Source organism: Protopterus annectens, chromosome 1.part1 (assembly GCF_019279795.1).
Source record: "Protopterus annectens isolate FY-2018-M chromosome 1.part1, PAN1.0, whole genome shotgun sequence".
Taxonomy (NCBI): domain Eukaryota; kingdom Metazoa; phylum Chordata; order Ceratodontiformes; family Protopteridae; genus Protopterus; species Protopterus annectens.
Genome location: NC_056726.1, coordinates 964,017,381 through 964,089,469, shown reverse-complemented (window position 1 = coordinate 964,089,469; position 72,089 = coordinate 964,017,381).

Sequence of the window (72,089 nt, the reverse complement as noted above, 5' to 3'; positions counted from 1 at the left end):
AGAGTACAAAGAGTTGTTGTGGCAATTGAGGGTCAATGCGGTGAACCCCCCCAGGTTTAAATGAAGTTATATCATTAGTTAGTTTTTTAAAACTCAAATCAGAGTTTTATTTTTAAATTTATGTTAGATATTTTAGGGTTACTATATCATAGTTTTATTATATATTTAGGATTTAGTGGATGTTTTTTACATATATGAATATGTGTGTTTCACAATAGAAGCATAGGAAGTTGTGTTACATGATATATTGTTTCACGTGTATATATTTTTATTATGAGTATTGGCACTTTAAAAACTAATGGCAACTCTTCTAATTAATTAATTAAGGTTAGGGTGGGGTTTTATATATATATATATATATATATATATATATATATATATATATGAGTCTTTTTTTACTGCATTTATTCTGAAGAAGTCATAGTTTACAACTGATGAAAGTGCTAAATAAATTGTTGATTCCAGCTCATGGTGGTCCTGTGCCTTTGTGTATTTCTGGTTCTTGGAGTTTGGTAGTTTTTAAATGCCATAAAGTGCATAGTCATCCCCTTTGGAAAAAACAAAGTACCCACAAACTACTACATAGGTGGTAGCCCCCTAAATACGGAAGACATAATAAGGGATCTGGGGACCCAAGTAGATAGTAACCTCTCCTTTGATAATCACATTGCCAAAGTGGTTAGAAAATCCTTCTACATGGCCCACCTAATCACAAAAGGGTTTGCATCCAGATCGAAAGAGGTCATTGGCCCCCTCTATGCATCACTCATCAGACCCATCATAGAGTACAGTGCCCCATTTGGGATGTACCTTACAAGACACCTGCAACAACTGGAAAGACCACAGAAGTACCTCACCAAGAGGATCACTGGCCTCAAGCAGATGCCCTATGCAGCTCGACTGAAGAAACTCCAGCTGTACTTGGTTGCATACTGCCTACTCAGAGGTGATCTCTACCTGACATACAAGGCCATGTCCAACACAGAATTGATGGACATGTTCCACCTAAAGAAAACTATATCCCTTCGAGCCACATGCTCCAGGGATCTAAACCTCATCACAACAATAAATAGGAGATGCTGGAGGGATAGATTCCTGTCCCAGAGACTTCCCATGCTCTGGAACAAGATTCCAATCTACATTAGGCAGAGCTCCTTGCTAACCCTCTTCAAGACAAACCTTGATGAGTGGATGGGAAACAGAAAGTTTACCCCAGGGATCACTTCAATGGCTCTGCTGGACAGAGGCACAGGGAACTAATCTAAGGGGGCGGCGAAAGGCAACACATTCCCGCTAGGCTTATAAATGCCTTTGGGCAGATAGCCTAGTACCTACCTATGAACCTATGAACAACAGCAGGAAGTTGTAAAAAGGATAGAAAGGAAAAAGGAAATAGTTTAAAACAGTATGAAGAGTTACAGTTACAAGGGGTACATTAAGAGCAAGTAAATGAGTTACAAGCATCAAATATACAAACCTACCTGAAGAAAGGGGGGCAGGGTACTACAGGTTTGTTTCCAACCCTATTCGGATAAGTTTATTTTCTGTCATGGCAAAATTATTCCCAGACTTTTTGAAGTCTAGGGAGTCCATACAGATACACAGAGGAATCCTGACCTAGCTGAAAAACTTGTGAACAGTGATATTATCCGATGTATCAGAGAAGGACAACTAGGTGAATACTCTAAAGACAATTTGTAAGTCTTCATTTTTAGTTAAATTTAAAGAACTGTTGCATTCTGATGACATAGAAGAACCTGTACAAAGAAGGGGACTCATGATATAAACTGAATGGACTAAAACTGTTAAAGATATTATAAGTCTCTATGGTTAGCTAAAGACTTTCCTCGTAATAGAGTATGGTTATAACTGTGGCAGAATCAATTCAAAATATGCTGCATATGCAAACAATTTATTTGATGTAATTAAGCCTCTGTAAGCCTCTGCATGATACTAAAGTATGCTCAATCCATGATATTCTAAACCTGCTCAACATACAATATAAGTAGGTCAACCCATGATATGCAACATCTGTACAGGTATTCCCCTCTATGTATGACACGTTTGTAGAGTTGACATGTGATGTTTCTAAGTGTTTAAATATACACAATGGAAATGTGTAGGAAAGGAAAAAAAATGTCAAAATCTATAATCACAGTTTGAATAATGTTGCTGTCAATAGGAATAAAGGTTATCACAGAACTGATTGGACAAGTACGAGATTTGGACATTTCCAAGGGTTTTTTTCTATGAAAGTCAAATTAAAATAAACTGACTGACTAAAGGAGTGGATGAGTGTACCCCCCAGATCAACCAACTGGGCTGATGCATTAGCTCAGGAGACAACGTGACAGTTCTTTAATCTCAGCTGTGGGATGAGCAATATAAAGGGGTGATTGAGTTTGGGTCTGGCTATAATGGGTTTAACTCTCTAACCCCTGCCTATAATGATAAGGTTAAAAATCAAGTGCAAAGAACTTTAACTACTTAAAAGAAAGACTTATTATTTTCCAGGTCACATCTTCATGCTTGTGATCGTCAATTTAGAATAAAAGCAAACTGTTTTACCAGTCTTCCATCTAAAATGTAACCCGTAAAAGTTCCATGAATACTGAAAACCGAAGAATCAGTACCTGACATTGCATTCTGTTAACAGGGGCAGACAAATGACTTTGGTGATATCTTTTGTTGGACACACAAAAAGTAGCTATGTTTTCTGTGAATAGTTGGAAGCCTCTCTGTGTGCTTTATTCCACTGTGAAACATATGAAAGGGCAGGGAACTATAATTTGTTAAACAATTGTAAAGCAGTTAGTTTTCTGCCAAACTGTTCATTTAATTAACAGCTTGGCAGAGAACTAATTTACTGCAATTCTTTACCAATTATTGAATTAAGCAATTAAAGCTCATTTCGCAAATGATGTCAGTACAGCCTAAGCAGTGCTAGGCATTCAGTTTTCATATTCTTATACTTTTGGGACTTTTAAAAGTTAAATTTTATCAACAGTAATAAGTATGCAACTCTAATATTTGGCACTACTGATTAATATAATCCTCAGAATTTATGAAAAAGTAAAATTTTGTGAGAGACATGGCAAAATATGAGGTAAAATCAGGAACAGCTGAGAGGCATACTCTGTGTTTATTATTTCTTCAGACATTTTGTGCTCATAGAGCTGGTCTGATCCAGTTGCATCAGTGATTATCCTGGAAATAAAATTTAAAAACCTACATACCTGGATACATATTTACATAAATAAACAAACAAACAAATAAATTAATAAATACATAAAAGCTGTGTGTGTGTGTGTGTTTTTTCTAAATCTTCGAATGTTTGAATGAACTGCATTTCCTGTCTTACCAAAAGTGCAAATATGAAATCAGTTTTCTTATCTTTGTATGGATTGTATTGTTTCTATGGTTATCGTGTGTTCAGCTGGATCAGTGTTCTTTCATAGGAAAGTAAACAAACAAAAGAGAAAAAACAAAGAAGTAGCTAAATAAATGTGTGTGTGTGTGTGGGTGTGTGTGGGGGTGGGTGTGACTGTCAAGGCACTGAGCTGCAATATGATTGTTGTCAACCAAACCAAAGTCATCCATCTTCAGATGTAGTAGAATCCTTATCTCTAAGGTAGTGGTGAATGACTGAACTATAGGAGCAGCAACACAGCAGCATTAAATAAAATAGTCACAGAGTGAGACAGAAACATGTGCAGGCATCCATCTCTGTGGTACAAGCACTATAATAATTAAACTGTCAAATGATGAAAGAAGGTAAAATCATTTGAAAGAGCAGAGGGCATCACAATACTGCAGGGGAGGGGGGTACTTGTTGTCATTTGTTGGTATTGGTTCTGTGGTTCTTAAAGAAAAGCAGGAGGTCCAACAACAAAAAAATAATCAGGCCCAGAAAGGGTTGTGGCATTAAGTCTGAAGAAAGGGAAGATTTGTCATATAGGGACAGAAAAGAGCCTCATATTAGTACCTGTATAACAAAAGAGGACCAGAAGACAGCACCAACCATCAATGATGCAAAATGGCAAGGTAATGATGCAAGGGTCTTCTACAGCTTCTTGAGTGGTAGTAGCTCATGACATACCTGTCCACTGCCACTTGCTTGTAAAAAGCAAGTGCTCAAATTTCCACTAGCCTAGTCACTGACTTGTATATAGCCCTCACAATCCCCAACTTTATAAAACTGTAAAGCCTTACCAGGACATAAACGCTAACCCTACAACTCCTGCTCAGTTCCTAACCCGAGTCCTCTATCCCTTATCCTAAACCTCCACTTAAAGTTCAAGATCACCCCTAAATCTAAAAATCCACCCCACTAAACCAAAACTACCCTTCTGCTTCTTAACACTAAAACTCCCTTTTCAATTCCTAACCATAAAATCCCCCTCCAATGCTCTAAGCCTAAAATCCCCTTTTGCTCCCCCCTCATGGCTACTTGCCCAAACTCATATTTGAGTTCAAGCATGAGCAGAAGACTACAGAAGCTATAAGGCAGTCAGGTACTCGGCTTCTAGATAGTGTTTTTCAAGATGATGTGACTCAAGTGCCTGCAGTGTTCCCAAAAAACAGTCTTATATCAAACACATCACAATATGGAGGCATGGTAGGATGCTGTGACTCCATTAAAAGATTATTATTGCCAAGCAATGCTCCTCTCTACCATTAAACATCACAACAAAGATGAGTCACCCGAAATCTACAGTGTGAGAATTTTTTGTACAGAATAATTAATTCAACTTTCATATTTCTGAAGGCTTTGTAAAACCAAATTAGGTATCAATAAAGAGGGCAAGAGGCTTTTTAACTTTTCCTATAAGGAAACACATGACTAAGTCTCATATTTGTCTGTGTGTTACACTCATTAATAATATGTTTCTAAAAGTTTGCTTATACTGTCTTTCTTACAGATGTCAAGCAATGTTACCACAGATATTGGGACCAGGTAAGGCAGGGGATGGCCCAGGATGTCACTGGTATAAACAACATTAATAGTTCTTTGCAAATATGATTTGAGCATAGCAGTCAGCATAGTGAAGAACCTATCCATCACAGGGGGTGGACCACAAACACTGAAATGGCTCATGGATGGCAGACTCCCCATTGTCCCTGTCTGGGAATGGGGAGCAGACCCTCAAAATCAGGGGTGGCCTGAATTTGGGAGCTGGGCTAGAAGTGACCACTTGAGTGTCAGTAGCAGAAGCACAAAGTTAGTACTACCCAGTAATTGCTTGTATGGTACAGTCCATAATATGTGTGAAGAGACTGATTCACTAAGAACCTTTTGAAAATCTGCCCTTTCAGGTACCCCAGGGCTGCAACTGCAACAACCTACACTTTGATGTATTGCTGTCTCTATATGCTATGCACATGTACTGTTGCCTTCTGCTATGGATATACACATATATCTGAGTACTTTCAAATGCATTTTGTGTTTATGCTTTCCCAGATTCTTTTGTTGAAAGGACCAGTGCAATGGGGCAACATATGCTTGATGTTAGTAGGTCTCCTGTGGCTGACAAATGATGGTAGCATGCATATGTCACAATCTGATGATAAAGTGGCACAATCTGCAATACTACCATGGGAGGACTCACTAACATCACAGGCCCATATGAAGTAACAGGCTGGCTCCACACAGTGGTTTGTGTCGGGCTGCCTTCTTGTAACTGTAATCTCTGTACAGGCTCCCCATGAGTCCTCAACTCAAATGGCCACTGTCACTCACACTGCTTCTGGCATGCACATATTTTCGACAGAAGAGTTGTGGGGTCAGAAGGCAGTTATGACTGGAGATCAAATCCCAATCTGGGCACAACACTCAGCAAACATCAATGGATGTGCAAGTCAGTGATTCAGGAACAAACAACTGCTACCAATAGTATTGCGGAAATTGTGACCATGTTCTGTGGTTTGTGTAATGACATTCAATATCTGCACAGTGGCAATAGAATATAGAAACAGAAAGCTGTTTTTGCTGCTCATATCACTTGTGGCAAATATGGCCATCAGAGGATTTCAGTGATATGCACAGCAACCAGCTTCCATCTTAGCTCTGCAGACCTTGCAGAACACTGTCAGGCAATCCAGATGTGAGGTGGTCAGGCACATTCCACCCCCCCCCCACACACACACACACACACTACACAGACCACTGATGAGATGGATTCACTGTTAGCTATAGCCACACATGCTGCAACACCTGTCTAACTTTACATGGTTATAGTACACATCATTCCACAGGGTCAACACTTAGGACACCATACTATGTTGTTTGCAAATTTTCCTATATTCTACACTATTATTATCACCTTTGGGCACATGAAGCACCAGTCCTGCTTGTGGCATCTGTTCAAGTCATGGGCAATGAAGCTCTGTCAGCTCTCAAAATGCAACACCCTACCAGGGGACCCTCACTCACTCAATACTGTAGTTCTATAACATCCCTACAACAGAATGTATCAAGCCCCATGACTACAGGCTACCACAGCCAATAATCATGAGAGAGCTGCTCAACCCAACACCATGTGATCCTTTATGCTGCGCAACTACTAATAGATCAAGTGGCCACTGATTTCACCTCTGATTATCCTATGCCATATTAAACTGCTGCTGCCAGCTGTTACTGTCTCACCCAACTCACCTCTGCAAGTAATGAAGACTGTGACCAGTTTACCCCCAAAGCTGCAAGGGTATGGTTATGTTTAATGCACACAGTGGTCAGTGCATGCACAGCATTGCATTGGCTGGGTTTGATAATGCATACTGACTGCTGTGTGTTGTCTTTATCATAGCTCATAGTTGTGGACCAGATGAACCCTTCTTTACCCATGCCACCATGTATTTCACTCACATCCACCTTGTATGTTGCACATCTGCTACCTCTTTTTCCCTTGCCTCTGCAGCCTGCTCTTCCACTGCTGGTCTTTCTTCTATGTTGGGCCCTCCTGGGATGTTTCCCTGCTGCTGTAGCTTTTTTTGCAGTGTCATATTACATAACATGGCACACAAAACAAAGACTTCGCTGCCATTGTCTGGTGCATTTTGCAGCACTCCATGTATTGTTTCAAGGCAAAGAAGTGTCCTTTCAGTTGTTCAAGCCGAGACACAGTGACATTATGTGTTTCCAATTAGGTGATGTTCTATAACATCTCATGGTCTGAGAGTTACAGATATAGATCATCCTCCACAGCTTTACAGCATATCTAGCATCACCTGTAACACACAACAATCAGACCATTAATTGTGATATTCTCCCTCTTTGCATCTTATGTGTTTGTATACTGCCCAGTGTTTCCACATGCATGTGCTCCTACTAACTAGATGATCCTTTGGTGCTATATATGTTAATCATGCAAACTGCCAGAGTGGTGCATGGACACATTATTTATAATATCATAGGCATTACACACCACATGGCATTTGAGAAAGTGGAAGCCCTTGCTATTGATGTATCTGAGTCCCTGTGGACCAGGGGAGGCCTTGATGGTAATTGTGTGTGCATTCCATGGATCTCAGGACCTCAGAGAAAAGAGCTATGCTTTTAAAAGCCTACATGATAGTGGTTCTCTCTTTTGCAGTCTTGTTTGTACCACCATATGGTGCACCAGTTTATTACATTTCTGAGTAATTCCACCATATTTGATCTGATAATTTGCATAACCTGTGTACCTTGTTTGCACCGGATTCTTCATTTCCATATTATTATATAATCATTTGCATACATTGCTTACAGGGCTATTTTTCACACTGCACTGCTGTGTTGTGTCTCTGAATCACTCACCTCTGCTTGCTACCCCTACCTGTGCTAAATTGGATGTACATTGCAATAAATGTCTATGAAGTTCAGATTTAGAGTTTTAGTCAGTGAATGCAAGTTTGAAGGGGCTATTTGCCTGAAGTAAATAGTGATGCACTTGCTAACAGAAAAAATGTTTATAGATAACTCTTCTCTGGTTCTCCATCTACCTTACTAACAGGTTACAATCCATCAGAAAGAATACTTCTTATTTCCCCTTCCTACCTGTCCTGACAGCAGTCCCCCAGGGCTCCATTCTTGGCCCCCTCCTATTCAACATTTTTACTAACAACCTCCACACTTCTTGTTCTCACTGCTCTCTCATACAATATGCTGACGACTCTACACTCATCACCCTCTCTGATAACCGCTCTAATCTTCAAACACTAACCCAAAACTCTTTCCTTTCTATTGAAAGATGGCTCACTGAAAACCAACTTATCTTAAATCCTATATAAATAAATTATAAAATATATTTTGCTGTAAAATAAGGTGATGTCAGACATATTTATTTGTAATGTCATTTTAAGAACAGTCTTAGCTGTTATCATGTGTATGTGTCATGCAAGGTTTCTCTCATCAGACAGTTGTTCTGTGGTGAACCTTGACTGCATATCTCTCAACTACCTTCTCTAGTGCACACTGCAGTGTGCATTTTTTTTCATCTTACTTTTAAGCATCCCTTTGACTAGCACTTTCTCTAATACCTGCTGGAAAGCACTAGGAAGCCTTAAACTGATACAAGCACTCAACTCTCCTTGTTAATAAGGAGAAATTAATAGTAGGCACTAAACAGCCTATAATTGCAAAGTACCTTGCTAAGGTAAGGGAAAACAGCTCCTGTACTTTACAAAAAAAGCATCAAACCAGGCATGTCCAAGGGTCAGCTTCCGGTGATTTCTCCTGTCCACCTGGTGAATCTGGGCATACTGGGGCAATGCAGCAATTGACTCATGTACACAGACAACCCTCTCCTCCTACCACCCAACACTACAACCTGTGAGAGATGCACTTACATAGCCAAAATGGAAGCAAAGCTCTCTCCACCCAAGATTGTGCTAGACAGTCAGGAGGAGAAGGTTAACACCCACACTGCACCTCAAGCAACACATAGCCCTTCTAAACCCACACCACCAACACCCACATATAGCAACACTAAATCCACATATGCAGAGGCCATTAACTGTAACCTGCCTAAGCAACAAGGACCTCTGAAGCTGAAACGCAAACAAACACCAATCACAACCAAAGTGTCACATAGTTCAAAACACCTGTGTGCCACCCAGCAACAGCCCCTAAGGCAAGACAATGTACCTAACACTTTAGTCATAGGTGACTCTATAGTCCGGCACGCTGATGTCCCTCTCTCCAGATTGAACAAGGAGAAAATTACAGTCAGCTGCCTGTCGGGTGCCAGGATCCGCCACATAATGCATGCACTCAAGTCACTCCACAACAAGTACAAATATGACTCTGTCATTGTCCATGTTGGAGTGAATGACTTGAGATGTACCTCCCTGGACTACATGAAAAGAGACATGGAAGAGCTCTCGGATCATGTGGCCCAGGCAGGTATGACCCTAGCCCTGAGTAGCATCCTGCCTTCGCCCAGAATGATACCACAATATAAGGACAAAATGATTGACTTCAACAATTGGCTAAGCTTCTGGTGTCATTCAAAGGGGATCCAGTATCTGTCTGCCTGGGACGACATGATTGATAGACCACGATGCTTTGCCAGAGATGGTCTGCACCTGTCGCCTCTGGGATTCAGGTTACTGGCTAAGGCTCTTGCCACCCCTATAGTGCCTTTTTTAGGCAAAGTTCAAAGAACAAAACCACCACCGTAACAGGTACAAGCATGCAAAATCTGAAGGTAATGCTACTCAATGCTAGAAGTTTAAACCTCAAAATGCACTCTCTCAAGGCATTCCTAATAATGGAGAACATCGATATCTGTGCAGTAACTGAGACCTGGTTCAAGGCTCCAGAGAGCACCCCTGCAATTCCAGGTTACAACTCTTACCACACTTTTCGGCCACCAAAGCAGGACCAAAACACTAAAGGTGGAGGAGTGTCAATATTCACCAAGGATATTCACACCACCAGGCTAGTTGCCCAACACAATGCGTCTGAAATTCTCCAGGTGCAACTAACACTAGGTAAGACTTCAATCCAAACTGTAGCTTGCTACAGATCCCCCACCATACCCCAAGATTCTCACTACACCTTTCTAAACATACTGGAAAATATTAAGATTGAACCGAACACCCTAATACTGTGTGATTTTAACTACCCTGCCATTAACTGGGAAAGCTACTCATGTACCAACACCTTTGCCCAACGGTTCTTGGAATTTATAAATTCCAACGCCCTGGATCAACTAATCCATAGTCCCACCAGGGGCTCCAATATCCTAGACCTAGTCATTACCAACATGGGAAATCAATGCTCCACACCTATGGTCACGCCCTCGTTAGTCACGTCTGACCATTAGCTAATCACCCTTAACATCCACATCCCACCCCCACCCCCCAGTAAGGAAACCTCCATAAAAAACTTCTCCAAAGCCAACTTCATGCTACTCAAGTCAGAAGTGACAAACTTCATGACACCCATGCAGACGGGAGCTGAAAGTTCAACTGCTGAATCCTACACTAAGGCACTGTATGAGCACATCCACTCATGCATAAATTGTGCCATCCCAAATAGAACCAAGATGCTCTCATCCAAAAAAAAGAAGCCAATCTGGTGGTCCCCTGCCATAAACAAACTTTACAACAAAAGGAAGAAACTGTTGCAGAAAAGAGGAAAATCCCAGGATGCAAAAAACTTCCTTACCAGCCTCAGTAAGAAACTGAGATCCCTCATAAAATCCTTCAAAGCTAGTTACGAAAATAAAATTGCCAAAGATTCAAAAGACAACAACAAGGCATTCTATAACTATGTCAAGAATCTAAATGGCAATGCTCAGATCTGCTCTGAGCTAAAACAGAATGGCATTAAATATATTGATCCCAAGGATATTGCCAATATCCTGGCAGATCGATTCAGTGCCAACTTCACCCCCCTCTCACCCCCTAAATGGCCCATCTCAATATCGGAAGATTGCCAAATTCTGGTAATAACAGCCACACAGGTAAAAAACGCACTCTCCAAAGCTAAGAATACAGCATCCATGGGACCAGATGACATCCCGGGCTGTGTACTACATGAACTACAATATGAACTGGCACCTCACCTAAGTGTCATGTTTAATCATAGCCTCACCTCAGGTTTCGTGCCCACTGAGTGGTGCACAGCTACAGTTATCCCACTCCACAAGGGGGGATCCACCTTGGATCCTGGAAACTACCGTCCCATCAGTCTGACAGGCCTTATCTGCAAGGCCATGGAGCATATTATCATGGAACTTATAAACAAAGACATTGGCAACCTTCAAACACTGGACCTCACCCAGTTTGGGTTCATGAAGGGCCAATCTTGTCTCCTGAACTTGATTGACTTCTTCAAATCAGTCTCCAGAGCCATGGACAAGGGTAAGGTGGTCCACACAGCCTATCTAGACCTTGCCAAGGCCTTTGACACCATCCCCCACTCTGGAATCATAGATAAACTTACTAAGCTGGGTATTAATCCCTACGTCACCCAATGGGTTGCTAACTGGCTTACTGATAGAACCCACACTGTAAAAGTAGCCGACTCCAAATCCAGCTCCAGACAAGTGACAAGTGGAGTACCTCAGGGTTCAGTCCTGGGACCGCTCTTGTTTGGCATCTACTTGTCTGAAGTACAGGCCAACACTAAGGGACTCTGGATAACAAAGTTTGCAGATGACTGCAAACTGGGAGCCATTATTGAATCCCCAAATGATGTGGATACTCTACAAAAAGGCCTTACAGAAACAGATTCTTGGTGCCAGAGCCATGGGCTCAAGCTCAATGCCAAGAAATGTATAGTTATCCCCTTTGGGAAAAAACATGTATCCGTGAATTACCATATAGGTGGCAGTGCACTAAACACCGAAAGTTTGATAAGAGACTTAGGGACACAGGTGGACAGTGATCTCACCTTCGATAACCACATCGCCACAACAGTCAGGAAATCCTTCTATGTGGCACACCTCATCACTAAGGGCTTTTCATCCAGAAAAAAGGAGGTCATTGTCCCACTGTAATCATCCCTCATTAGACCCATTATAGAATACAATGCCCCGTTTGGTATGTACCTCTCAAGACATCTGCAACAACTGTAAAGGCCACAGAAATACCTCACTAAAAGAATCACAGGCCTAAAGCAGATGCCCTACGCTGACCGCCTTAAAAAACTTCAGCTATACTCTGTCACATATCGTCTACTCAGAGGCGATCTTTGCTTAACATACAAGGCCATGTCAAACCCAGAGCTGTTGGACATGCTACACTTAAAGAAATCCCAATCCCTCAGAGCCACACGCTCCAGGGATCTAAACCTTGTCATCACAATAAACAAAACATGCTGGAGGGATAGGTTCCTGACCCAGAGACTCCCCAGACTCTGGAATAGATTGCCCATACATGTCAAGCAGAGTGCCTCTTTGGTCCTCTTCAAAAGGAACCTTGACGATTGGATGGGAGAAAGGAAATTCACCCCGGGGATCACATCAGTCGCCCTGCTAGACAGGGGTCCAGGGAAGTAAATAGTGTGGGAAGAAATAGCCAGGGAATTGTTATAGCTAGGCTTGTATAGGCCCTAGGATTGATAGCCTAGTACCAACCTAGAACCTATGAACCTATGAACCTATGAAGAATGTCCAGATTTTTGCCTTGTAGTTTTATTCTCTTCCTCATAACATTTGTTATTTTCAGACAAACCAAGGACTAAAGTCAAGAAATAATGACAAACATTTGACACTCTGACTTCATTTTCTTCAGAGAATACACGCTAACTCAGAACCCGTTATTCCAGTAGGTTTTTAAGTTTATAAGAGCGGTATTTAAAATCTGTCCCTATTTTTGGGCTTTTATTCCTCTATTATTTTTGGCTTTGCCCAGATTTCCTGAGCTAACAGGTTGAGAGGTATGCTTGACCATGACAGTAACAAGCTGTTTTTCTGCCCTATCGTTTGGGTTACCTTGGCAGCTCATCTTGTTTATATACAAGGCCATACAATAATTCAAATATATGTAAACCTCAGACTGTATCATCAGCTTCCTGAAGTGACACATTTCAAACTCTTACATGGAGAGCCCAAGACAGACTAACCTCTTAACTTCCCATAGTGATGAAATGGTTTGAGAGAATCATTATGAGTCATATTCAGTCAGTTATACCTGATACAATGGATCCCCTGCTGTTTGCATACAGACCGAATAGGTCAACAGAGGATGCAGTCAGTACAACATTGCATAAGTTCTTACTCATTTGGAGAATAAGGACTGTTATGCTCGATTGCTGTCTATTGATTATTGTTTGGCCTAAAATACAGTGATGCCAATGAAGCTTATTAATAAACTGTCCATACTGGGTGTGCCACTGACTCTTTGGAACTGGGTCTTGGATTTTTTAATAGGCAGGCCACAATCAGTCAGGCTGGGGAATCACATCTCTAAAACAATAATAATTAAGACAGGAACTCCACAATGCTGTGTGCTGAGTCCAATGCTGTACATCCTCTTCACTTATGATCATGTTGATTCTCAACATGACACCAGTATTGTCAGTTTTGTGGATGATACGACAGACACTGGCCTGATCTCCGGGAGTGATGAGTCAGTGTATAGGAGGGAAGTGGAGAACCTGGTAAAGTAGTATGAAGTTGTGTCAGAACCGGAATCACTGTGATCATTGATACATGGAGGAATAGAGGGCAGCACTTAGCATTATATATTGGTGAGTCTGAGGTGGAAAGAGTGGCTACATTCAAATTCCTCAGTGTTAACATCTCTGAGGACCTTACCTAGACTCATAACTTCACAGAACTGGTAGGGAAAAGCCAGCAGCGACTGTATTTTCTGAGAAGGCTGAGGACATTTGGCATGCCCAACACCATCCTCAGCAACTTCTACAGATGTAAAACTGAGAACATTCTCTCCCACACTATTACAGTATGGTTCTGGAATAGTACAATGTGGGATTGCAAGGATCTGCAGTGAGTAATAAAACTGCGCAAAACATCATTGGAGTAACAGTCTCTGCATTGGAGGACATCTACACCAAACACTACCCACCCACACCACAAACTGTTTATGCTGCTACTATCAGTGAGGAGTTATAAGAGCATGGAAACCAGAACAACCAGTCTAAAAAACAGTTTTATACCTCAAGTATTAGACTGTTAAATAAAACTCACACACTATGTCTTATTCCAGTATTGTAGGTTGGTTCACATTTGGGGGGAAACAAGCTTTTTTTTTTGCATAAATGCACTCTTTTGCACAGTTATATATATTTACTGATATTGATAATTATATTATTGTCTATTTGTTGTCTTAGATTACTTCTTCTTGTTAATTGTTGTCTTTATATGTTGCTGGAGGATTTGCAGAATAAGAATTTATTTGTACTTTGTGATGCTGTCTCTAGTACATATGACAATAAAGTTGAATTGTATTGAATGGAATTGATTCTGATCTCTTGAATCAAAAGAACAAGTGTGTTATTTCTTTGCATAAGCAATCTGTCACTCAGTTAGTTTAGCATGTGAAAAAGAAAAAAAGAAAACAAAACAATAGACTGAGACAGACAAAGTTAAAATCAAACTCCTTCCTGAAACAGGTTTTACATTTTCTCACCACTTCTCTCCCATTTTAAGTTGAGAGTTGTGCATGTAGAACACTCAAAACTGAAATGTAGCTAAGTTTTCGTTGTGGATCCTTTGCTACCATTAGGTGCAATGACAATGCTAACTATGCTATTACGACATTAGAAGCACATACACATAAATAGAACATTGCTAAATGTATCCAAGAGTCCTAATGACAAGTAACCAAGTCATATGTCTTGATAGGTCTCATGTAAAGTAACACTTAGCTGACAAATTCTGTGACAGCTAGACACAGAATTTTATCACATGTGATGAGATGTTGAATATCTTCCTTTATGAATTCTTTTATCTGTTTTGGTCTTTTCCTTGTATTACTTTTCCCAGTTCAATCATAACTTTATGAAAAATGTTATTATACATGGCATCATTATACCTCACTCTAATTGACCTCCTGCATATCCATTATACAAACAGCATCAGAATTACCCATTCTAAAGACTTAAGCCTTACCTGCTATATAAATAGGACCTGCTGGAGAAACAGGTATGTATCCCAGAAACTACCCCTACCCCTATCCATGTGAAGCAGAGTTCCTCTCTAACCCAATTCAAGTGCAACTTGGACAATTGGATGGGGAATAGGAAATTTATCCTTGGACTGGCACTATGTCTCTAATAGACAAAGGCAGCCTTTAAATAGTTCCTCTCCCAGGCCCCTGCTTGTAAATGTTTCACCTTCCAAATCCCTGTTTACACTTATCAAGGGTACCAAAACTTGTCAGAGATTTGGAATGCATAGCTAGGCTTAAAAAGGTCCCAGTGAACTTAAGAACCTATTAGTCTTTATTACAAAAAAGTAAATAAGAAAACATTAGTTGAGTTGACATCCATCCCACATACATTTTATTATATAACAAACTACAGATAAGTCAAATCAGTGAGCTCACTTACTTCATTAGGGTTCTTTCACAGTAGTATTTATTTTTCAGTTATTCAGAAGAAGGAAAAACAGGTATTATAATGTCTCCAGAGAGGCTATCTGTGCAAGCTTTCTATATCTACTGAATCACTGATGTGTCTCCACTACGTTACATATCAAGGACTGTATTTCCAAGTAATATTTTATTCAAATATGGGCAAGTATTTTTTGCTACCTAGCAATTCAGGATTGGGCTTTGCTTCCCATCATTATGCAGTAGACACTAGTATTAATAATATAAATGTTCAAGGAGCACATAGCCATAAAACAGACTGCAATGAACATGCAGACAGACATGCTGACATGGAATGTCAACAAACTGATGGCTGAGACTAGAGTAAACTCGTGATCACACATATATGTCAGCTAACATTTCAGATGTACATTCCTCAGAGATGGACGGTTACCCACGACAGCCTATTCATCACTTTCAATGATGAACAATCAATACAAGTAACAGAGAAGCCACTCATTGTAAGAAATCACCTTTACTTAAAAAAAGTGTCATGTGCCCACAGAGACCATAAAACAAGGTCTACCAGAATATGGCATATGTACATATGTATACAAGCCTATATATATATATATATATATATATATATATATATATATATATATATATATACATCGAGAGAGAGAGAGAGAGGACAGGGAAAACTGGTACTTGTAAGCAACAAAGTTGTAGGCTGAGAATTCTAAAAAATCAGGAAAAAATAACCATGCACTGAAAACAAGCTCAGTTGAGACTTCGCTGTAATCTAGCACTTATAATTTGCTTATTAATCAAAACTTCTTTATTTAAAATCAATAGATGAGCACATTTAACCTTAAAAGAGCTTTGTCAGATCTAACTGCAGTTTACATGACGTAGTAACTGAAATATGTACCACTTGGGCAAGAATGGCCCCCTACTCATTCAATGTGTTTCTCACTATTAGCTGATATAATTTATTTATTTTATGTCACATTTGTTTATTGGGAAATTCTGAATGGGACAGAGCCCATTTTCAGTGGATGCCTGGGGAGAAATGCATCAGAAGCATGTCTTTGGAATGTGGGCAGAAACCGGAGCACCAGCAGGAAACCACAAGAACATAGGGAGAACATGCAGACACCATACAGAAGGCACCTCAGTTGAGAATCATACTGAAGAACCTCTTGCTGTGAGGTGACTAATCTAACTGTTACACCACTGCACCGCCCAATACTATAACCAATAATATAACCATCTCTAGGTGTCTGTAGATACTGACAAATACTTTTGAGTCAGTACAGTTGCATGGTCAGTGCAACAGTTTCAGTTATCATCTTGCCTACTAGAGGGTTTAAGGCAGTTTATGTCACTTTTGTCATCTAATACAGGGGGTTAAATATTCTCAGCTCATTAACCAGGTAAAAAATGTCAGTTCAGTAGTTCCTGCTCTTCAGAAGCAAAGTCAGTCACATTTGTGAAATTAACTCCTTCCATAAATATAACAGTTAATTTCCTAGGTGACAGGCATACACGTAGTAGTCTGCAAAAGTAAGCTACCCAAAACTGGTGGAGAATCTACCAGTATCAATTCACTTATAGCATGAAAGTGGTTGCCAATCTTTTGTAATTCCCATGAGTACTGTAAGTAAATTTATTTTCTCTGAATGGCAGCCATTATGGTTATTAATAAAAAATGTTTTGTTACAAGCTTGCCCATCAAGATATATGCATACTCTTTTAGTATGGCATGGTGCTAGCCTCTGGCCAGGTTACTGTATCCTTCCTTTATCAATTTTGGAGGCTAAGGTAGACCTAAAGGTATAGAAACAGAAACAATTTCAATTTAAAACTAACTAGACCAGGGGAATGGCCAAGGGTCATATCCCTGGCTACTTGTATCATGTGTTTCTGCTGATATAAGAATATATGCTGAAAAGCCAAGAATGTCTGACTGAAAGGCACAAATGGAAAAGTTGTTTTATAAATATGAGATTATGGATTACAGCAGTATGTTTTGTTGGGAAACTTAAGCTGCTGAGAGCAATAACAAGCGTTCCTTACAGTGCATCTATCTAGGTACCCTCCATGCCAGGTTTGTATCACTGGTTGATGTAGTTTACACCTCGTTTATCTATAACACTATAGCAGAATATCTTCTCAACATCTTGTTTTTTTTTCAATTGTATAGTATTTATTATCTTCAGACATGAGCAATAATGGAATGAACCTGATTCTTGATTACAAGCACAAATTAAAAGAGCTTACTATCTGAGAAAGAAAGTCTGGAAGAAATTCAAAGAAGAAATAGTTAACTAGTTTGGTCTAATTATTGTGACGTGAAGGAAAACAACCAAAGCAAAACAAACTTCCTCAAAAACAGACAATCAATCTTATTATGAAACGTTAAGCAGATCTGGAAGGTAATAAATAACCTACATGGAAGAAGTGAAACTAGCACCATTATGTCTCTCAAACTGGACAAATCGAGTGTCTCTGCTCCAGGAAAAGTGGGAGAAACATTCACAGCTTACCCTCAGCAAGCTTCCCTACGGTCGATCAAGCATATTCTTCCTATTCAGCCACTGTAGCTAGATAGCACGTGCATATAAGTATTGAGCACGTGCAAGAACAGTGCCATTTTGTACAGTCAGCCAGACAGAATGCAGTCATGCACATGCAAGTGTGTTTGAAGTAATGAGCAAATCAGTTAACGTAACTCATACATGGGTCCCCTCAAAGTATCTATGATATGATCCCAGTTATACTTATTAGGGGGAATATATAATTTTCAACCGTGGGATGTCTAAGTCCAATCTATAACCAAACTGCATTGGTTACTTCAAACACAAAAAGGGAAACTGGCTAGGCTTAAAATGGCCCACAAGGGCAGCCAGCCTAGTACTTACCTAGGAACCTATAAAAACCTACAAAAAGCTAGCTGGCATTTACTTTCAGTCATATGGATGGATCTCCTAATCAGCACCCCCTAGATGTTTCAGAATAACCCACTTCTTAATTACAGTACTAACATTTTATACCATACCTACCTCCTTCTGTCACCTCCATGTCTTTGAATTTCTAAGCAGTAATCACATGATCTATTACTTATTTGATAAACCCACTAACACATTTCCTGAAATGCTCAATGTTCAATATCTACTAATGAATGAATTATCTTAGTTTATACTGTAATAGTTGCCTTTATTCCATATGACTATAATTAGCAAATTAATGTGCAATTAGTAATCTATATTACTTAATGTCTGTTTGTGTATATTACTGGATGTCTGTTTAAAAATATTTGTAATATGTTGAAGCTTTTCTATGTAGGACTCTGCTGAAAAGGTTTTTTTTGATTAAACCCAGTCAGACAAACCCAACAGAAAAAAAAAGCAAAATGAAATAAGTAAAAATGAATAGATAAATTGTTAGGCCTTTTGCTTGAACTAATGCCACATTTAATCTTTGAACTTTTTTTAAAATGATTTTAATGTAGTAGTTCTTCAAAGTCACATCTGTGTATATGCATGTTAATTAATTTATTATAGTTTGAGTTTGCATTTATTTTGTTCTGCTACCTATGATCAGGGTTCTACCCTGCTAAAAATAAATAAATAAACAAATAAATAAATAGAAAGATAAAATGAAACAGTGAACTTAAAATTAGTGATGTAAAACTAAGATATGCTGAATGGACTTCTCAGTCCTATGACATTTGTGACAATACACCATGAGTACTTTCCAGCCTCTCCCAGTACAGCTAAGAGGAACTGTGCAGCACTTATAGAAAATACCATGACCATATATTCTCTGGAAATTAATGACCTAATATCCTTTTATTTATTGCTATCTATTGAAACTCTTGCATCTCTAAATGATCAGTGGCATTAGTATGACAATGACACAGGGGTCGTCAGGTTCAGTCTGCCTGAAACTTACACCGATAGTGTCAAGAAGAGTACTATGTCCCTTTTCAGTAGAAAACTGCACTCTGTCACACCAAGAAGGCCACCTTCCTATGTGCAGACAGTAACACAAGAGACACTGAACACAGTTTATTGGTTAGAATAAATTATTGTGCCTCTGCAGGCAACAATGGGATAATTGTAAGGGTCGAGCACATTATCACTGTTTTCATAACGTATCCCTCTATTGTCTACCTTTGCCTTTCCCAATTCAGATGTTGTTTCTCTGGTTGTTTCTTACTCTGGAATTCATACCTCTCAACCTCTTAGCAAAAGAAGTTTGGACAAAGCCAAAATTAATGGGAGGGACAAAGGCCCAAGAGAAGGGACAGATTTTAAATATTACTCCTATAAACTTAGAAAGTTGCTAGGATAAAAGGTTTTGTGTTACTATGTATTTTCTGAAGGATATGCAGCCTTAAACTTAAATGTCAACCATTATTTAGTGACTTCACTTCTCACTGATTTGCTAGAAAACCACAAATTTTATGAGGAACAGATCAAAAATATGAGTCACAAATCTGGACACTGTAAAAATCTGGATAGTTGAGAGGTATGCTGGAGTTTGTTCATTCAGCTTCTTACATCCAAATTACATTGGTTTTGGACATCTGTAGAAGTCATCCACTGTGTCCCAAACTTGCTTCTGAGTATTTTCAGGTGTTGGTCACTCTTTCTAGTATCATAGGCTTCAGAGAAAGGAACTACTCAATTTTAGATGTACTAGAAGATGTTTTGAGCACTGCCCTGCTTATATGTTCCAAATGGTGAGCTTTTTATCCAACTCTTCTCCGCTAAAAGAAGCTGCACTTTCAACACACACATTAGTAGCATAAACTGAGCTTTTCCTGCACATGCACATAGCAATGGAGATGCTGTCTCACCAACAGTCTGTGGGTGTCCAACCCTGACCACAACAGACCAGTTGCATCACTTTCTGTACTATACACACTTCAGAATGCTGGACACACATTATGGTATGGAACCAAAATATAGATAGATAAATAGATAGACAGACAGAAAGACGGACAGACAGAGCTATAAATATACCACCCAGTGCATCAAACATCAGCCATGCTGTTAACTACACAAACAAGACTGATATCTCTCCCACATATTACTCTGCTACTGTTAACTTCACTCTGGGTAGCTTACATAATTGCTTTCTCTGTATGTTCTCAGTATATGCATATCACAGATGAAGGACGTTGTTTGCTTGTTTACACTGTCATATCTTTGTATATTCTTTTCTTCTCCATGCCTGCTGACCATCACACTTCCCCCTATCAGATTACCCCATTCATTCCTCCATCTTGGCAGCCAACTGGGCTGGGGGTCATCATTCAGACAGCCACAGAAGCGATCTGTGCCTCTCCAGGCATCCCAGCATTGGCAGTATTTTGTTATAATCTTAACCCCACCCCTACTGGCTGATGACATCACCTATATCACCATGGGGGTGTCTTAAGCCTTACTCTATGTAAGCATGCTCTCACTCATATGCTTGTGAGGGCTGCTCTCACTGGCTTGGAATTGCCAAAGAAAATGGAATTTCATAGCAGAATATTGAAATCAAAATAATTTGAGAAATGTCCAGGTATTGAAATATGTGTACACCCACGCCTTAGATAGATGAAAGCTGAGTACTGGGTAATTTCTAGCCTGAAAATATTGTTTGGAGAGACTTCCTATACTGGTAGCCAGTAAGGGGATTGTACAGAAATTTAGATGCTACTGCATTCTATTATATGTAGGAGCCCCCTGTATTGATGAAAGAAATGAGAAAATAATTACCTTATTGTTTATTTGTTTTTATTTATTTATTTGCTTACTTTCATTCATTTACTGGGTTAGTGTCATTGGGCATGTGACCTCTCTGTAGAGCATACCTGAGTTGGAATTTATGCTGACATGTGAAATCCTGCCATGACACTGAGAAATTTCTCCCTGTTGTTCTTCTGGATATCTTTAGCATCCAGCTAAGCAGCCTGCAGCTCAGGCAAGTGAGACTGGGAGCTTGATTTAACATCTCATCCAAAGCATAGCACCTTAGTAGAGCAGCACCCACCTGATGCTGTACTCCAGTATCAGTACTGGAATATTAATTCATGCACCCATTATGGGATTAGAACTCAAAACTTTCTATATTTTACTAATTCAAAACAAATGTGCAATTTGCTGAGCCCATGATACTGTCTTGTAAATCAGATAACCATCAACTCGAAGAAAAATAATATAATGTAAATTCTTGATGCCTATAGGAATAGTTCAGTTTTTTAATCCTATCAGTTCCTAATAAGGAATCACTATACCTGTTCTGGTTCTTTAATATAAAGGTTCAATAAAGCTCTGCTGAACTGAATAATGAATCAGATCAGTGATGTATAAGATGGTACAGTAATTTATTGGAGTGATTTGATGTGCCATTTAGAATTAGATGAGCTATAAAGTATGTTTATATGACATAGGTGGAAGCACACTGTTTAAAGTTTAAACTATAGTCTATTCTTAGTCTTAGCTCTTTAATGATGGAATTCATTTATTAGGAGTGGAAGATTTATTTTGTAATCATAATTCATGTCCTTTTTTCCACGTATCATGATGTTAAATTTAATGCCATAAAATATGAAGTCATTACTACTATACTAGGCACATATTCTTTGCCGAATATCTTAAAGAAGTTCAGTGTATTTTATTGAAATAATTATGTCAGCTAGTTTTCAGTCATCAGCATATTTCATTATCCACAGTGTATTTCCTACTTATCCAACAACAAACACCTCTACCTCCAATGGTGTGCTGCAAAGACTCAGTCCAGGAGTAAAATTTTAAATTAAAACTTTTATTAAAAACAAAACAAAATGCAAACAAATAGCAGTTGAACACTTTTGTCCTATCACAAGACTTTTTCAAAACTGCTTGAAAGAAATAGCATGCATAATTAAATCCCTTGTTCCACCCAATCATTTTCAAATATTACATAATTTAACCAATCATAGAACAGCAAGAAATGAAAAGTTAAGTAATCTGTTCCATCCAATCACTTTTGGATATTGCAAAAATAATCTAGTCATAAAACATCCCTGTTCTACCTAATCACATTTGGACTTTGCAAAAATCAATCAATCATAAAATGCTATTTTATTTTTGTTGGATTTGTCACATTGCTATACCTCTTTGCATTTTCTTGGTAGTTTTACTAGTCTGCATCTCCTACTTATATATTTGAGACAAGTAGTCCAAAATGAAGTGGCAACATTACAGAGTCCTATGACACACCAATGTTATCCATCATTAGGATAAACAGGTAACCCTTACTCCCTGCAAGTTAAACAGGTACCCCCCACACACACAACTTACATCCCAGTTTTATCCAGCAAATTACTTATAGATCAACATTTTGTAATTTTAATTTGCCACATCAAGTGCCACAGCAATGCAGCAGTTGATATTGTTGTCTCACAGGACCTTGTATTCTGTTTCACTGTTTGGCTGGGGTGTTTTCAGTGCAAAGTTTACATGTAGTTTACATGTCCTCCCTGTGTCCATGTAGGTTTTCCTCTAAGTGATTAGGATTTAAACCATATCCAAAAGACACACCATAGGTGAACTGGCAATCTTTCAAACTGACCATAGATGTGTATACTTGTTGCGAATAGTGAGTGCATGTGTCATCCTGCTCATGACTGGTGACCTATCAATAATCAATTTTTCTGTCTTAAGACTACAAATTACTGGAAAAGGTTCCAGCTCCCATGGTCCTTAAAAGAATAAAGCAAGCATGAGAGAGATTGAATGAATGAATCAATCAATGGATGAATTAATTAATGAATAAATTAATCAATTTGCCATTTATTCTCTTATGTGGAATAGTGTCAAATGTCACAGTAATAGCAAGATAATGAGTGTGCCTTGCAAGTCCTTCAACAAATGCTGCCATTGCAACTTCAAAGATTTTTTTCCTCTGTTCATTTCCCTCTATGCCTGCCAACCATCAGCCACACACAAATGAGTTATGAGCTCCCAGTCTCCCCAGTAGCTCATGCCTGCAGATTAGCCAGTGGAAGGAAAGGAGAGCACCAACTAGACTGAGCCTTCATCATCCAGCCATGGAGGAGTGTATGCACCTATCTGCAGTTAATTTGTATCTTCTTGGGGACATACTACACCCCCTCTTCACACGTGTGTTCCCAAATGCATACCCAACAAAGCTTATCATTTCTGGCTTGGTAGCACCAAGCTTATGTTAATCAGTCTATGCTGCATCACTGGTACCAGAAAACCTTTGCCTGCTGGCAGCTGCAAATGCAGCCAGTAACTAGAACCACTATTCTGTCTCCCTAGGATGGGCTAGCCAGCATTACCCACTCACCTCCACTCTTCCATGACCAACCCTTCCATCTCCTCAGCTGCTACTTGAACTTGGGTCACCTGAATTGTACTCAGAGGTTCATCTCTTCATGCTACAAAGTTGGGTTACCAGTTCAACAAATGCTACAAGATTTATAAGGTAAGCTCTGTCCTTAACCACACCATAAAGTTCTATATCCAACAGATATTGCTCATACAGATGGATCTGAAATTGTTTTGCTCTGATCTGAACCTTGAGAAATGGGCCCACATGCTAACATTTTGCTGAACACAATAAGTCCCAAGGTGCCTAAGTTTGATGAACTAAATGGGCAATAAATAGACTTCATCACAAATGCATGTATCATATTTTATTTTTTGTTTGCATTTATCATATTTTTGTGCATGTTCATATATAAAGTGGTTCCTGTCTGTGTATGCTAATAACAACAGCTTAAATCAGGGACAGCATTTGCTAAGAATGTTCACTGCCATCTGTCACAGATATTTACAGAAAATGTATTTTCTGTCTCCTTCATGTGTGTTTATGTAATATCTATTCCCTTTCAGCTCTCCCCAAAACCTTGTACATTATGACTTAAAGCATTATTTTAGTAATAGTAAAGGTTTGTGATAGCTGCTGTTACAAAGGACTGGTTTAGGCCAAGCTATCTGTTCCTTATCAGGCCAGAAGGTGAACCTGAGTTGTTGTTGTGTCTTTCGGCTTTTCCCGGTTAGGGGTCGCCACAGTGGAACTCCGGTCTGCTAATGATTGGTAGTGGATTTTTAAGTGCCGAGTTGCCGGCCCTGACGCACAACCTTCAACAAAGTTATGCCCATTCACGCATGTCTCCACACAGAAGATGCTCTAGTTGAAAATCGAACAGGACAACGTCTTACTGTGAGGCAACAACGCTACCGCAGCATCACCACCACAGTAGAGGGTGAACCTGAGTACTTCTTGAAATTCTTTATTTCAGGAAAGTATGTTTATCTTATCCTCTGAAGGTAAAAATCAAGGCGATGGCAATATTAACTTTACCCTGAATAGTCAGTTTGGTCAGCCTAAGTTGGTCCACAAAGTGAGTGAGTGGCTATTCAATTAAGAGGGCTTACAATTGATTTGGGCATAGGTGGCACACTGCCAAATCAGCCATCTAACTTTGGTATCTGTAAAGTCCAGACTCTCTGACTCAAGAGATTCAGAGTCATAGCAAAGTGTACTTCTTGTAGAGAATGTCACCCCTGTTAGGGGAAGCAGTGAGAATGTATGACTGTTTTTTCTATATCCAGTCCCTTTGTTCTGGCCAAAAGTGTGTTATATGTCCAATTTTGTAGCATACTGGTGGCAGTAGAATCGTGAATGACTGTGCTGATGCTAATTCCTGACCATACGCTCTCCCCATCAGCCCCTTTGTCTTATTGCTTTCACTCCTTCATCATTTAGACCACATGGCCGCACACTCCCTCAGTAGTGCAGTTCTTGATACTGTGCTGTTGTCATTTTATCCTACCGATGGTACACAGTCTTATAAATGATACATAGATTTTTTTTTTCAGATGATGGTTACCCTCCCTAACTTGCACTGCTTATTGGTCTTGCTCATGCTACTTGTTAGTACTAGTAGTTCTCTCTTCTTATTGTATTACATAATACATTCTCTGTTTGTGCATATTTCATCTGCTATATTTAAGCAATAAGGCATGTTACTGTGTAATATTATATAGGTCTATTATGCAATGTTGTTTTTCAAACACAATACTCTGTCTATTCTTGCCATTGGCTGGTTTAGTCACCCTGAAATCATTGCACAACAACATTATCTCAGCAGTTAATGAGGCAAGTCTGCTAAAGTGAATAATCAAATTCTGTTCTGCACCATGCCTTTCACTTGTTTACCTTTGTGCTTCCCCTGTAAAAGTAGCTTTATTGTTTTAGTATTTACCTACTCAGCAAATTATAATACAAAAAGGCAGTAAGACACATCTTGGAGGTCATGCGTCATACTGTATGTGGGCATGCACTTAACTGGTCCAAGCCATAACCTGCACTTTGTTAAATCTTACTGGTTTCACAACTGTGTATGAGTACAGAACCAGACCAGCAGGAGGCAAAACTAGAAATGGCTTAGATCAGCATGTCAGTTTGAAAATAGTGAGTGAAACTACAAAGGAATGACTTACTAATTTAAGCTTGTCCTGACATACAGATAAAAAATTATGAGGACAGCTGCCATCATTTATGATAGATTGATAACAATAGCACCATGAATCATGTTAACACAAAGAAAATTATAAACATTTTAAAATACTGTGACTGCCAGAAAATATATTGCATAGAGTGTTTAGATGTTTTGTCTGATTAGACTATCATTTTAGATACATAATAAACACAGATATGGCAAACAATCTTTTGGGGCTTTGGATTACTAACACACATTCTGTACTACACATTATAAATGATGGCAATTACTGGTAATTACTGACACTACCAAGACATGCTACTGTAGAACAAAACGTTAGCTTATATTAGGAGACATGCTATAGCACAAAAATGTATTTCTGAAATGTATTACATGCTTTCAAACTCCTAATTGCACCACTCCAGTGTTATACATTTTTAAACGCCATAATATTGGATTTTTTATCATATAATAAACAATAATGTCATTCTTTTTCATCTACAGTATAGAGCTGGATTCCTGTTTATTGCATTATGAAGCAACAGTGGTAACAACTAATTATATACAAAAGACTAAGCCATCCACATGATAATGTTCATAGATTATTACTATGCTTGCTGTCTAGAAGACCATTAAGGAACCTAGACCAAATTCCCAATTGCCCCAAAGCACTGCCCAGTCAAGTGACTTGCTCAAGGTCACACAGTAGACAAATCAAAGCTAAGGAAATCAAACTCGGTACAACAGGAAGTAGCTTATTAACAGCCCTATCCCTTTGTGGTAACTACAAGACTACTGTAATACTCATTCATTGCTTCCATGTGTACTCCAAGGCTGAGACCCCTGCCAACTGTGGCCTGGCAATGAAAAATAATAAATATTGCATAACAACGGAAAACATCCAGGACTGTCTCATTTACAATATAATAGGATTGTTTTTCATCTCACAGTTTAAGGAAAATAAACCACAGGACTACAGTGGCTACCTCACAATAAAATAATAAACAGCTTCTACTTTTTCTCAAATTAATGCAAGATGTACCTTGGCTGGAATTCGTGAACAATTTGCTTTGTATGCAGTGGCAGTTTGTGGAAGTAGCAGCTATGCATAGGTTGTTGGTGATTGAGAAACACAAGTTGTGCAGCCTGTAGTGACCTGCACTGCACTTTATGGAGCATAAGTAAATGCGTGACTAGAGATGTAAATAATTATTAAATAATGTATTTCAATATATAATATATTACAATGTAAATAATTACAATAGTTCCACTACATAGAGAAAGAAAGAAAAGTGTTTTAATTTATTGATTTGATTTTAAATTAATTTTTAACAGTCTGCATCTGCTTTAGCTAAGGTCTTTAGGCCTATATTAGTAATTCCAGTACATAGTTGCACTGCAGTTTTTTTGTTTAAGTGGTCTAACAGTTGGAATTAAACCCTAGTTTCATTTTATGAACTGAGTGTATGTCAGGCTAGTGCAGAACTAGTCTTTGCATTAAGGCAGTCCCAGTCTCCTTTATTCAACTCTCATTAGGCCAGTCAGTGAGTATAATGCTCCCTTTGGCATGTATCCGTCCAATCCAGACACATGCAAGAACTGGACCTCCCACAGAAATATCTTATTAAAAGGATACAAGGCCTAAACAACATGTTCTACATGGACCAAGTCAAAGCTCTGTCACTATACCAGGTATCCTACAGCCTGTTAAGCAGTAACCTTTGTCTGTCATACAAGGCATCCTCTGACCCAAAACTGATGGATTTACTGCACATCAGCAATTCAAATGGCATCAGAAATACTCAGTCTCGGAATCAAAATGTCTTCTGCAACATCGAAAGAATGGGTTAGAGGGACAGACATATCTGACAGAGGATACTGCTGCTCTGTAACGGACAGACAAAGGTCATCCCTGTCCATATTCAAGTGCAACTTGGATCTATGGATGGGAAAGAGAAAAGTTATCGCAGGACACCCCCCTTTACTATTAATAGACAGAGAGCACTCCTAAATGCTTTATCCTATGCATGGGGCCCCCACAAATTATCTGTGATATGATCTCAGTTATCTCATTAGAGATAATATATAATTGTCAGCCATAGGATGGATAAGGCCGATCTATAACCAAATGAGATAGACTAATTACAGCACAAAAAGGGAAATTGACTAGGCTTAAAATGGCCTGCAAGGGCAGTAAGCCTAGTACTTACCTATGAACCTATGAAATTTTGTAGTGCTATCAAATGAGGCAGTGATGGGATGAACATTAAGGGAGTCAAAAAATGCAGTGATTGCTTAAAATATGTTGAGTACATTTTGCACCTGCCTGAATAACTGTATAAAAATGAACAGCATACAGGAAATGTTAACATTGCTTGTTAGAATTATGATAGGACTGGCAGCAGTCTATGACCAACAGCACATTATTTTTCTGGTAAGAATGGAGATTAATGCAAAAGTGCATTGTGGCACACCACACTAGCAACATTGGCTTTACGGACCATCTTACAGAGGTCTAGTTTGGGTGAGGTGAAGCAGGCAGCCTCCCTGGGAGCAAGGTGTTAGGGGATACAGTTAGCAACTGCTGATTGGGTGGTTCCACAGTATTTGCATTCAAATGCCAATACTATATTTGAGTTTATGTGGTATTATAACTGTAGCAAGCTGATTGTTGCATTCATAGCAAGCTTTTTTTTTCCAGTTTCAAGTAGAAGACCTTTTTTTTTCTTTTGGGTCCTTATCTGAAGAACTTCTTTTTTTGCTTCTCAACTTAGAGTTGAGGGGGTTTACCAGAAAAAGGAACTGCACTGGGCACTAGATAAACAGCTAGTTATGGCTCTGACATTTTACATACCATGACATGATTGACTAACAAATAACTGACTGCTTCCATGGGGATTGTAACATAATAAGGAGTCTGATGAACACATATCACTCACATGCTGAGTATAATGGAATGTATAATGTGCTTATCTTTGTGGAGATAAAGGTATGTGTAATGCTTACAATCCTAGGTACTGGGACCTCTGTACTTACCAAATAGGGACATGCTAATTTACTGCTGGCTTCAGCCTCACAAATATTTAACACATTTCTTAATGTCATGTTTCTGTATGGGGAAGAGTATGTCTAGTTCCTTAGGACAACAGAGAAATCTGACTACCATTCTACATGATGTTTTTAACATTGCATGCCTCCTTGGGGTACTGGATATCACAGTGTGCACACACATTTAGCAGAAAAGACCCTACCTGGCCACAACTCACATATGTTTATGAACAGGAGGGGCTATCATTCTCCAAACTGCCAGGTCATTTGTAATACAGAGGTTAATATCTTCAGCATGTGTCCATGCACATGTGTGAGTGTGTGCATTTGTGTGTGTGTGTGTGTGTGTGTGTGTGTGTGTGTGTGTGTGTGTGTGTGTGTGTGTGTGTGTGTGTGTGTGTGTGTGTGTGTATATACTTCCCTTCCATATCTGGCACACATCTAACCTCTAGTGACTTATCCCAGGGCCATCTGTTTGGGAAGTGTTTGCTCATGTTGCAAAATAAATGTATACTAATATAATACACAGACTTTGTATGTAACTATTGACCTCACTAAAAATATTTTTTTCTGTGTTGTTGGTGATACTGGAAACACCATAGAGCCGTGGCTAATGACAGCTGTCTGCCATCCTAAAACTGTGCCTGAAAAGGCATACAACAGCACCCGTTCTGAGGCTCAGAATGTGATAATACATATTGTCTGTGTCTTCAAGGTATGCTTCCACCAACTTGAAATGTGATGGGGTACTGCAATACTCCCCAGGGATAACCAGTAAGTTGTTTGTGTTGTGCTGTCCTGTACAATATGATTGTGTGGAAACAAGCTAGCTACATTAGGTTCTGTCTCACATGTAATAATGTGAGGTAGTGCCAGCTATGCCAGAGAGAGCAGGGCAGTGGATGGGCAACATATGCCAGTATAGCTAGCTGGAGTTTTGCAAAGAATTATATGTCATTTCTTTATGAAACTGATTACGTTATGAAACTGACTTGTACAGGTACTTGTGTTGAAAATGTATTTGTAAAGTTGCTTGTGTTAAAATGTACCAACAGTGGGTCCTGCTGGACAGAAAAGAAATACACATGTATGTCAGATGGTATTGCAACTCTTGGAATGGATATGTTATAACAGGATACTGGAAGAGAAGAGGTTAATCTCAGTTCAGCTAACTTTGAAAAATAGTCATAATTAAATTACCTGGTTTTGGCAATAAAGATTATATCTTACAGTTCTGATTGCAGCCAGAGACAAAATGTCTCAGAAAACTAGGACTAGGTATCCTACTGTATTGTCCTTAGGGATGAACTAATTTCTAATGTGGAATGTCGGAAGCTTTTGAAATGGTTATAGCTTCCAGATGCTATAACACATCTTAGCAAAGATGTGTGTGTGTGTGTGTGTGTGTGTGTGTGTGTGTGTGTGTGTGTGCGTGTGTGCGTGTGTGCGTGTGTGTGTGTGTGTGTGTGTGTGTGTGTGTGTGTGTGTGTGTGTGTATCTGTGCATTATGACACACATGTGCTAGATTCTGGTTCAGTTTCGAGTAAAGAGGGTAGTGTGGGGACCAGAAATTAGATGACTAGATGCATGTGATGCCATTCTGTAATCCAGCACTGAAATGCTTTAATACAAGATGAGACAGAAGTCTCAGGGAAGTCTGTTTTTGAAACCTGACAAGAAGGACCACTCACCTTCATCTTGTCTTGCTTTAGTAAGTAACCAGAGAATAGTAATTCTTTAAATCAGTCAGGAAAATATAGTGAGATTAGTTAAGTATTGTTTTTCTGTGTCTGTATGAATCTTTTCATCTGTGTTATTTTTAATATTTCCTGTGAATGAAACTCCACTGTTTGTTGTAAATAGATATTTAGTATTTTCATATTCTTTATTATTTATTATTAAATATATTCAAACTTTTCATTGTGGATGATATTTTAAAGAATATTTTAACCTTTGAGAGTACTTATATTTATTTGGTGACACTGTGGTTGCTCCTGAATGCCTTTCTTTAATGATCAAACACTACCATTTGTATTAGTATTAATTTTACTTAGTATAATTGGATACACTTGTAAGAGCCTTAGAGTAGATGGGTTTGGAGTGTTCTGGTGGCAGGATCTACCTTATAGTCTGTGCAGAGAAGGCATAGCTGGTAAATCTGTGCCAGACTTTCCCAGGTGTGTGTGTGTGTGTGTGTGTGTGTGTGTGTGTGTGTGTGTGTGTGTGTGTGTGTGTGTGTGTGTGTGTGTGTGTGTGTGTGTGTGTGTGTGTGTGCGCGTGCATGTGTGTGTGTGTGTGTGTGTGTGTGTGTGTGTGTGTGAAAATCAAATCTCAAAGAATGTGTGTGTTAGCTACTTGGAGCAGGGACACAGAGTTCTGGTTTCGCAGAGAGGGTGGTGGAGGACTTGGTTTGGAACACTTGGCTGAGGACTCAACTTTAAAGCTGTGGTCAGTGTGAAGTCTTATTTCGGGCCTGGTGAGAGAGAGAGAAACCCTGCCCAAGGATGGGAGTGCATTCCCTGTGTGCTCTTAATGGAAATTGTGCTTCATACAGACAGCTGTGTCTGAAAGTACTATGTGTATCTATTTTTTCCAAGTGAATGTCCCTCACTGGTGTCCATGGTGAGGATTGATACTCCTTGATCACTGGTCCAGAGGAGGGACGTCACACCAAACATCACAGCAATAGCAGTAGCAAGAGAATACAGTTAGTTGTAACATGAGCACACATTTACAGGAAGAGACCACCCTCCGGCAGTAACATGGGACAATATATGGTGGAACAAGTGAAGTGCCAATGTCTTGTCAAAAGTTTTGAGTCACCACATTTGTGAAGTAACATTATCACACAGAATGAACATGATGCATGTTGTGTCAGTGTCAAGTTGCCATGACAGACATGAATCAAGCTATGCAGGTTAATAAATTATCTGGTTGCATTGTGCATTAGACATCACCTCTGTAGAATGCAGGCTAGATGGTGTTGTGAGTTACAACTGTCATCATTTGCCATGTGATGGGGGCACAGTACCTCAAGAACTGTCATCAAAAACTGGTTGGGATACAGAATGCAATCAGGGAAATGCAAGAAGCACATCACAGAGGGCAAGGGCTGCAGCCACAGTGGCCTTTGTATTTCAAGCCACCTTTGCTGACAGGCCTTGTGACTTCCATTGAAAAGATATAGCACCACTTTGTGACCTGGACCTAAATACAGACCTTATTGGATGGTAAGTGATGAGAGGGCTCCTAACTTCCTATGAAAGATATGCAGTGCACTGGATGACATGGATCTGATACAGATCTTCATAGTCCACCTTGTGACAATGATGTGTGTGCACCATGCAAAAACCACAGTGCAAGTGCACTATGGGCACATGCCCTACTCTGGCAACAATGAGTTCTGGCAGTGTTGCCAGCCATGATGGGAGTGATAATCCTATGCAGAAAATTGTAGTAACATTTTCCACTAAACTCCTTGATGCAGCTATCATCTCACAGCTGTTGCACTGCATGTCTACATGGAGATGATGGTGCTCAGCAGCATTCTCTTAAATGCCATGCGACATGCATACAAGCATGCTAGTTCCAGTGCAGAGTGTATGGCAGCACGTTGTGCCTGGATGATATTTTCTACAAATTTAGCAATTTATCCCCAGTTCTGCCAGCATCTCAAGCATCAAACAAAAGATGTGATGTCACTGTATATCTATATGTTGGTGAGCTATGGCATGTGTTTCCACATCAGAAGCAGTGCATGTACATGAACCTGCCTCTTCCAACACAGGGCAAACAGGAATGTGAATATTACCCACTGGAGACCTCTCACCCCTGGTTATACTGTAAGGTCAACATGTATAGGCAATGTTTTTTCAGTACTTCTGGCCATATTTGCACCTTCGTTGAAGGGTACCATAGTGGAATAGCAGGATATTGATCCAATGGGCCTTTTTAAGCCTAGCCATCCAATAAAATTTGATAGATATGTTCCAAAGGGTTTTGTGGTAGTATATACTTGGACAAGAGAGGCCAAACATTTACAAGCTTCCTCTCTCTGATAGAGGTATAGATGCCCGAGCAGCAGTATATTATAACAATAACCAATGACTGGGTGTGGTATATTGAAGATTTACCAATGGTTGGTGTGGTTTAATCAGGAGGGCAAAGTCCAAGTGATTAAACAAGGCAACCACGGGTAAATCTTCAATATATTACACCCAGGAGTTGGTTATTGTTATTTCACAATGACATTATATTTAAGAAAAACAATTACTTACTTTTCTTAAATAATGTCTTTGCATAATGGCTCCATGGTGCTCTTTTGCTTTCTTTAGATATCCTGCTCCTTTTATGATGTACTGCACATGCGCATGGGACTTACATTTCCACGCTTACACAGTACATCAGTGCTTTAAAAGGAAACAACAGAGAAAGGAAGATCTCTGTTGCTTCTTTATTTATTAAAAAAATTGAAATCTGGGCAGTTTGGAGGTATGAGAGAGATGGGTTCTTTTGGTATATGCTGGATTTTACAATGGGCATGCTGGTTGGGTTGACCAATCATCATACATGTTTTTTAATGTTAATAGCCAGTCATTGTAAAATAACGTTTCACCATCCACTGATCTAAGTTTTGCTTGAATAAGTGCAGGGATGAACTCTGCTTCATATGGATGGGAAGCCTATGAGACACATGCTTGTCCCTCCAACATGTCCTATTTATGTTGCATGCAAGATTTAGGTCCCTGGATTGGGTCTTCCTGATGCTCTTTGTTTTATGGATGTGCAACTGGTCCATTAGAGCTAGATCAGATGATGCATTGTAGAGCAGGTATAGGTCATGTCTTAGCAGCTCGTAGGAGACTGAATATTAGGCTAAGGCTTGAGGCAGTCCGCATAGAACTTGTTTTCCAGACCATGTATTCTTTAAGTGAGGAATCTTTGAGGAAGCACCAGTGTTGCATATGACTGGCCAAGTACATACCAAAGGGGCAATGTATTGACTGCTCTTATGAGACCAGAGTACAATGGAACAATGACTTGTTTGGATCTAAATGCCATACTCCTCTTTATAAGTTGTGCAACATAAAATGATTTCCTCACTGCAGTAGAAACATGATAGTCAAATATCAAATCACTGACTACATTGATTTCAAAGTCCTTGACTACAGAGTCTTCTATTAGGGGTGTATTGTCAATGTAGTAGATTGCTGGGGTGGCCGTCTTTCTGAACGATACTGTGATGTACTTTTTGACACTGAGCTTTAGACCATGACTCTGGCAGCAGTTATTAGTTTGTTTCAGGCCTTTTTGGAAGACATTTGTGTCTTGGGGGATTCAGTGACTACAACCAATTTGCAACCATCTGCAAATGTAGGTAGACAGAAGCCCTTAATGTTAGCTTTTACTACAGAGAAGTAGATGCCAAACACGAGCAGCCCCAGCACTGAGCCCTGAGTCATCCCACTAGTAACTGCCCATTTTGTGTTGGTAGACTCCCCTATTCTAATTTCTTGGGTCCTGTGTGTAAGCCAGCTGGCTATCCAGTGGGTGATGTAGGGGTTTATAGTGAGTATTTTTAAAATGCCTGAGTGGTGTATTGTGTCAAATACTTTGGCCAGGTTGTGGCAAGCAGTAAGCAGCATTTTGCCCCTGTCCAATGCTTTGATAACCTTCTTAAAAAGTCCACTAGGCTGAGTAGGCATCACCTACCCTTGACAAACCTGAACAAATTTGGGTCCAATGTTTGTAGGTTGCCTATGTAATTATTTAGGATATCAGTAATTACTCTCTCCATAGCTTTGCATATCAGGCTACTCAGGCTTATGAGTGAATAATTCCCTGGGTCCATGAATGGTCCATCCGTATGCAGTGGGATAAACACTGCAGCCCTCCATTCATTTGGGAGAAAGCCTGTTTGGAGGTTGTGGTTAAACAGTGTTATTAGTAGTCATGACAGTTCATGTTTCGTGCTATTAAGGAGGCATCCTCGGATATTACTGGGACTCATCAATGCAGTGTTCTTTGCCTGGCAGAGCACATTGATTACCTGCTCTCTGTTGACATTTGGAGGATTATGTATGTGAGTATTTCTTGAGGGGCATCTGGCAAGGAGACCGGGGTAAAAACTGGAGCTATATTTATTGGCCAGGAGGTTTGCTATATCTTCTGGCTCCATAGAGGTGCACCATTTACAAATAATTTGGTACATTGCTGTGTATTGCCTTTGAGATTATGGACAAAGATGAAGAAATGCTTGTAATTGTCCTTGGCCTAGGAGGCTAATTTTATCTCAGATTTGGCTTTGGTGGACTTTTAGTCCCCTGAATAGCTTGTTTCAGTTAATGAGGGATTTGTTTTACCTTGCTGAGTATTGCACCTCCTAATTTTTTTCATGAATTTCTTCCTTTTTTACAAATCTACTGATGCTGGGATTCCGCCATGGCAGCTTGTTTTTTGAGTGATTCTATGGGTAGGTACAGCAGTCTCTATATAGCTGTTAATATGATTATACAGGGTTTTTGTGAATGATTCCACATAGGTAGCAGTGTTCTCAGAGTTTGGAAGGGCTTGACATTTTGCCAGGGTATCACTTAGTAGGAGGAACGTTGCTCTAGAATAATTCCTAAAAGTTCCAGGGTTAGCTAATGTCACTGGTCTTACCTTTTCTTCAAAGGAGACAGTTTTATGGTCTGACTTAACCAGCGAGAACATTACAGTAGGGAGGATGCAACATTCTGCCATGTTTGTGAGGACCCTGTCAAGGATGTTTGCATCCCTAGTGGGCATAGAGACTAACTGGCCCAAAGTGTTTGCATGTATAAAGTCCAGAAATCTTTGGGCCTGCATGTTATGGGTCATGTATGATTCTTAGTTTATACTGGGGTAGTTAAATTCACCCATAAGTATGGTGTTAGGTTGAATGGAGAGCATCTCCACTGCATTTCAGTGTGTATTATAGTTTTCCTGAGTCATTGAGGTGGACATATCTTGCAAAAACAGCAAACAGGCATAGGAAATCACTGGAGAATGAAAATGCATTCAACTGGCAGAAAACGGATGCAGGTAAACAGACCAATGGTGTAAAAGATATGTTTAGACTGGTGGCAAAGAAGTTCTGATTTTGATAGGCATGTGACTTTGTCTAAGGCAATCTGGATGAGGGAAGCTCAAGTGCATTGTACTAATGGACAAGCCTAGAGATCTGTTTTGTTTATGTAAATAGAGACACCAGTACCTTTTGTAGTCTTCCTGTGCAGTAGTTGGTCAAAGTATGTGGAAGGCATTGCAGCCCTGCACTGCCGAGGTGCTCTCTATGGCTTTAAATCATGTCTCACTAACTACACAGATGTCTACATTCTTCAGGGTGAGCAGAGCTTGCAGGGAGTGGAGTTTTGTGCTTACTCTCCAGGCATCGAGCAATAACATCTTCATATTTTCCTGGGCTGGTTTAGCTATGGTGGCAGGTTTATCAGCTTAGCAATGCCTAAAAAAGGCAGTATGCTGGTGGACAAGGCTTTAATCAATATTTGAAATCCCTGAGGGGACAGATGCAGACCATTCCTGGCAAAGCAGTGTGGTCTGTCGGCTATATCCTCCCAGGATGACAAATACTGTACTCCATTTGAATGACACCATACTAAGCCAGTTGTCAAAGTCAGTTATTTTCTGTTCTTATTGGCGCATCATCCTTGGAGAAGTAGAATGCTGCTCATTGCTAGACTCATAGCGGCCTGGGACACATAGTCTGAAAGTTCAATCATGTCTCTCTTAATGTAGTCCAGGGAGGTGCTTCTCAGATCATTGATGCCCTCATGGACTATGACTAAGGCATACTGGTACTTGTGGTTCAGTGACCTTAATGCATGCCTGATCTGCTGGATCCTGGCCCCTGACAGACAGCTGACCGTGACTTTCTCCTTACTTAGCATGGTGACTATAGCAGACCCTTTGTGAGTACAAACAATATTTGAAATTCAGTAATTACGGATTGTGCCAACTGGATTCCCCTGCACTCAGGACAAGATCAGTATAGTCATACTTCTTAATAAGTAGCACTAACATGGAGTTAGGAGAAATTGGGTGGTATATATATATATATATATATATATATATATATAGTATAGAGCATTGTGTTAGGGTGTGGACAGTACCATATCCGGAGAGTGACAACAGCACAGTATCCACATATGCTTGCAGTTCTGCACTCCATTGGCCATGATTAAAACATATATTTATCTACATGCCTGTTGAGGTTAATGACCCATCCACACATGTGCTGTGGACCACAAAGGTACTCATGTGAGGACACAATTTAAGATGAGTCTAGTAGCATAGCTTTGGTTATATGTATAATGTGATAAAAGTGTTGTTCAGATATATTCACAGTGAACAGGCTCATTAGCATAATTAGTGCCCTAAGAGCCTTGAAACTGCATAATAAAAACATCCATGGCCACCACTGTGTTTATCCAAATATGGAATTTGCTACATCCAACAGAGAATCATAGGGTAACCCATTCTTTTGGATCCAGATTCCACTTTTGGGCTTTTATTAATAGCATGCATAAGATAAGTGGATGGGGAATACTGTCTGCAATTGTTAGGATTCTTTTGTACATCAGCTGTAGATCTATGGTATTTGTTGATTTACATGTATTGTTTTCTTGGGGGATGGGAGCTGAGTTCATAGTAAGTCACTGGTGACTAAAGGGAGATGTACACAGATAGTCTTTATTATGTGGTATGACATGATCTTTTATTGTTATTTAAGAATTTAAGGGACATGGCAGGAGGTCTGAGCTGTGTAGTAGGATGTGTGGTTCATGGATCCTGTGCTTAGTGTTTGGACTGTGGGTGTCTCATTGTTGTTATGTACATCATATGGTTGCACATAGATGAATAAGTTTCCCTTGTGTAATTTAGTGTACTTTAAAGGGGAGCAAAGAGCCAAGGGTGGGAATCTGCCAACAGAGTCATGGGTCCCTAATGCCCAGTACAGGACTCAAGCCAGGTGTAGAACTTCACCAAGTATCACAGTTGTCAATTGGCTGTGCCCCAGGTTAGTATTACCCAAGATGTAGGACATGCCATACAATCTGCCTGACAATGTATGAGCATGGCTATTTTATTGCTGTAGTCCAGGCGCATCTAGACTACAGCAACATTATTAGTCTGCACATGTCTGTTTTATAGGTGTAGCATCTCTGGGCTACATGTGTTTGAGAAAGGCTCATTAATATATTCATGTGTGTTTATGTGTTTTCACAGGTGCTTCAGTATTAGGTCTTTCACTGTGGATAACAGCTTACCTGATGTCAGAGGCCTACCTGAGCCTCATGATAAAGATGGATGCCACATCCCAGCACAATCTAGTGGCAATGTTTGCCACATGCACTCGCATGGCCGTATCCCCACCTCCATCCTCACATACAGATCTTGTGCCTGTGCAAACCAACTCTTAGTTCCAGGATGCTTTAGAAGAACAGGAGTTGGCTGACATATCAGTATAGCTCAAGCTCTTTTCTCCCATAACAAAGACATCCTTGACTGCTTGCAGCTCTCTTGAGGATAGGGAGCATAGTTAGCACACTGGTGGGTGGAGATGTTCCCTCCTGAGCTGAGTGTATCCATGGCCACCACACAGCATATTCTCAGGGCAGTTATAGAAGGAGAGGTAGATACTACTGCAGTAATGGCCGCGATAAGTGGCATGGTACACAATCTGCTTGATGACCTGTGGGAAAGCCTGTCTGTCTTATGCAGCATATCTGAAAGCTTTCTGCTGAAGATGTCTCTGTGTGGCTGCCCATCATGGCCATCACCATTCTCATGGTTGTTTCCCTTCCTAGCCCACCATGACAGGGATAAGACATGGTCTAGGTTCCACTGTGACACCACCAGCCAGTGTTGAGGGCACTATAGGATGCCCATTGATGCAGACATGGATGAGGGTACTCATGTGAAAACCACTGATAGCACATTACTCCACGTAGAGCATTCCATCTTGTGTGTGTCCACAGCATGGACACACACACACACACACACACACACACACACACACACACACACACACACACACACACACGGGTGCGCGCACACACACACAAACACCTAGACCTCTTCATCAGATTGCAGCCCAGTGCAACCTCTTCTAGACCTGTATCCATGCACACTCACAGACACTCAGTATCACTACCCACCACTCCCCAGGTACACCACAGTAGAGAGACCACTTCCTCCCTGACCAGTCTTCCTAGTTTGCTACAATCACAAGACCAAGAGGCACACACCCACAGCAGTAGCCTGCACCCCCCCCACACACACACACACTGGCCATTGCTGATAGCTGTTACTGTGTTCCAACCTGTTCATATGATGATACCTGTGCTCTCTCCATAGTATTCTATTACCAGGGTAGAATGTGTCTGATGCTCATTGTGAACAGGTCATGCATGATCTATCATATTCTGGTTGCGGTACTGCATGCATCATGGTTACTGTTGGATGTTACATTTAATCCAGCCCACAGTTGTGAACCAGTTGCATTTTAACCTGTGCCACTGGTTATTACTCCCACCTCTACTTTGCAAATTCATCCCATGATACCAGCTCCTCCATGAACTCTTCAACAGGCACCTCGTCTGATGCTGATACTGGGACTTCTTCTTTCCAGATGTCAATCTATGTCTGTTATATTTGCTTGCTTAGCAACATGATGTGTAACATTGTACATGCAGCAAGTATTTTGATGCACATTTCTATATCATAGTGCAGAGCACCACCAAAGCATACAGAGATTGAAAACAGGCCTTCATCAGTCTGAAAATACATTCTGTGTCGTTTCTGGTCTGTGAAAATTATGTTGTGTACGCATTCTCTGCCAGTCTGTGGGTTTTTCGTAGGTGTCATTAGACTTGGCTCCGAGCCATATCCAGCAGCATTAATAAGATCACCTTGGAGGAAATAACTCTGCACTAATCAATGACATAAAATGAACAATTGCCAGATGTGGGAATCATGGAGAGCATTACCTTGGTGGTACACTGTCACATTGTATATTATATTCTGTGCATTGCAAACCACCTGACAATTTTAGAGGGCAATTTGTTTTGGGTGATGTACCATTCTACCTCTTCCTTAGGTGTCTTAGGTGTGGCCTTGATGGCAATGGTGGTACAGTTGATGGCTCCAACTACCCCCAGGAGAATGGGCTGTTTCATTTAATGCTTACATGGTGTTGCTTCTCTCTTGTATGGTGCAAATGGAAAAATCTAAGATCCTCCACATATTGCAGCACAGCATTGAGAATCTGGTGTACTATCCTTGAGACAAATGTCTGGGATACACCCACCATGCCACACTTTAGCCACTGGAAGTTTTCTGTAGCCAGTATTCTCAAAGCTACGCATATCCTGGTGGCTACACATCCCGACCAGCTCCAGCATGGAGACAATGGAATGTTAGGAGAGATTGGATTACACCACTAAAGGTGATGGGGTGCAAATCAATGGCTACTAGAAAAGAGAATAGTCTCATGCATGTAAGTACCTGATAATGTAGTGTCTTCCCTAAGATAGTTTCATGAGTGTATCTCGGAATGCCAGCACTTTACTGCAGACAGCTACACTGACAATTGCATTTCGTCACACCATTTTTATGCATTTCTGAATTATGCTGCCATATTGTTTACTTTCATTTGCATTCATCATTACCCTCATTTTACTAAACGTGCTCATTTCTGTGTCATTATGTTAATTTGCATAGTATGCCAGCCATGATTTTTCACAGCCTAACTCAATTGTGCTATGTTTCTGAACAAGCCCGCCATATGTGTGGCTGCTTGTCATGCTATTAGACTTACCACAGGGTGGCATTTGTTTCTGAATCCCAGGGACTGTCATATTATATTTAATTTCTCCAATATTAAAAACTTAGTCCTAATATGCTGAATATTAATAACTTAAATTTACATTTTAGAAACATTTTAGATAAATTTAAAAGCTACTATTGCTGGTGGCTGGAACTCTGCTGTAAGTGAAAACTTTGACAGAAAATAACAATCAAAATGTTCCTAGTATATATGATGCCCCTGCACTGGCCCAGTAATCAAGGAGCCTCAATCCTCACCACTGCCAATAGTGAGGGACGTACACAATGGGAGGATGACAAGTACACACACAGTAAAGTGCAATTTCCCTTAAGAGCACACAGAGATCACATTCATTCTGGGGCTGGTTTCTGCCTCTTTCTCCAGATCCCCAATAAGACAGCCCACTGGCATAGCTATAGGGTTAAGATCTCAGCCGAGTGGTCAAGCCAAATCCTCCAGCACCCTCTCTGTCCAACCACTGCTTTGTGTCCCTGCCCAAGTAGCTGAGACACACACACACACACACACACACACACACACACACACACACACACACACACACACACACACACACACGCATGCACACGCACACACATGCACACACACACACACACACACACACACACACACACACACACACACACACACACACACACACACACACGCGCACACACATTTTGAGATTTGATTTATATACAAACACACAGACACTCCTGGGGAAGGCTGGCACAGGTTTACTAGCTATGCCCCCTTCTGCCCAGACCATAAGGTAGTTATCACTGCCACCAACCACTGCTTATCATTTACTCTCTGGCCCTTATAAAGGGTGCCCAATCCTACTGAGTAATGTTACTATTATCCACATGGTAAGTGTGACCAAGAGCAAGGGTATTGGAAGTGGTCTATACAGTGGCACCAAATACATATGCAAGCACTCTGAGAGCTTAAATATTTCTAAAAGAACAGCTACAATTAAAAGATTTAAATATATTTACTAATTAATAATAAAAGAACAAGACAATACTCAAACAACACAGTAACTGCAGAGTTCAAAATGTCAGGAAATATTTTAAAACAACATTGCAGGGCAGTCTCAAATAAATACAGAAAACATCTAAACTAATATTTACTATATTCCTACCTATATCTAAAAGATATTATGCCTAAATAACTTACAGAGCAAGGCAAATGCAGATGATGGATGTTTCTAGGTCCAGGACAAGATACAAAATGCCCAGTATCTCTCTCTGAGAGAGTTCTTAAATTAATATCACATATTACTGCTGGGTTAGCCTGGATGACATCAGTCTTTGCCACCTGCCTTCAGTTCCCATGCCAACAGATACTTAACAAAATTTAACATTTCTATGTGAAAAATACATATCTCGCAGATGTTTGCTCAGAACTGGAAGTTGTAAAACAATTAACCACTTTTACATTTGAAACGTAGTAATTATTTTTGTTTCAAGACAATAGGAAAAGCTCTAGCTCAAGACATTGTGTCTGCTTACTGAGAGATAACACAATCATAAAACACTTTACTATTCAACTTATTTTCTTGAAGTTTTGCAAGTTAACTCTGTATGTTCCAGCTTCTGCTATTAACACATACATTTGCACAGGTATATAGTTTATATACATTTCTGTTCTTTTCAAGTGGGGTACACTGTGGTTACATTCTTGAAGCTCAGTACATAACATACAGTTCAATACACACTTCTGTAGCAGTAATTTAATAGACACATATATAGTTCATTTACATTTGTAAGACAAGCATATGAATTATATTAATATTCACAAATGACTGTCCACAAAATTCCAGATCTGGGCTGGCAGTGTCACAGTATAGTTTATGTCTCAATTGATCTAATGGCTTAATATGATCTTTTGGGCCCTTTTTTAAATCCTTTGTTTATATTTACTCAAGTTTTCATTTTTACTTTAAGCTGTCATATTTTAATGACTTAACGGACTTCACTGATGTCCTCATATCCCTTAAGAAAGCTCATTCTATATTAAACCACCTACTCTGACCAACCTATTGCTCGCAATCATAATAGTTTGTCTGGAGCAAAATGATTAATGGGGGGTTCTTTTCACGTTTTAGAAGTACTAATCAAAACTGATCTTTATTTGAAGATGTTAATCAGTTTATAGGTTCATACGTGTGTACTAGGCTAATGGCCCTGGGGTCTTTACAAGCCTAACCCATAGTATTACCCTGGCATCATGCCACCTGACCTTAGTTCCCAGTGCCTCTGTCGAGTAAAGCCACTGGAGTGATTCCTGGGGTGAATTTTCTATTTCCTATCCACTCATCAAGATTTCTCTTTAAGAGGGCCAGTGAGGTGCACTACTTGACATGTATGGGAAGTCTATTCCATAGCATGGGCAGTCCCTGGGTTATGAACCTGTCCCTCCAGCATGTTCTGTTGATTGTAGTAATGAGCTTGAGGTCTCTGGAGCATGTGGTGCTGAGGGATGGGGATTTCTTTAGATGTAACATTTCTAAAAGAGCAGGGTTGGACATTGCTTTGTAAGTCAAGATTGGCTTCCTTTTTTTTTTTGGAGGTGAGCGTCTTGGTTCTATTGGGTATGGCAAAATTCATGCATTTGTGTGCATGCTCACACAGTGCATTGGTGTATGATTCAGTGGTCATGCAACTATTCTCCATTTGCATGGGTGCTGTGAAGTTAGCCACCTCTGTTTTCAGGAGCTCAAAGTTAACTTTGGAGAAGTTTTTCATGGTGGTTACCTTTGCGGGCGGGGGGGGGGGTGGATTACTAAGGTAATTAGTTTGTGGTTGAATCTAACCAGGGAGGAATTGACTATTGGTGTACAGCAACGGTCGCCCATGTTAGTAATGACCAGGTCAAGGATGTTGCTACCTCTTGTGGGGGTAAGTCCAGGGCATTGGAATTAATGAATTCCAGGAAACGTTGGGCAAGTGTACTGGTACATGAGTAGTTTTCCCAGTTAATGCAGGGATAGTTGAAGTCACCCAGTATGACAGTGTTAGGTTGGACCCTAATATTCTCAGGAGTTCTTAGGAACGTGGAGTATGAGTCTTGGGACATGGTTGAGGACCTATAGTAGGCTACAACCTGAATCAGTGTCTTACCCAATGTTAGCTGCACCTGAAGTATCGCAGATGGGTTATATTGGGCTACCAGTCTGGAGGTGTGCCTATCCTTTATGAATATGGAAACACCACTTCCTTTGGAACTTCAGTCCAAGTTCTGAGGCCGAAAGGTGTGGAATGAATTATAGCCTGGTAGTGCAGGGGTGCTTTCTGCTGCCTTGAATCAGGTCTCTGTTACGGCACAAATGTCGATGTTCTCCATTTTAAGGAGTGCTTCAAGTGAGTGCATACCTCTCAACTGTACAGATTTTCACAGAATGTCCAGATTTGTACCTTATATTTTTGGTCCATTTTTCATAAAATTGTGGCTTTCTAGCAAATTAGTGGCAACTCATTAAAGACTAAAGTTAGAAAATGACAGACATTTGAGTTTTAGACTTCATGCCCTTCAGAAAATTCACGTTAATGCAAAACCTCTTATTCTATCAACTTTCTTAGTTTGTAAGAGTAATATTTCAAAATTGTCCCTATCTGTACCACTTTTTAATGGCTTTGTCCAGATTTCTTACAATTCAATGTTGAGAGGTAGGAGCAAGTGCATTTTGATATTTAGACTTCTAGCTCTGAGCAGCATGACCCTCAGATTGCATTTGTTTGTAGCTGTTATGATGGCAATTTGGTCATTGGAACACCGCCTAAAAAAGGCACTATTGGGGTGGCAAGATCCTTGGCCAGTATCCAGAAGTCCAGGGGTGATAGATGCAGGCCATCTATGGCAAAGCATCGAGGTGAGTGTAAGTTCACTAAGTTTAGTTAACTTCTGTAAAAACTGCAACTCACAAGTTTAGTTAACATAGACGATTATGAGCAGCTCACTGATGATAACCACGTTATTATGTATTCCAGACATGGATGCCAAGGAATTAATCTCCCCTGAATCTTGGCATCTATGTTGAGAACACAGTTAATATTAGGTTACCATTGGCTAACCATCATAATTCTTTGTAGTGCATGGAGGTTTATGTACTACGAGTTATGGTAAAAAAAATGCTGTGTTTTGCAGCCTTTCAAACATTAGCGAGTACTTTCAGAAAGGTAGTGTAATAGTTTCTTATGGTTACACTCACCTTCCATGCCTCTCGATTGTCCAGATTTTCAAAGAATGTCCAGATTTGTGTCTAATATGTTGTGTGTGTTCCTCATGAAGTCGATAGTTTTTGGACAAATTACTGAGACTGAAAACAGTAAATAAAGGCATACACTTAGGTTTCAGATGATGTTTTGGTTGAACTGAAGTTTTTTTGGTAGTGTTCTTTTTTATCTTTATTGACTAGCTTTTTTACTTGGTTGCACATTTTTTGAATTTTAGTAAGTCTGGGGTGTTTCTGTGTACTTGTCATAACTTCCATAGCTTGTCTCTGGAATGCATGAGAAGTTGAGTAGGCTTGAATAGCCAAGGAGCATGGTTATTTTTGACCCGCTGCACATGTAGAGGTGCGAGGCTATTTAGTGTATTCATGGAGGTAGCGTTGAAGTAATCAACAGCTTCATCAAGGCTGGGGGGGGTTAGTAAATTCCAATCTGTTGTTTATAGAATATTGTTGAATGTTTAAGGGTTGAATGGTGTCAAATTCCTTATTTGTTTATATTGATGTTGACCTTGACTGGCGGGGGAAGCATGGTTTATACAGACTGGGACAATGGTCATTGAGGGTGTTTGGGAGTGTTCTGGCGGAGGATATCAGGAAGCAAATGCTTAAACTAAGATATATTATTTTTACTTTTCCTTTTTTGTGGAATGACAAAAAGTAATAAATTCTAACAAAAAAATTGCCAGTGAAGAGTACAGCTGACTGGTGTCATGTGCAGTGATGCTCATGATATAAGTAGCTCTGCCCAGTTAGAGCATGCAAGAATATTCCCTTCCATGCAGGATTGTATATGTGGCACTTTTGGCTACTCTGCTCTAATCCTTTACCCCTTCCCAATATACTGATGGAGCTATACCAGCCCTGGGGGTGGTAGTACTAGGGACACTAAGTAAAAATGTTCAGTGGGAGCAGACCTAGGGCAATTGATGGTCAGCTTGATGACATGTAAATAGGCAAAAAAATTGCAAAAGTAATCAATAAAGGAGATGAGATCACACAAATAAATTGTAAGCCATAAATGTAAAAAGGGAGAATGCAGACAGCACACATACACTAACATAAAAACTATTACATGGAGGAAGGTAATAGGATAAACCCAGAATGTTAGAGATCTACATAATTCAAGGACTTACTGTTGTGATGGGTGCCTTCCACAACTACATTCTTGCCTCCATTCTTTGTGTATTCCCTACAACATAGCTAGTATCAGTGTATTAAATGAATCTAAGAAGCCTGGATGTCACTGTTGCAGTAAAACATGCAGTAAAGATGAAGCAAGATCTTCCCAAGTTCTGGAAAGGCAATCCAATTAATGCTTTGCAAATTTTGAAAAGAGACCCAAGACTTCACGTAGATCATGAGCTGATTCATTGCTAAAGGAAAAGGACATAGTGGCCTTTGCCAGATAAGACTGAGGCTCAGCTGCTACCACTGAAGTTTTATTTCTCAGAGCAAAAGAAAATACAGTTTCTAATTGGAAAGTGTTTGCTTACTTACTGGTCTACCTCGTACCCCCTCTCATACAAGAGAAACAACTGGTGAGATTGTCTGTTACGATAGCCTGTGTGTTTAATATCTCGGTTGTCTGAGGACATGCAATGTATAAATAATTAAGTCATCTATATTTTCTTATTTTCAAAAGGAAATGGCAAGCTAGACATATTGGATCAATTAAATAATGGAAACAATTTCTTAGGTAAAATAATTTGTTCTCAAAGAAAACATACCTCTACAAAAAAGTATGTATATTTCTTTACAAATCAGTGCCTGGAGCTCAGAAATATGGATACGTAGCAAAGTGTCAATGTATATATTATCAAAAATGCTAAAGACTAAGAACAATGAATATCAAGCAAGTGCACATTTTAAATCTGCTAAAGTGGGTGAAATTGCAGCTTGGAGGTTTGCATTGCCACAAGTACACAAATAATAGAAATTTAAAAACTACAAGTTGAAGCTCTTTGCATCAGACTATTAATTGAAATGGATGTCTGAAATTTCACTGTGAAGCTATTTACATTAGTAATGCAGATCAATAGATTGCAATGCATGGAAATGACTTTATGTTTTATAAGCATTAAAGCAGCCTTTTAATTTACAGTATATATGCATTAAAGTCTGTTAATTTATAGTATATATGCATTGAAGTAGTCTTTGTTGCAAAATTATAAATTCTACAACAACCGATATATATATTATAGATTTAGGTTCATAGATTAGTACTAGGCTAACTGCCCTTGTGAGCCATTTTAAGCCTAGTGAATTATCCCTTGTGAGACTCAAACCCTTCGCTTTGTGTTTAAAAATGAAAGACCAAAAAAGTGCTACTGATATTTTAAATGTACTTTGTCCTTTGTAAAATAGTAACAAATATAGGACACTCAAATATGAATGACAGAACCTGCCTTTAAACCCCACTGCTTTATCTCTAAACTTTTCTCTCTCTCTTTCCCATTTATGCATCACATGGTACATCAGGCAGCAACCACCTTTCAGTGCTCATTGTTTCTGTAGCAGTTATGCATTTTATGGGCTGAGGTTGCTAGCCCAAGGCCCAACCCTCCTTGGAGGGTGCACCACACACATTCGCACACACGCACTCACACCTAAGGCCAATTTAGAGTGTCCATCCACTTACCGCATGTCTTTGGAATGTGGGAGGAAACTGGACCACCCAGAGGAAACCCACATGAATGCAAGGAGGGCATGCAGACTCCCCGCAGAATTGAACCAGAGAACCTCTGCTGTGAGGTGACAATGCTAACCACTACACCACTGCGCCTCCCCCTAAACTTTACTGTTGCTAAATTATAAATATGAAATTTAATTTGTTTTAGAGAGGCTTCACGATCTTGTACTCACTCAATGTGGAGGGTGCACCCCATATACCCACTAACCAAGTCTACTAACTGCATGCAAGGTCACATTTCATTTCAGTAATGGAAATGTATAGTTTTCTGCAAAAGCTTTCACTGTTATACTGCATAATGACTAAAAAGGAATTCCTTTATTTTTGTTCAGCTATATCATTGTATAAAATAAACCACAAAACAGCATACTATGTAAACTTGAAAATAATAAAACCTCCAGAACAAATGTCCCAGCCAAATGTTTATTCACCACAATTTTAGCGCTTTCATTCCAAAACACAGGAACTTCATCAGAAAGTGTAACAGAGTAACTTCCTTCCTTTTTAAAAACTCAGAAAGAGGCACCAGGCCCTGACGAGAAATATTTACAGAAACATACGCTCTTAAATACACACTTAAAAGTAGCGTTAGTGCACACTTAAAACATACTTACATAAACTATACTTGCTAAAATGCGCTGCACGAGCTAAACATATGTCAATAAATATTCCTTCAAATTATTTATCCCTAAAAAATTATTTAAAAGCTTTCATAGGAATAAAATAAAACAAGTTGGTGGATGTCATAAAAAATATTCTGTCATAAAATGTACATATAAAAGTAATGAAAATTACAAATGTCATTGACCTTGCAACATTAAGGCAGGCAACTGGGTTTAATTTTCAAAATAGGCTTCATAGATGTTAAGTCATTGATGCCTGGGGGAGTGGAGAAATTCAGTAAAATTTGCCAGTGGAGCTCTCTCTTTTCAACAAATGTTTCCTAGCAACCACGTCTTTCGAAGTGTTCTACTATGTGCCTTAATGATTGCATGTACATGCTGGTAAATTATTGTCTTTAAATGTCCAACAGTCTTCCCAACATAAAATACTGGGCAAGATGAACAGAAGGCAATATAGACTACCCCTTTTGTGTTATAGCAAAATTTGCCTTAGACTGTAATCAGTCTTGGAAAACCATGTACTGAGGAACTACTGCCTTCTAGAATGAACTTGCACTGCTTGCATGCTCCACACCATTTCATCTCCCAGTTTTTATTAAATTTATTTATACAGCATCCATTGGATTCAAATAATGTTTTGAAATTTTTGTTGTTCTTAAAAACTAATCTGGGCTGTTCCTCAGCATGTTGGTTAACCCAAGACTTCCTTAGACAGTACACCAATGAATACTAATAGCATTGTTTAAAGAGTGAACGTCTCCACTGTATGGTAAAACTAGGCCTGTGAGTGGTCACCAGGACTCAAACTGATGTTTTGCTCATTGGTATTCTTTGTACCCATCATACGTTTACACTATCTAATAATGGGACCACGGCGAGAATTCCAGTTTTCCATAAGTCAACCAGCATCATCCAACATATTCTGGGGTAACCCCTGTTTCTGAACATATTATACAGTATGTTGACCTCTACTTGAAATTCTCTGTCATCAAAAACCAGTCTGCTGAGTCTAACTAACTGTTATCTCACTAAGTTCTGTTTTTGCCAGATGTGGTGGGTGCTGGCTGTCAAAATGCAAATATGTATTTGAAAAGGTACTCTTTCTAAATATGTTGGATTCATACCTGTGGTCCTCAAACTTCTTATGTAATGTGATGTCAAGAAAGTCTATGGACTGTTTGTCATACTGAAAGGTATGTAATCAAAGAATGATTTTAACTCTCCCATGTCACCTTTCCACAAAATAAAAATGTTGTCCAGGTAGCTCAAACAGACTTCCAGCTTGAAAGAAAATGGCAAATTCAGAACCTTAGAGGTCTCCCCAAACCATAGGGCCATGTTAGCAAAAATGGGGACTGAGGCTGCCCCCATGGCTACACCTCTATGCTGTTTGCAATATTCACCATCATAGTAAACATAATTATTTGTCAGCACAAACTCCATAAATTGTAGCATCAGTCTAGTTTCTGTCATACTAAGGTTAGTACCTTAAACTATTCCTTGATGTAACCAATCCAACCCCTCATGAGGGATTGCAGAAAATAAATATTTAATGTCAATAGTGAGAAAGAAAACCTTTTTCAAAAATGTAATTCCAGAAGTGATGTCCAGATAATGCCAGAAGTCTTTAAGAAAGTGTTGTTTGCCCTCAGGAAATAATCTGAGTTTGTAGTCAACAAATGTGGACAGACATTCTGTTTTGGACCCTGTGGGTGCCACAATAGGTCTTAGGGGAGAGTCAGTGGCCAATTTATGGATCTTTGGGATACAGAAGATTCCTGGGATTCTTAGTTTGGTAACCACTAAAAACTCCCACAGGGTCAATGGCTGGTCATAAATCAGAAGGATATCCTGAAGTAGTAAATCCATGGCATGGTATGCAATGTTGATTTCATTGTGAGATACATCAATAAAACATTTTCCATTGTGCAGATAGTCCAACATCTTGGAGGAATGAAAGTGCTTGCCAATTATGACCAGTCCCCAGTCCGGTTTCATAATGCATGAGATCTTGTCACTGGCCAATACATGTTACAAGTCTCTCTCCTCATTAATGAGAATGTAAAACTTAGGTTTTCTATTCTTATTGCACCATTTTCACACACTTCCTTCATGCAGTTGCTTGAATAAGAGTATGTTGGGTAGGAGTGGGAGGATTGAATGTGCTAGTTCTCCATAGGCAAGAATTGAATGTACTGTCATCCCTGGGTGCCAAAATGCAGTTTAAATTCAGCTTTCTAGTAAACAATTTAAGTTCAATAATGAGGTCTACAATATTAGGCTGAGGCTGCCTAGAAGGCAGGTATTTAAATCCTTTTTGAAATAGTGTACCAAAGGTGTTAGTAACAGTGAGGGTAAAAAGGTTGTATATCTTACAACCTCCAATATTAAAAATAAAATTGGTACCTTGGTCTCCATCAGTTGAAAGGTCTGAAGAACTTACTTCCGATACCATCTGTTTCAATAACTGGTCCTCCGAAAATCTTGATTGTAGTGACTTCCACTAGAATTGGAGACATTATTAGCCTGTCTTTCCCTCCTTTCCTGCAGTCTCTTTGATCTTCAGGGATCATTAACATCCTCCACTTGTGTATCGTGTGTTTCGCCTGAATTGTTTTTAGGAAGCCCACTACTGTTTTCTTTTAAATTCACTTCCTCTTTGTGGACTAAGGTAGACCTTTTTAGCCTTGTTATCATACATATCTCTTATGATCTTTTTTTGCTTCTTAAAAGAAGCTGCTTTGTGCTCAGTAACCTTATTTAAAACTGCCTGGAAATCATTCAGTCTGTGTTTAAACAGCAAATCATGTTTAATTTTCAGGACCAACTTCTGAATCTCCTCTTCTAGACGATTAAGTCACCACAAGTTGTTCAGCCTAATATGTTGGCAAAATGAATCGATCACTAAGAGAAAGAATAAGAAAGCATTTGATTGACATAAGGAGATGTGTACTTACGAGTGAGCTAGCTAAATATGTTAGGACAACTGGTAGTAATCATGTATTTATTTTTCAAGTGCTGCAGTTTGTCCATCCTACTAAATGTCTTGGTGATATGAAGAATTTCACTGAGGCTTTAGAAACTAGATGGATAATCAATGTGCAATCTGATAAGTTTTAAGGCATCAATAATACTGTTTCCTTAAAACCAACCTTAAGGTGTAGAGGCTTAAGTAAGTGAGCTCTTATTGGATACATAATATTTGAATGTTACTTTTTAAACAGCTACTTTGTAACATTTTAGATAACGGTCTGATGAAGCATCTACACTTGATGTGAAAGCGCTACTGCTAACCTTATTTTTATTTTTATGACTGGTTTTATGTCTTTCAACTTATAACATTTTACTGAAGTTTATTTATATGCTTTAGCTGTCTTCCGTAACCCACAGCAAATCATTTTGTTATACATGTAAAATCATGACAAACATTTCTTCTCTATTAAAACATTTTGATTTAGATTATTAAGTTAAACAAACTGCCCAGTTTCAAACAGCCAGATTTATTTATTTATGCTGTTCATTTTTTATCTAAGAAACTTTAGAAATAAGGTAACTTCAAAGTCCTGACTTCAGTGAAGCTCAAAGACTATTTCTGTATATTTGTGATGAAAGTTGTACATCTGGTATGTTATCTTTATTTAACTTAACAAAGGCAAGAACATCAGGACTTTCAAAAATTACCTAAGTGACTCATTCATTTCTGATCTATATGAAGTCTATACCTAATGCAGTTAAATCAACATGGAGTTCCTATCAATGGTATAAAAAAAAAAAAAGCTCAGAAGAAAACAGTCTACTAAGATTATTTAGTGTGTTTTTTTTTGTTTGTTAACTGTGGCAGAGAACTAATTCAATTGCACATTGTTCAGGCTCAGACCAGGGGTACATAGGGGTACAGGTACACACACACACACACACACACACACACACACACACACATATATATATATATATATATATATATATATATATGTATAGCTCCCACTGTATTTCATGTAGAAGTAATAAATGGTAGTTTTGCATTACACCACAAGGTGGAGCTCCTTTTCAGGAATATAAAAGACAATTTCAAAAGTGAAAGAGGATTCTGGAACACTAGCTGAAGGAGGAAAGACTGAAACACAGAGCTGAAGGGAAAAAGGGCCTTGCAGCATGACTGGATTTTCTTTTCTAGTGTTTTGGGACAGGGAAGTGAAGTAGCAGATTGTGTCTGTCTCTTGCTGAAATTCTGGATATGGTATTTTGTGGAATCAGGAGAGAAGTCTGAAACCAGTAGTTCCATTCTTGCTGTGATTCAGCAAGAAAAGGAGTTCCCTTGGGCCTAGTACTGAAAAGCCATAGATGATTACCAGAGTTCTGGTAGGTGATTTTCTCTTTTTCTCAACAGAGGAACTACAGTGCCTAGTCACTAGGATATTCTCAACATGAGAGACTCTGGCCGTCATTTTATATTTTTATAAGATTGTGGTTGCCCCCCTTTAATGCTTTGTGGATTACAAATAACTGGATCCATATGAGCTCCAACTTGGGCCCCATCATGCCAGCAGCAACACTGTAAGTAGTCACTGGCCAGTGAACAAGGTATAATAAAGTGTTTCACAGTTGGTCTGTTTAGAATTTTATTGTTCAATGATAATGCATTTTGTCATGTTAGTACTGCTGCCTTAAGGAAGCTTTACTGCTCAATGACATTGCAGTTCTCATATTTGTATTATTGCATTATAAATCCTCATTATTCAATGACATTGCATTTAGCTCATGTTGGTATTGCAGCCTTCAAGAATTTTGCTGCTCAATGACATTGCATTTTCTCATATCTGTATTGTTGTATTATGACTCTTTTATTGCTCAATGACATTGCATTTTTTCCTGTGTTTGTATTGCTGCATTATAAAGCTTTACTGCTCATTGATATTGCCTTCTTTGTGCATGTTTGAATGTCAAGACCTTCTTCTGTTGAGTTCTGGGGAAGAGGGTGAATGTATGTTTTCATTGCATGCATAGTCTCACCTTGCCTTATTGCTAACTGGTACACTGTTGAAATAATTGTTTTATGGTTGTGCCATTGCCTTTTTAAACTAGATGTGTCATCTAGAACAAAATCTGTCCCTCTTGCCACCTTGGTGTGTTGGGACTAATAGGGGTGTCACCAGAGTCAGGTAGGAAGGAACCCATATCTCTTCAGCTATACCTCTGGGTGTGCTATATTTGGGGGCTTGTGTGGGATTTCCTGTGCTACCTTGGACTCCACCCTATTCCCCTGTATGTGTGGAAAGCAAATCCAGCAGAAACATGAACCCAGAAGTAGCTGCTAAGTGGTGCAAGCAGCACAATGTTCAGTCAGAGCATTGCTTAGTTCTGGTGTTGCCAGGGGTCACATGGACTGATATGCAAATACATCAAGTCAGAGGATACTTGCCAGTTGTGGGGTGTGGATTTTTGTTGGACAGCACTGTGGACCCTACCGAGCAGAGCACATTGGCTTATTAGAATGGAAAAGTCATTTAGTGTATGAGCACATACCTTCGAGTGTACAAATTTCAGGTGAGAGTGCAGTCCATATGGTAATCCCTGAGAAGTGCACTACCTCAGCAACAGAGAAAAAATCTGTAGAAGCTATCCAAGTAAGTCAGAACCTTACACCAGAAGCTGCAGCTTCACTGCCCATAAATACTATAGGGCCTGAAGTTCTGAATGCTTTGAGAAGTATTGTAGAAAAATGCTTAAAGCCTACACAGCCATTCACTGAGTTTGGCTACTGCAAATTGCGTTTCTTTTCTGGCAAACAACCCACACATGAGGGAGAGAAAGATTTTGAATCCCGGATGGATCAGGCTTCACAAGCCCTAGAGGAGTGGGATATCCCAGAATCTCAGAAAAAGCAGTGGATAGCTAAAAGTCTAAAGGGATTAACTGTGGATACCATATGCAACCTAAGGATGGGTAAGCAAGATTGCATGGCCAAGGACTATTTAGGAGTACTGCATGATGTGTTTGGAAGGACTGAGAGGGCTGCTGACCTACTGCATCAGTTTGAACATACATACCAAGAAGTTGGTGAGAAACTATCTGATTACATTAAGCGATTAGATAAAATGCTCCACCAGCTCATCCCAAAGAAGGGGGTGGATCTGAAAGTAGCTGGCCAAGTACGGATTGGACAAATTTTACAGAGAGCTCAAGCTATGGACCCCATTGTGTGGAAAATGAGGATGAGAAATAGGGAAGAGACTCTAACTTATTCTCAGTTGGCTAAAGAGGTGAGGGAAGAGAAAGCCCTGTTGGAAGCCAAATCTCAGTGTTCAATAGCAACTAAAACAGTGAATGAACACCAGCAGGAGCCTATAGCCATACTCACTACTCAAACAGGAGTCATGGCCCAGAGTGTCTGCAATGTAGAGGTGTCACAGTTACAGATGCAGGTGTCTTCCCTGATCGACGCCACAGCTCAAGTCACCAAGACAGTTGCAGAATTGCAGAAAGCTGTAGTAACTTTAGCTGAAGGGAGGAATACATCAGCTAGAACCTCCATGAAAGGACTCAGGGAAGAACCAAATCAGCCAATGCTCAGAGTTTCTACTGGAGTTTAGTTTTGCTGTGTTGATGCAGGGCATATAAAGCGACAGTGTCCTAATGCAGAGAACTTGAAAAGAGTGAATGAACTATTATTGGCTAGTGCAATGCAGGGAAACTTCAAAGGGCCTCAGTGAAGGAGCCAGCTGAGTGCCCAGTTACAAAGAGCTCCATAAAATCTAACATCAAGAGACAGTATCCTGGATTTCCTTTCCACACTAACCCTTGTAATAGGGGAGAGAGACTACCTACTATGCACACTTCTAGTTCATCTGAGGTGAACAACCGAATTGGAAAGCCAGCTCATCCAAATTCTCAGCATCTCAGACCACAAAGCATTACTAAGCAAGAGTCTTATCCATTAAAATGGTGAGGTCAACCGGCAGTACCTCAACCACATGCTGACTGCCATACAACTGAACAACACCGGAAACAGAAACTACCCGATGGCCTACTGGGACTGTCCCCTGTTGTGTCAGTAAAACTAGAAGGAGTGTATAGTAAAGCACTGTTGGATACTGGTGCAAAATCACCCTTCTGTACAGAGACTTCTACCAAAAATACTTAAAGGATTTGCAACTTGAAAAGTTAGAAGATTTGGAGATCTGGGGGCTAAGTGACATAAAGTTCCCTTATGATGGTCATGTCTCACTCAAATTAGAATTTTCCATTTCAGTTGTTGGGTCAACAGAAGTTTTTGAAACAGTTGCTGTTGTGTGCCTCAGGCCAAAAAGAAAGGATTTAGCATCTATTTTAGTGGGGACAAATACTAACCTCGTCAGAAGAATGCTAATGCCTCAGTTGACCCAGGAACACCTAACACCACATCTTCTCCTGAGACCAGTTTTCTGTGCCCTTCAAAGGGAGAAAGATAGTAAGGAAGATTAAATTGGTCATGTGTGGACCCTGTCTGGGAAAGAGCATATAATTCATCCTGGTCAGGTCACCTGCTTGAGAGCCAAAGTGAGAATGTGTGGACAAACAGTTTCCTCTCATCTCATGATGGAAATGGATCCAGAAAGTGACTTGCCACCAGGGCTGGAACTAGTCCCAGAAGTTTGGCCTGTGGACAAGTTAAAGCATCCTTATGACACTTTGCCTGTGGGGTTGAAAAATAAAGGAAGCACTCCCATTGTCCTGTGTTCACAAGTGCATTTGGGAAATGTTTATGCTGCCACTCCTTTACCTGCTTCTGTGTTGAGAAGGAATGAGAGCAGAGCCAATGAGTTGAAGCTGAAAGATATTGAGAAAGGAGGTGTACTCTTGCCCCTTGAGTGGCTAACCAGAGTTAAAGAGCTACTAATGAAAAAGAAAAATTGTTTTTTTACTAGTGAACTGGATGTGGGCTGTGCAAAAAGTGCAGAACACTGAATAAGAGTAAAAGAGGACCAACTCTTCAGGGAACATTCCAGAAGAGTAGCCCCAGGAGACCTGGAGGACTTAAGAAAACATTTGTAAGAACTAAATGACACAGGGATAATTCGAGAGTCAAGAAGTCCATATGCCTCTTCCATTGTCATTGTCAAGAAAAAGAATGGGTCAATTCCCATGTGTGTTGACTATCCTACTCTGAATCAGCAAACCATACCAGAGCAGTACACAACTCCCCGGATTGAAGATGCTCTAAATTGCCTGGTGGGCAGTAAGTGGTTCAGTGTGCTAGACTTAAGGAGTGGATACTATCAAATCCCTATGCACCCAGAAGATAAAGAGAAGACTGCTTTCATCAACCCTTTGGGATTTTTTGAGTTTGATCACTTACCTCAAGGTTTATCAAATGCACCGGCAACTTTCCAGAGAATCATGGGAAAAACAGTTAGAGACATGCATCTCCTGGAAGCCTTAGTCTACCTGGATGACATCATTGTCTTGGGGAGGACCCTAGAGGAGCACGAAGAAAGACTGATGAAGGTATTAGACAGGATTGAGAAGGAAGGCCTGAAGCTGCCATTGGACAAATGCAAGTTTTAACAACCTTCAGTGACCTGTGTGGGACATGTAGTGTCTGCAAATGGAATATCCACAGATCCCAGCAAAGTTGAAGCTGTGACATCTTGGCCCAGACCCAAAACTGTCACAGAGCTGCGATCCTTCCTGGGGTACTGCAGTTACTATAGAAGGTTTGTGGAAGGATTTTCAAAGATAGCAAGACCCTTCAACCATTTGCTCTGAAATGATGAGAAAGTAGATGAAACAGATGAAGATATTCTTGTGAAAAAGCCTAAGGGACCGAGAGGTTCTAAAGAACTCATTGAGAGTCGTTGGGCTCCTGAATGCGAAGAGTCATTTGAACAGCTTAAGTATTGCCTCACACATACCCTTGTGCTGGCATATGCTGACTCTACAAAGCCATACACTTTACATCTGGATGCTAGCAGGGATGGCTTAGGAGGAGTCCTTTACCAGGAATATGATAAGAAGCTGAGACCTGTGACTTTTATCATTCGGAGTTTATCACCCACTGAAAGAAACTACCCTGCACACAAGTTGGAATTGCTTGCCTTAAAGTGGGCAGTAGTGGACAAGCTGCATGACTATCTCTATGAGGGTAAATTTGAAGTGCAGACTGACAACAATCCTCTGACATACATCCAGACCACTGCGAAGCTAGATGCTACTGGCCACAGATGGATGGCAGATCTATGAAACTATAATTTCAGTTTGAAATACCACCCAGGACATAAAAATGGAGATGCTGATGGTCTGTCCAGAAGACCTCAGGGAGATTTACACCCCGACAATGAATGGGTGGAAATTACAGCACCAGGGGTGAGAGCTATGTGTCAGACTGCAACCTGCTATCAACACACTGAATGTTGGGCCCAGAAGTTGGGTCTGTCTGCAGCAAGCATACCCCAAGCTTACTGTAATCTGGTCACCATGCAGGCTTCATCACTACCAGATTTGAGTAACAGTGACTTCAGGAGAGATCAAAGAGAAGACCCCTTAGGTAGCTGGTGGTAGCTGCTTTAGAGAAGAAACAAGTTAATATGCTTCGCATGGATATTCATCCTCTGGCAAGGCTTTTGGCCAAAGAATGGGACAGACTCCAGATACAGAAAGGACTAGTGTATAGGAGATCTCCTAGTGCACTCAGCAGTACAAAATGGCAATTGTTGCTTCCTCAGAAGTATAGAGAAGTAGTACTCCAGTCATTGCATGATGAACATGGTCATCTTGGTTATGACAGAACTATGGGTCTGGTACGAGACAGGTTCTACTGGAAATGCATGAAGCAAGATGTTGAAGATTATTGTTGTACATGTCTTCATTGCATTCAGAGAAATACTCTGCTGACCAGAGCTGCCTCATTGGGTCAAACAGTAGTGGACCTATGGAACTGGACTGTATAGATTTTCTGTGTATTGGACTGGATGAAGGCAGGATCAGTAATGTGCTGGTGGTGACAGACCACTATACCAGGTATGCTCAAGCATTTCCCACTAGCAATCAAAAAGCTATTACAGTGGCAAAACTACTAGTTAATAAGTTCTTTGTACACTGTGGCCTGCCAAAAAGGGTACACTCTGATCAAGGATGGGATTTTGAGAGCAAGCTTGTCCATGAACTACTCACTCTGTTGGGAGTCCAAAAAAGCTGCACCACTCCTTATCATTCTCAAGGGGATCCTCAGCCTGAGCATTTCAACAGAACTTTACTAGACATGTTGGGGACACTATCTGCTGAGAAGAAGAGTCAATGGAGTAGACATGTAGCCACAATGGTGCATGCTTACAACAGTACTAAAAATGATGCTACAGGATTCTTGCCTTACTTCCTAATGTTTGGAAGAGAAGCTCATCTTCCTGTTAACTTCACCTTTGGAGTCACAGCTGATGATACACCAGTGCAATCTCATGGCAATTATGTGGAGAGACTCACGAAGAATCTCAGACAGGCTTATGAGCTTGCTGAAAAATCAACAGGACAGAGACATCAGTGAAACAAGGCTCACTATGACAAAAAAGTAAAGATGCATGACTTGCAGCCAGGGGACAGAGTTCTTTTGAGAAATTTGGGACTACAAGGAAAGCATAAACTAGCTGACCGCTGGGGATCTGAGATTTATATAATTTGTTCTCAGCTACCTAATATCCCTGTCTACCAAGTTTTCCCTGAGGGGAAAGAAGGACTCATAAAAACCTGGCACCGAAACAACTTAATGCCTTTGGCAAAATCAGTGAGACTCATGAATCTGGAACCCAGAATGGCTCAGCATAAGCCTAACTCAAGGCGATCCAGAAGGCTAAGGTGGAGAGGAACTATCCTCTCCAATATTCAAGAGCCTATGCTTCCTGCTGCTGTGATGATGATGACTGGGATTTCAGTGGTCTTTTTATGAGGATGTTCAAGACCCCTTGGGCTGTAATCTCAATGTAAATGCACTGGAATTCGTTCCTTGTCATTTTGAGCAGCCCACACCTAACAATAGACTAAGTAATGTTTCTGTGCCTCTTGCAGAACCTGATACTGATGGAGGCCCTGTTATGCAAACTTCAGAAAATAGTGCTGAGGATAGTCATACCGTTATGGAAAAAGAAAGTGAAGTTATACAAGAGGAGATCTTAGAAGTAGACAATATGCCTACTGAAGAACTAGACACTGAATGTGATATGAGTGGCAAACCTTCCGAGCAAAATTCCTTAGCTGTCTCTTTTGAACCAAAACTGCACAGACTGATTTGGCCCCCACAGAGACTTACCTATAACAGTTTGGGACATAGTACACAGGAACCTGGGACCACAGCTCATCGGAGGGTCTGCACTCATAATCCCTATACCTCCTACTCCACTGGTGACACCCCATCCCAAGTTAAGCACAAGGCTGATTACCCTTGGTGGAATGCACCTTTTGAATGCAAAAATATTGTTCAGTTGATGATGCATTAGTGTTTGTAAATATATTCTGCTAATCTACCTTTGACTTGGGTGGACCCAAGATTTTCAAGTGGGGGAGAGTGTAGCTCCCACTGTATTTTATGTAGAAGTAATAGATGGTAGTTTCCCATTACACCAAAAGGTGGCGTTCCTTTTCAGGAATATAAAAAAACAATTTTGAAAGTGAAAGAGTATTCTGGAACAATAGCTGAAGGAGGAAAGACTAAAACACAGAGCTGAAGGGAAAAAAGACCTTGCAGCATGACTGGATTTTCTTTTCTAGTGTTTTAAGACAGGGAAGTGAAGTAGCAGATTGTGTCTGTCTCATGCTGAAATCCTGGATATGGTATGTTGTGGAATCAGGAGTGAAGTCTGAAACCAGTAGTTCCAAGCCTACTATAATTCAGCAGGAAAAGGAGTTCCCTTGGGCCTAGTACAGAGAAGCCATAATTGATTACCAGAGTTCTGGTAGGTGATTTTCTACTTTTCTCATCAGAGGAACCACGGTGCCTGGTCAATAGGATATTCTCGATGGAGTGGTGAGGAGCTCTGGCCATCATTTTATATTTTTATACGATTGTGGTTTCCCCCCTTTAATGCTTTGTGGATTGCAAATAACTGGATCTATATGAGCTCCAACTTGGGCTCCATCATGCCGGCGGCAAAACTGTAAGTAGTCACTGGCCAGTGAACAAGGTATAATAGAGTGTTTCATAGTTGGTCTGTTTAGAATTGATCAAGGGGTAGAGGGTGTTAGTACTGCTGAATGACATTGCATTCTCTCATATTTGTATTGTGGCACTATAAATCTTTATTGTTCAATGATAATGCATTTTGTCATGTTAGCACTGCTGCCTTAAAGAATCTTTACTGCTCAATGACATTGCATTTCTCATATTTGTATTGTTGCATTATAAATCCTCATTGTTCAATGACATTGCATTTTGCTTGTGTTAGTACTGCTGCCGTCAAGAATTTTGCTGCTCAATGGCATTGCATTTTCTCATATCTGTACTGTTGTATTATGACTCTTTTATTGCTTAATGATGTTGCATTTTTTTCCGTGTTTGTATTGCTACATTATAAAGCTTTACTGCGCATTGATATTGCCTTCTTTGTGCATGTTTGAATGTCAAGACTTTCTTCTGTTGAGTTCTGGGGAAGAGGTTGAATGTTTGTTTTTATTGTATGCATATTTTTACCTTGCCTTATTGCTAACTGGTGCACTGTTGAAATAATTTGTTTATGGTTGTGCTATTGCCTTTTTAAACTAGATGTGTCACCTAGAATAAAATCTGTCCCTCTTGCCACCTTGGTAGGTTGGGCCTAATACGGGTGCATTTCTCTTCAGCTACACCTGCGGGTGCGCTACAAACACACACACACACACACACACACACACACACACACACACACACACACATATATGTTAGTATATATAGTTTACATTCATATGACCGAGCGACCATTGGTCGAAACCCGGTTTCCACGAACCTATATGTCAACAGTCTAGGGGTCGAACGCTCGGAATATCATAAAAAATCTGTAATTTGACATTTCCAACTGCTCTACCACCTAAACAAGTGCTACCATGGGTCAAAAATGGGGAGATATTTTGCATTTCGGCTACACTGTGTTCGCAATTTTGCGCATTCACAGAACTGCTGTCGAACATTGTCCGATCGGCCATCTGCCGTTCACTCAAATCCATGTATACATATATATATAGATATATATATATATGCATTGAAATCAACATTACATAAAGAACAATAGCAAACATCTGAAAGAAGAAGCTATAATACTGTTTTAATTTTTCCATGTCTTGGGTTTCTAATACCATGGCGGGAATAGACCCCATTCCTAAGTCAAAGTATGACTAAAGGTCATGAAATTAGTATTATTTCAATTCTGATGTTAGCCAGAAGTGCTTTTCACAGCACCCAAAATGTGCCCAGTAATGACTTCTTCTGCAATTGGTATGGAGCTACATGTATTGGTAACACAAGCATTATTGTAAATTCTTTTTTATGAGACTGTTGCTTCTACTACTACTGGAACTGTCAAGGTAGCCTTCTTCGACATTGCCCTCATTTCTGCTTGCACATCCTGATATTTTATGAATTTGTGTCTCTCTGTACATAAGACACTGTAGTCACTGGGTGTAGCAATTTCAACGATCAATGCTATGTTTGTCTTCTTTTCATGGGCTACTATATCTGGTTTTCTCGCATCTATTTTTTGAACTGTTGGTAATGGGTGATCACATGTAATATAAACTTCAACATTTTCTATAAGCTCTGTGATTCATATTTCCAGTGTTTTTCAACTACTTCAATATTGCAATGTTAGCAGAATCCCTAATGCAATAGTCTTGTCACATTATTAAGCCTTTCAGTATACAGTCCTTCTGCCATTACTATATCACAACCAGCAACAAGATGTCTGTTTCCAATTCTGTTTTACAAAACCTACATTTGTATGTTTTTCCTCATATGTTCAATAGACTTTGTAAACCAACATGTATGTAATCCACTATCTTAGGCCACCAATATTAACCTTTCATCTTTTGGTTTAAATTCACCTCTCATTAACCATTCCTGCATTTGATCCTGATCAACATGAGGTTGTTCCAAGGGTTTTCTATACTTGTGACTATATTTATACATTTTCCACATTTCTTGCCTTCTCTTCTGAAATTTCACCTTATATTCTTTCTTTTGTTTATTTGGCTCATTCATTTGCTGCCTGATTTTTATATATTTCTGGTTTGATTTCCATTCTTGTTTGACACCAACATGCGTCTTCTAAACTAAGCAGGGAAGTCATCTTAGATTTATTCTCCTCATGTTTTAAAACGTTCACTACATTTGGGTCTTGTGAGCTCAGCAGATATGTATGCAGTCCTACGAATGCAGATCTATACATGTAATCAGTTTTGCAGAGGTCCATACCTCCTTCAGAATGGGGAATATATAATATTGGTATACACTGATTTTTATAAATCATTTGATATGCATGAAACATCCTTCTTGTTTTCCTATCCAACTGATTCAACACCTTTTGGGGCCAGTAAATCACTCCAAAACTGTAAGTTAGGATAGGAAGAGCCAACTGGTTTATAGCTTGGACTTTTTTCCTAGAAGTCAACACTGTTTTCAGTATTAATTTTAGTCTTCTAAAATATTCCTTACCGAGTTTTATTCTCATTTGCACATGTTTTATTGTTGATCCTTCAACAATTCTAAAATATTTATACAGTCCCTCTTGCTCAAGTTCTTTTATATCACATTCCTGTCCCAAACTAATGTTTTCTTGGTGCTGCAGCTTTCCTGCTTTAAAGGTTGCTTTTGCACATTTATCAAGACCAAATGACATTCTTATACCATCTGAAAATGTTTTGAGCACTTGCAGTTGTGCTTTCAGTTCTTCATCTGATGAGCTATACAGTTTTAAATCATCCACAAAAAGAAGATGGGAAGTCTTTATGTTTTGTTGTTTTCTGGGAGCCAAATTGTATTCATAACCTAATCTGTTAAGTAGACAGCTTAATGGGTGAAGAGCAAGACAAAAGAGTAGCAGTGACAAAGAGTCACCCTGAAATATCCCCCTTTGAGTTTTTATCCCTAGGATAATAATTTGCTCTTTATCATGGCTTAACTGCAAAGTGGTTTGCCATTGTTTCATGGTCATTGTAATGTAATCAATCAGTGTAGGGTGTCTCTTATACATTTTTAAGCACTCTTTTATCCATGAATGTGGGATACTGTCAAATACTATTTTTTATATTCTATCCATGCCATACATAGAGTCTTCCCATTTTTACAGTTTTCCGTTATGACTTTATTTAACAACAAATGATCCTTTGTTCCATATGACTTTCTTTTGTTACCCTTTTGTTCAGTTGCCATAATTGAGTTTTCTTCTAAGTGACTATAAACTTTGTCGGCATCAATTCCAGTGTATAGTTTATACATCGCTGGAAGGCAAGTTATTGGTCTATAGTGTTAGTACAGCTTGCAGGTTTGCTCTTAAGTAGGAGCATTGTTTTTCCTGTTGTAAACCAGGTTGGTGTCTGTTCGGGGTGCACATACAAATAGTTCTTACTCGTGGCTAGCTATTTATGTAAAGATATTAATACTTTTAGCCAGAAGTTAGGTACTGCATCTGGGCCTGGTGTTTTCCAGTTAGGAGCTTTTTTAACTTTGCTTCAATCTCTCTGGCCATTACTTCATCCCATTTAATATCCCGTACATTTAAATTTCTTATTCTTTCTTTTACTTACTGCCAATCATTAGCGGACCAGAGTTCCGCTGTGGCGACCCCTAACCAGGAAAAGCTGAAAGAAGAACATTCTTTCTTTTACTTCTATCAATTTAGCATCTTTGTTATGTTCCACAGGATCTGCATAGATATTTCTCCAAAATGTATCTATTTCTTCTTTTTAGTGGTGTTTCAGTTCCTTTTGTCTTGTTTCCCAATTCTCTATAAAACCTTTTGGGTCATCAATAAATTGCTTATTTTCCTTTATATTTATCTGCATATCTTCTAAGTTTTTCTGTCTGTGTTGATATTTTTAGTCTATTATTTGTGATAGTGCACAATAGATCCTGGTATGTGTTAATGCTGTGCATTGTTTTTATCACTTCTATCTTTCTGAGTATTTTTGTTGATCTGTTCCCTCTTCTATATTCTTCTAACAGTGACACCTCTTGTCTTATTTGCTTTATAGTTTTCCCTGTTCTATGCTTCCATGATGGCATTTGATTTCTCTGGTTCCTTTCCCTTGCTACTCTGTGTTTTTGTGGTAAGACTTTATCTATTATTAATTTAGCTGCAGATATCCTACTTACTTCTGTTATATAACATGAATCTCTGTGAACAGTCCAAATTACTGTGTTAAGTTGTTTTATCAAGGTTCCAACTTTTTGGGTTTATTGACTTTCTGTAGTCTATGTTTGTCCATCTCTATTAAATCAAACAACTCTTCTCTTAGATCATTTTCTTCTAAACTGAGGGCTCATTCTTTGTTCTCCATTTCCTGCAGGCATTCTACAGAAAGTTCTAGAGTATCTTCCTGTGCCACATTCTCTTCAGTTTCATCCTGTGTCATGCATTGCTCTTTCATATAGGAACTCACTGGCCTATCACTCCACAACATTGACTGTGTCAGAGGTGCTACAGTTTCCTGTTCCTTCCCTAGCTGTACAACTCCAACTGAATTTTTGCACTGGTTTCTAGTGGAAGGCTCCAAAGTATCTTCATTATGGCAACTGATCAGATGTTTCCCACTTAACTGGTTTCTTCTTAATTTGGGGATCCATTGCTCTGTCTTGTTGTGATGTGATCAAAGTTTGGTTTTCTACACTAAATCCTTTACTTTACAGTTAATCAATTTCTATTTCTTTAGCTTCTCTATTACTAATCCTCTTTTCTACATTTTTTCTTTGTTTTCTTCCCTTTTTTTTTTTTGTATTGCAAAATTTTCCATATTCGGATGCCTTTGCCTGTGTTTCTCTTCTATTATCTTTGGGGCTGCTTTTTTGTATTGATTTGGTTTTCTCCTTTCCATAAATATTGTACCATATCAGATCACTCTTTCTTTCCCATGTCCATATTTCTTTTTTATTCCTTTAAAAATCTTTTCCTCAGTAATTTCTTTTTCTAAATGGACCAACGTTTTTTGGTCTATATAAGGTTTTTCATAAATCTGTTGCATTAATGAACACAAATTTTTATTTGAAGCTTCTGACAGTTTTTCTTCTGAAAGTATTTTTCTTTCCTCTAATTTTTCCCTTAATCTTTTCATGTATCTTCTGTGTGGAAATTCTGGGCCTCTTGTATGATGGCAACAATGCTTAATTTCTTTTTTACCCTCAATAGTCCATTCTATCATCTTTATGGCTCTTTTGTGGCCTATCAACTTTTGTAATTTTTGTGGACTAAAACTTCCTTCTACATTGGGGTGAATCCTCCCCCTAGGCCTGGCCTAGCCCCACTGTAGGAATGTTTCTGTGTCTTGAGGATTCTACACTGTCATTTTTTTCTAGTCCTGGCATCATTTCTATCCTGAGTGCACCCAACTATTTTTTTATTTCTTAACCTACTTCTGTCCATCATATATGTTATATAAAATACAGTCTATATATCAGTGTCATCTTAGTGAGATTTTGTGAAAAACAGGGTCCAGCTCATGAAGGTACTCACCAAAACCTGAGGATGAATTCAACAACAGCAATACTGCTTTCCTTTGCTTGCTGATTTATCATCTCTTCATTTGGACTGCAATGTCCATCTTAGATTGTGCAACAAACAAACTAAACAAATAAAATATATAATAGTACGTTAGCATCAAATATGTGTATGATTTGGAGATGTAGCATGGAAACTAAATACAAAAGTGAACAGAGACAGAACTGGGAGGAAGAAAAGGAATATCAGAGTAGCTAATAATGATGAGAGTGGGACCAAATGAATGCCGTGAGAGAGGAGATAATGACAAGAGTGGTAGTTTCTCACATCATTGTCTCACTCCTGAAGTATTTGCATTGAGCTTGTTTGAAGACATGACTTCGTAGTTTAAGAAGGTACTTTTTTTGTAAATTAATTTTTATTGATTTTCATAGATAGAAACAAACAAATAAAATAACAAAATACATTAACATAAACTATATACAGTGTCCAAAATAGGTACAAAGTCTACAATGAAATGACATTTTATCTAGTAATTTTTTGAGTTTTAACCAAGCAATTTGTTTATGGGTCACATTTGAAGAAAGCAACAATGCTGTTTGTAATTCCCTATTACAGATGATTTTAGATAAGGATATAAATTCATTAAAGGAGAGGTCAGTTTTACATTTCTAATTTCTAGTTATGATTTTTCTTGCTATTGCAAGAAGGGACCAAAGAAGATATATTTGGTTTAATGGGATATAACTTGGAATCGGTGCATTAAATAATAACAAAGAATTTGAGACCTCACATCTGTCTGACCACAAGGCTTTAATGAAATTTCTAAAATCATACCAAAATGATGATACTATTCTGCAATCTATAAACATATGAGCCCAATAAGCTTCCAATAACTTATTGCATTTCCAACATTTAATAGATTATTTCTGAGATATTATGGAGGCCTTTTGAGGTGTGATGAAGCTTCTATGGATAAATTTCCATGTGAAAATTTTCCAGTATGTAGATGTGGTTGTATAATTCACTGATTTAAGAATAAGTGTCTTTACGTTTTCTGAAAGTTGTGAGTTGTTAGTTTTGATCATATAATTCCATAAACAATCTTCTGAAATTCGTAAATCAGATATAAGAATGTTATAAAATTTCGACAAAGAAATATCATTATTATTATTTAAGTTGCTGAGCTCAAACAGGAATGATAATGTCTTGGGAAGATCTAGTGTACCAGGGAAATGGGATAGTTTGGAAGATTCTGCTAGAATAAATTCTCTAAAGGTCTGTATATTTAACCAATTATTTTGGAGAATATCAAATCTGGCTAAAAGATAAGTGGTATCATGATCACTTTTATTTCCTAAGAACTGAGGCCAATATATTAATCCATTTTCCTCCATTATTTTCATTTTCCACATATTGAAGGAATCAAGACATTTGTTAGTGAAAGCTATTGGAATAATTAGGAAAGATAGATTGCTGATTACAGGATTCTTATTTACTACTTTTTTAAATTTTTCAAGATGAAATTAATTATAGGAATAGCTTTTGTTTTGTTTTTCCTTTTCATAAAAGATATTTTTAACTATTAAGAAAAGCTTGATATTTTTAGAACAGTTTAATGTATTTATTGAAATGTCCGTGTTGCAGAATAAGATTGCCTTATGTAGATTTTTCCAATTTGATGTATATTTCAGGCTTAGCTATAAGCTCATTAGATTAAGAATGACAGAATCCGCATATAATTCAAGGTTGGGGAATGCTATTCCTCCTTCAGTCCAACTTTTATAGTGCCAGTTATAGTTAATTCTAGGTTTTAGGGGTAACCATAAGAATTTGATTAATAGAGAATTAAAGTGTCTTAATTGTTCCTTGACGAGAGGTGCTAACAGAGCTTGAAAAAAGAACAAGATTTTGGGTAATAAAACCATTTTTATTAGAGATAATTTTTCTTCCATGGTAAAAAACAACTTGTTCCAGTTATTAATGTTTTCTTTAATTATGTCTAACAAAATTTTACAGTTTATTTTTATGGAGTCTTTCCAGTTAGAACAGATACAGATCCCAAGGTATTTCAATTTATTATTTGCCCAGTTAAAATTACTATGATTAGATAAAACATTACTTACTTCTTTGTTTATTAGAATGGTTTCTGTTTTATTATAATTAAATACAAGGTTCGAGATCTCTTCAAAGAATTGTAGTGAAATGGTAATGTAATCAATAGATGAATCGATGTTGCTAATTGTTAATAGGATGTCATCTGCAAAAAATAGGATTTTAGAGGTATAGTTTATATCAACATCTAAACCCCTTATGTTGGTGTTATTTCTTATAAAATTGGCAAAAGGCTCTATTGATAATGCAAATAATAAAGGAGACAATGAGCAACCCTGTTTAGTACCCTTCATTATTTTAAGAGGACCCAAAAGAAAAGCATCAATTTTAATATAAGATATAGAATTTTCATAAAGTTTTTTTTAATAAGCCAATGAAATCAGGAGAGAAGTTGAATGCTTCCAGCACCTGGAACAAATATGGCCAGTTTATGGAATCAAATACTGTATCTAAGTCAAGGCTGATGAGTGAGAGTTATTTTTTTTATTGTTTGCAAAATCTATTAAGGATAGCAGTATTATGACATCATCATGAACTCTTCTGTTTAGGATAAAACCTGATTGATCATTATTTATTAATATTGGCATAATTTGGTTTAGTCTATTAGCTAAGACAGAAGTAAATATTTTGTAATCTAAGTTCAATAATAAAGAATGGGGCAATAGGAAGAAACAGGTTTAGGGTCTTTATCCTGTTTTAGAATGGGAGAGATTAATGAATATTTCCATGAGGGGAAAAACTTGTCACTAGTTCTAAATTCTTTGAAGGCTTCCACTAGGATTTTCAAAACATTGTCAGGAAAAATCTTGTATAATTCTCCTATTATACCATCAAGACCCAGGGCTTTGTTGTTTTTAAGGTTTTGCATTCTCTCTTTAACTTCAGTTAATGATATTTCTTTAAGTAATCTTTTGCTGTGTTCCTTGGAAAGTTTTTTATTTATATTATCTTTTAAAAATTCAACTCTTGCTGAGTTATTAATGGTGCATCGATCTGTTTTATTGATAGTTTCATGATAAGATAGAAATACCTCTAAAATATCTTTTAAATCTGATAATGGTTTAGATTTGTGTTTGCAAGGGTTTATTATCTCTGTTATATGTCTTTTCTTAGTCAACCTTTTTGCTTTAACTGCTAGTCTGTGCATGTTTTTGGGATTGAGAGAATATGATTGTAACTTTAATCTTTCCAAGTTAATTGCAACTTTATGATTGAGGATTTCTACATAATCCAAGTTTAGTTGCTTTAATTCCATATCTGATCCCATATCCCCGGGAACTATTTTCTTTTTTAATGCATCAATTTTTAGTTGTATTTTGAGTAATTCTTTGTCTCATTCCTTTCTCTTGTGTAAGTACCAACTTCTTATTTTCCTAAATATACAAGCCTTTAAATAATCCCAAATAAAGATTTTGGCTATAGCATTGTTATTATTAAACTCCAGGAATGAATTCAGTTCACTTAATAACCATTCTTTAAAACCCTTTATCTTAGTGATGTAAGCAGGCAATCTTTGCCAGTGGATAAGTTCATTAGGTTTAATACTAACTTTAAATGATATCACATTGTAGTCAGACAAAGGGCAGGAAGTAATTATAACATCACAAGTTTTGGATAATAAATTATCAGATAAAAAAATGTTATCAATGGTTGTTTGAGTGCCAAATCTATATGAAAAGTGGGTGAAATTTAAAGATTTTGGTTCCTTAATCTCATATATGTCTCTTAAATTTTGTAGAGAAACAAAATAGGCTATTTTTTTAGCTGGGGCTTGTATTGTGATGTTTCCACTCTTAGTAGTATCTTTGGGTGAAAGGATATACTTAAAATATCCTGCCAAGATGATGTCTCCTTTGGATTTAGCTGAGATTGTTTCAAGGTATTTATTTGCTGTTTTAGCACCAATGCCAGGTATCCAATAAACGTTTACTAAAGTAAAATATTTCTTATTTAATTCCAGTACTACTTCACATAGCATACCATTCTTGTCTGAATATATATCTGTTACTTTAGGTATTGGGTAAAGATTTCCTCCACAAACTCATTGTACTTCGTCTCCTAGAGTGGTAACGGGATTTAGCAAGAATAGTGTAATCATTAAAAGATATTCTATCTAAATCTTTCTGTAATATATGAGTTTCTTGTAGAAAAACAATATCTACTTTATTAGATGTTAAGTATTTAGCTAGACTTCCTCTCTTGGTAGGGTTGTTAAGACCATTTACATTCAGAGAAATGCAATTAAATGAGGACATTATGAGGAATGTGTTTCAAGTTATTTAAAGCTATTTTGGACATAAACAATGCATAAAATTTAAAAATAAAGAAAAAACTATTTATAGGTCTAACCATGGAACATCTAGTTCCTGGATTGATGAATAAGTCATCAAAACCACCCACAACCATCCTTAGTGCTCAAGGTCACTATTCGCTAATGCAACTACCTAAAAATGTAAACAAAAAAATCAAACAGACAAAAAAAACAATTAACTTTCCAGTTTAGTAAGGAATTACCTTAAGGTTCTTATGAAAGGTTTTATTACAACCATAATCTTAGTGTTCAGTCACTAGTTAGAGTATGATTAGTAATTATGAAAGTAATTAAAGATCTTTAACATTAAAATATTAATTGCGCAGGCATTAAGGGTAACAATGAAATAAGATTGTTATTAATAACTGATATAAAGCACACTGCCATGAAACATATTAAGATATTTAATTACTATGATGTTCAGTTGATAGAATGTATTCAATATTGTATCAGGTGTTAGCATGCTTCCTCAGAGAGGGGAAAGATAAAAGTGTTTTAAATTATACATTATACCATGATCCCCCATTAATATTCCAAAACGTGCACGCTGATTGGCCAGTGTGCACATTGTAAATCGACTTATACTAATGGAAAAAAGTCCGGTCGCCCGGACTTTTTCCATTAGTATAAGTCTTTTTTAAAACACTGTCTCGCTATGTTAAAGGAGTTTAACATAGCGAGACAGCTTTAAAATAAGCAATGGAGATTCTCCATTGCTTTTTTTAAAGCTGTCTCGCTATGTTAAACCCATTTAACATAGCGAAACAGTAAAAAGCAACGAAGATCTTGCTTTCTCCATTGCTTTTGCCCACAGCTCTGATGTACTGCGTAGGCATATGCATGCACAGTACATCAGAACTGCCACGGAATACCAGACAGCTGCGGAAGGGCAGCAAGGAGGCATTATACAATGCCATTATTTAAGAAAATTAATTGTTTTTTTTTCTTAAATAATGTCATTGTATAATAGCAATAACCCACTTCTGGGTGTGGGTAATGCTGGATTTACCCACGGTTGGCTTTGTTTGGTCCCTCGGGCTCAAACCACGCCAACCGTGGGTAAATCCAGCATTACCCACACCCAGGAGTGGGTTATTGCTATATTAATTCCTAGGTCAAAACAGCGCAATAATTACACAAAGGAAAAACACTAACCTCTAATTAAATTCCTAAGGGCTGGATGTAATATCTAAAGCAAGGAACAAATGTAGTACGTAAACATATGTTAAAATAAAGCTGCTTTGATATTGTATGGTTAAATACGCAAGTCAAAATCATTAGGCAAACAGCAGTATGTATTTTCAGAAGCAATGAATAGTTAAGTCTATGGTATTAAACTACTGTGAAAAGAGGTAATTACATCTAAACAGTAAAGATAGAAAAACATTTACAAATCTTTGTAATTTAATCTACTGAACCTGAGTTCTATCAGTGTGAATAACCAATAAACTATGATTGAGTTTTATGTAGTAAGAAACTGTTATAAAGAGCTTACCAATCAATTTACTATTTAGCATCTCTTTGTCATAGACAGGAGGCAAGAAACAAAT